Source organism: Nothobranchius furzeri, chromosome 16 (assembly GCF_043380555.1).
Source record: "Nothobranchius furzeri strain GRZ-AD chromosome 16, NfurGRZ-RIMD1, whole genome shotgun sequence".
NCBI classification, from domain to species: Eukaryota; Metazoa; Chordata; class Actinopteri; order Cyprinodontiformes; family Nothobranchiidae; genus Nothobranchius; species Nothobranchius furzeri.
This window is the reverse complement of record NC_091756.1, coordinates 28748106-28814418: the sequence shown is the minus strand read 5'-3', so window position 1 is coordinate 28814418 and position 66313 is coordinate 28748106. Positions and strand designations below refer to the sequence as shown.

The 66313-nt window shown below is 44.1% G+C and overlaps 4 protein-coding genes and 1 pseudogene across 8 annotated transcripts in view; 2 read left to right on the top strand and 3 right to left on the bottom strand.

Moving 5' to 3' along the window:
- Positions 1-5868: 5868 nt before the first annotated feature.
- Positions 5869-13306, bottom strand: LOC139063447 (uncharacterized; annotated as a pseudogene).
- On the bottom strand, positions 12703-31730 carry LOC107388189 (monocarboxylate transporter 7). Of its 3 annotated transcripts, none has more exons than XM_015963605.2 (6): positions 31663-31725; positions 22400-22640; positions 22180-22323; positions 21340-21468; positions 20345-21256; positions 12703-14072 (listed from the first exon to the last, which is right to left on the bottom strand). In XM_015963605.2, exons 1-6 carry the CDS (start codon positions 31708-31710, stop codon positions 13840-13842), a joined length of 1707 nt encoding a protein of 568 aa, XP_015819091.1. In that variant the 5' UTR covers positions 31711-31725; the 3' UTR covers positions 12703-13839. The 3 variants fall into 3 exon arrangements, with proteins under 3 accessions (XP_015819091.1, XP_054605028.1, XP_054605029.1); XM_054749053.2 differs by lacking the exon at positions 12703-14072 and adding an exon at positions 14083-16728 and having other exon boundaries at positions 20547-21256; positions 31663-31730; XM_054749054.2 differs by lacking the exons at positions 12703-14072; positions 31663-31725 and adding exons at positions 14084-16728; positions 24683-25106 and having other exon boundaries at positions 20547-21256.
- Positions 24414-46174, top strand: LOC107388191 (arylsulfatase G). Its single transcript, XM_070545519.1, has 12 exons — positions 24414-24591; positions 33010-33218; positions 33342-33577; positions 37699-37813; positions 39642-39788; positions 40874-41079; positions 41152-41232; positions 41355-41463; positions 43886-44006; positions 44078-44168; positions 44342-44668; positions 45420-46174. The coding sequence occupies exons 2-11, from the start codon at positions 33025-33027 to the stop codon at positions 44620-44622; spliced, it is 1581 nt and encodes a 526-aa protein (XP_070401620.1). The 5' UTR covers positions 24414-24591; positions 33010-33024; the 3' UTR covers positions 44623-44668; positions 45420-46174.
- Positions 46175-48034: 1860 nt separating this feature from the next.
- On the bottom strand, positions 48035-62046 carry LOC107388192 (WD repeat domain phosphoinositide-interacting protein 1). Of its 2 annotated transcripts, XM_015963609.3 has the most exons (12): positions 61615-62044; positions 60277-60359; positions 59615-59784; positions 59415-59511; positions 53239-53336; positions 53047-53139; positions 52905-52975; positions 52688-52795; positions 49250-49414; positions 49066-49173; positions 48752-48891; positions 48035-48670 (listed from the first exon to the last, which is right to left on the bottom strand). In XM_015963609.3, the coding sequence occupies exons 1-12, from the start codon at positions 61692-61694 to the stop codon at positions 48549-48551; spliced, it is 1335 nt and encodes a 444-aa protein (XP_015819095.1). In that variant the 5' UTR covers positions 61695-62044; the 3' UTR covers positions 48035-48548. The 2 variants fall into 2 exon arrangements, with proteins under 2 accessions (XP_015819095.1, XP_054605031.1); XM_054749056.2 differs by lacking the exons at positions 49066-49173; positions 49250-49414 and having other exon boundaries at positions 61615-62046.
- An 879-nt stretch (positions 62047-62925) lies between these two features.
- Positions 62926-66313, top strand: part of LOC107388193 (cAMP-dependent protein kinase type I-alpha regulatory subunit) — a 12408-nt gene continuing 9020 nt past the window's right edge. Inside the window, exons 1-3 of one of the 2 annotated variants that reach the window (XM_015963611.3) lie at positions 62926-63087; positions 64367-64462; positions 64616-64818. In XM_015963611.3, the coding sequence (XP_015819097.1) occupies positions 64645-64818 (174 nt within the window). In that variant the 5' untranslated portion in view covers positions 62926-63087; positions 64367-64462; positions 64616-64644. The remainder of the gene's footprint in view (positions 63088-64366; positions 64463-64615; positions 64819-66313) is intronic. The other variant, XM_015963610.3, reaches the window with a different exon arrangement.

Sequence of the window (66313 nt, the reverse complement as noted above, 5' to 3'; positions counted from 1 at the left end):
CTCTCCAAAAACCATTGACATCATTACTCATAAATTTCCTGGCCATTGAATCTGCCCTCATGATCTGCTCATTTTTTGATATAAAACGAACAGCATACTTATATCTGGCATTTGCACGTTTTTTCTGTTCAAATTCCATACCCTGCCTAGGTCTCCCAACCATATCCCAACATTTAAAAGCTACCCGCGCTTCATCCTGATACATGGCAACATGTTCTTTCCAGCCAGGCCTGATATGAGGTTTCTGCTTATTCTTACCTTTGAAATGAAAAGGTCTACCACTTTCATACAAAGCATCCACTATATCCTCATACATAGAGCATAGATCACTTTTGTGTTTGAGAATCTTACAGTTGACATCTTCACTCAGGATAGTGTCAGGTTCGTTGGCAGATCTGAAGCGTGACTGAGAGTGCTGTTGCCCAGACGCGGAGAGACGGAGATAACCGGCGTGGTTATTTCCTGTAGGTGTAGCTTGAGGGTTTAGAGGGCTGGTAAGCCTGGAGACTCGATGCAAAGTCTGGTGAGAACGATGACTGAGCAATGAATGAAACGCCGGCACTTCCTTAAGTAGTGTCGGCGTGATGACGTCAGTCGCCACGTTAGTGGCAGGAATGAATGGAATGCAGTCAGCTGGAGGAGTTCGTGACAGGACCCCCCCCCCCCCCCTCTAGGGACGGCACCTGAAGTCCCAGGACGGCGGGCCCAGAAGTCTGTTAACAGGGCAGGATCGACAAACGAGCTCGTGGGCTCCCAAGAGCGTTCCTCAGGCCCGTACCCCTCCCAGTCCACGAGATACTGCCAACCTCGTCCCCGGCGGCGGGCGTCCAGTATCCTGCGGACCGTGTAGGTGCGATCCGCCTCAACACCGCGGGGCGGAGGCACCCGGAACGGTGGAGGGTGGAGAGGAGAGGAGATCACCGGCTTAAGCTGGGAGATGTGAAAGACCGGGTGGATCCGGAGAGTAGCCGGGAGGCGTAGACGGCAGGTGACTGGATTGATGACCTTGAGGACAGGGAACGGACCCAGGAAGCGAGGAGTGAGCTTCCGGGAGCCAGCCGGCATCCTCAGGTTAGCGGAGGAGAGCCACACCTGGTCGCCAGACCGGAAGACGGGACCAGGCCGGTGGCGGCGGCGATGCTGACGGGCATACTCCGTGTTGGCCCGGGTGATGGCCGCACGGGCCCGGATCCAGGCGAGCCGACAGCGGCGGACCAGCGTCTGGGCAGCAGGGACCTCCACCTCTGGCACCTGATGATCAAACAGAGGAGGCTGATAACCGTAACAGGTCTCGAAGGGAGACAGACTCGTGGCAGAGGAGGTCTGGAGGTTGTGTGACAGCTCCGCCCACAGGAGGAAGCGGGGCCAGGTGGTCGGCTGGGACGAAGCGAAGCAGCGCAGGTAGCGTCCAAGCTGCTGGTTAGCTCTCTCTGTCTGACCGTTTGTCTGCGGATGGTATCCAGAGGACAGACTGGTGGAAGCACCGACCAGGCGACAGAACGCCTTCCAGAAGCGTGAGACGAACTGGGGTCCTCGGTCGGAAACCACGTCCTGAGGGAAACCATGGAGCCGCACCACCTGTTCCAGGAGCAGTTCGGCCGTTCTCTTGGCAGTGGGGAGGCCGGCCATGGCCACTAAGTGCACGGCCTTGGAGAAACGGTCCGTGATAGTCATTATAGTGTCCAGGTGGTCGACCACCGGCAGTCCCGTGACAAAGTCCAGCCCGATGTGTGACCACGGCCGTTTGGGCACAGGGAGAGGCTGCAACTCTCCAGCGCCGGGTCGGTTGGAGGACTTGGAGCAAGCACACACATCACATGCAGCTGTAAACTCACGGACGTCCCTCCTCATGGACGGCCACCAGAGAGCCCGACGGAGGAACTGGAGGGTACGGGCTTGTCCTTGATGTCCCGCGAGCCGCGAACAATGCCCCCACGTGAGCGCCTCTTGCCGGCAGGAGGCGGGAACGTAGAGACGGTTCGGTGGGGTCTCCGGCGGCGCTGGATCGCCAGGAAGTGCCGCCTGTATGGACTGCTCCAACGGCCATTGGAGGGAGGCCAGGAAGCGTTGAGTCGGCAGAATGGGCCGAGGCTCCGGGGGGGCGGCATCTGGTGCGAAACGCCGAGAGAGAGCGTCCGCCTTGAGGTTCTTGGAGCCGGGCCGGTAGGCGATATGGAAGTGGTACGGCTCGAAAAAGAGGGCCCACCGAGCCTGACGTGGGTTGAGCTGGCGGGCAGTCTGTAGATGAATGAGATTCTGGTGGTCGGTCCAGATCAGAAAGGGATCGGTGGTCCCCAGGAGCCACTGCCTCCATTCCTCCAGCGCCCATTTTATTGCCAGCAGCTCTCTGTCACCGACCCCGTAGTTCTGCTGTGTGGGGGAAAACTTCCGGGAGAAGTAGGCACATGGGTGGAGCTTAGAGTCTGGACCCCGTTGCGAGAGAACGGCCCCCGCTCCCACATCTGAGGCGTCCACCTCCACGACGAAGGGCCGGGTCTGGTCCGGGTGGAGGAGGATGGGTTCCTTAGTGAAACGTCCGACCAGCTCATGGAAAGCACTGACAGCCTCTGGAGTAAGGCGAAAAGGGCGAGGCTGATTGGTGGTTTTGGTGAGTGAGGTCAGTGGTGCTGCGAGGGAGCTGAAGTTGCGTATAAATCTCCGGTAAAAGTTCGAGAAACCCAGGAAGCTTTGCAGCTGCTTCAGGGTCGTGGGTAGAGGCCACTGAGCTACGGCCTGAACCTTCTGGGGGTCCATCTTCAGGCCCTGGGAGGAGATGGTAAAACCCAGGAAGGAAGTGGACTCCTGGTGAAATGCACACTTCTCCAGTTTGCAGTAAAGTCCATGGTCCAGGAGGCGGGACAGAACCGCTCGAACATGACGGATGTGCTCTTCGGCCGTGCGGGAGTAGATGAGGATGTCATCTAGATAGACAAAGACCCAGCGGCCCAACATGTCTCTCAGCACATCTGTAATGAACCGCTGGAAGACGGCGGGGCTGTTGCAGAGTCCAAAAGGCATCACCAGATATTCATAGTGGCCAGTGGGCGTGATAAAAGCGGTCTTCCACTCCTCACCTTCCTTAATACGGATGAGGTTATAGGCGCTGCGCAGATCCAGTTTAGTGAACACTGCGGCTTGTGTGATGGCGTCCAGAGCGGTGCCCATGAGAGGGAGAGGGTGACGGTCCCTGATCGTTATTTTATTTAACCCTCGATAGTCTATGCAGGGCCGGAGATCCCCCTCCTTCTTCTTAACAAAGAAAAACCCCGCGGCCCCGGGGGATGTTGAGGGTCGGATGAATCCCTTCTGCAGGGCATCAGTTATATAATTGTCCATAGCCCGGGTTTCCGCCGGAGAGAGGGAGAACAGGCGACCCCGAGGGGGGGTGGTGCCAGGCTGGAGCCTGATCTCCAGGTCGTAGGGTCGGTGAGGAGGTAACCTGGTAGTGGGTTCTTTAGCGAAGACCTGAGCGAGGTCGTGGTATTGAGGAGGGATGAGCGTCAGGTCTACGTCTGTGGGAGTGGCTGCTCTGGTCCGAGGTGCAGGGGAGTCCCGGTGGTTATGGCAACCCGTGCCCCAGGCCAGGACTTTACTGGTGGACCAGGAGATGTGAGGCTCATGGCGGCAGAACCAGGAATGACCCAGGATGAGTGGCGTGGCCGGAGCCTGGATGACCAGGAAGTGGAGGGTCTCCCGGTGTTGGTCAATAGTCATGTGGAGACCCTGAGTTCGGTGGGTGAGAGGGTACGGCATGATGGGCCGGCCGTCCACAGAGGTCACGGGAATGGGTCGGTCGAGGGCGGTGAGGGGTATCTTGAGCCGAGTAACCAGTCCGTGATCGATAAAACACTCCGCAGCCCCAGTGTCTAAAAGTGCCTCCAGTCTGGTCGGGCCTTGGTCCAGGTGGAGGGAGACCGGGAGAGTGGTTCGGTGTGGAGCCGGAAAGGTGGAGACTCCGGGTGGGTCAGCTCCTACTCCGACCCGGAGGGACCTTTTCCCGGTCGTTTTGGGCACGTGCCACGGTGGTGACCCAAATCCCCACAGTAAGCGCATCTTCCCTCCTGGTAGCGCCGTGCCCGTTCCTCAGGGGGAAGATGTCCCAGCTGCATCGGCTCCTCCGTCAGTTGGTGAGCCGGCCGGCGGGGTGACGTCCTGGTGTGTACGGGGGCTGACATGGTGCTCGGCCGGTTCAGGATGCAGCGGTCCAGTTGGAGAGCCAGATCCACTGCCAGGTCCAGGGAGGTTGGGACCTCGTGCCCGATCATGCCCTCCCGGATTCTCGGTGACAGTCCCTCCAGGTAAACGGCCTTTAGGGCGGCGTCATCCCACCTCAACCGAGCTGCTGTCGTCCGGAAGCGAGAGGTGTACTGAGCCGCCGTCTGGGAGCCCTGGCGAAGCTGAAGCAGCCGCGTCTCGTCCGAGACCTCGCTGCTGGGGTGCACAAAAGTCTTTTTCATCTCCTTTACAAAAGTCTCATAGTCATTGCAGGCAGGAGATTTCTGATTGTAAAGAGCCGCCGCCCATTCACCGGCTCGACCTGTCAGCAGTGAGGTCAGCAGGGCGACACGAGAGCAGGATGTGGGGTAACGTGCCGGTTGGCACTCGAAAGTCATGGCCAGGGTCGCCAACATGCCCTCCGGGGATCCCCTGGTTCCGTCCCACTTCTCTGGAAGGCTGAGGCGTGGTTCCATCCTGTCAGGAACAGCTGCGGTCTGACGTTGCAGAGCGGTGGTCAGCTGGAGTACTAGCTCGGTGAGTGACTCGATCTTAGTTGCTTGGCGATCAGCTATGGCACGGAGCTGGTTCATTTCTGCCGTATGCTGATCCAAGGTTGCGCGCTGTTGAGCCACTTCGGCACGCAGACGCGCACACTCCGCTGGGTCAACTTTGGGCTCAGTCATCCTGTCAGGTTCGTTGGCAGATCTGAAGCGTGACTGAGAGTGCTGTTGCCCAGACGCGGAGAGACGGAGATAACCGGCGTGGTTATTTCCTGTAGGTGTAGCTTGAGGGTTTAGAGGGCTGGTAAGCCTGGAGACTCGATGCAAAGTCTGGTGAGAACGATGACTGAGCAATGAATGAAACGCCGGCACTTCCTTAAGTAGTGTCGGCGCGATGACGTCAGTCGCCACGTTAGTGGCAGGAATGAATGGAATGCAGTCAGCTGGAGGAGTTCGTGACAGATAGCCTCTTTAGCCACAGAGATATTGTTTAGGTATTGATCTGTATTATTACTATAAGCCAATATGTCTTTGTCACTTAATGTTGCCCATTCTAATTTTATATTATTACCATTATTATTGACATAATTAACTCCCATTGTATAAGGCAGTTGTTCCACATTTATAGCGAAAGCAAAAGGTATATGGTCTGACACAGTTACCCCATATTTTAAAGTCATGCTATCCAAGGCTGCATGACCATCAGCTGTACTAATACAATGATCCAGCCATGATGTAGTATGCCAACCCTCACTAATATATGTGTAACTGTCTTTTGGCAACAACACTTTGCTAGATAGAATAAGATCATTGTCTTCACACAACTGTGTCAAGTGTTTAGCAAACTGAGATTTTTTTATCTGAAAGATCAGCATTAAAGTTGCCCACAACATATATACTATAAGTACTGTGACTTTGAATAAATGCATTAATAAAAGCCAACCTACTAATATATTCCCCTTCATTTCCAGCAGTTTTGTATGGAGTATAAAAATTATGGATAACAAAACTAATGTTATTCTGGATATATTGTATGCCAATACACCAATCTACATCCAGTCTAACTGGCTTAATTACAGCATCAATTGTTTTGTTCCAAAGCACAGCCACTCCTCCTGATATTCTACCCCTGACTATAGCTGTGCTGAGATCAGTAGTTGATTCCCCCCACTCCCAAAAATTTAGAATTAAGGCGGTTAAGTTTGTCCAGGTCTTGTTTAGGTAAAAAAGTCTCTTGCAAACACAATATTTCACATTCTTCAAGCAAGCTGTCCACAAACTTACGTCGAGCTCTATCCCCTGCATCATGGCCCAGACGCAGGCCACGACAATTATAGGACAACACCCGAAGAGACGTGCTTATGCTGAGGTGCTTGGACCAGGGGGAACATCCCCTGCTGGAGACACATTAGTAGAGCGGAGAGAGCGGGGGTTCCGTGGTTCATAATACCGTCGGACCAGAGCCCCTTCAGGCCACAGCTCAGGGTTATACATTTCACCAATGTCATCACACACAGCCGTAACCTTAAAGGAGCCAAGAGAACAAGCCAGGTCGCCTGACAATTGAACAAAGAACATGAAACATTTGCCAGGGGGTGGCGTGCACTACAGAAATGTTACACACCAGGGCTGTGCAGAGACCTTTGAAGGGGAGGGTGCTCAAATTTAAAAAGGGGCACACAGAATAATATTTTCAAACACCATGACATAACCACAGTATACCCGGCTGAATAACAAATTAACAAATCATATTTATTAGAAATTCAAAATGGAAGCAAATCATTATATACACCCTTACCACATAAGGACAATGTAAAGCAAAAGTAACTTGTTTTGGTAAATGGTCTGTATTTGTATAATGCCTTCTTAGGGTTCTACAACCCCCCAAGGCACATTACAACACAATCAGTCATTCACACACACACACACACACACACACACACACACACACACACACACACACACACACACACACACACACACACACATTAACACACTGATAGTGATGAGCTATGATGTAGCCATAGCTGCTCTGGAGCGCACTGACAGAGGTGAAGCTGCTGAGCACAGGCGCCACCAGTCCCTCTGACCACCACAGGCAAAGCAGGTTAAGTGTCTTGCCCAAGGACACAACAGCATCAATCTCTGATTAAAGTCAGGCTCAAACCTGCAACCTTCTTATTACTGGACAACATGCTCCACCTCCTGATCTGTTGCTGTCCTATTTTACCTGATGATGGGGTACAATGTAGCTGTTGCAGGGTTGCTCCTCTTGCTGCTGCTGATGATGCTGGAGGGCAAGGCTGTGTTGATCTCAGACTGTAGGTAGTAAAACGAACAGAGGAGAAATGTTAGTCAATTACAGAATTAATGTAAGATAATAATAAAAAAATGGCAAAAATTGGTGAAAACTCTTAGAACTGTATGTCTGTGAAGGTTCTCAGTCATCCAGGTCACTGTAGTCTAAGGAGCTTGAAAGAAAAGCGTCTGGACTTCTTTAAAGCCCCATTCCCACCTGTACCGGGTCGGCCCGGGCCGGGTAGCGTAGGTTGTTTACATATCTGGGTGGCCTGGAATTTTCCCGGGCCAACCAAGGCTCATTCTCGGCCCTCTTCCCGAGGGGTACTGCTTCAGGCCAACCAGGGCCAACACGCCCACTGCTGACAGCAAATTCACACCTTCCATTAGAGCAAGCCTCTGATTGGTGGGTAGAATCAGCCCACATGGGCTTAAGGCAAGGATGTGTGGAATCAACCGGGCCAGGCTGGGGCCGACTGGGGCTACCCGGCCCAGGCCGACCCGGTACAGGTGGGAATGGGGCTATAGTTGCTTGAAGACGTTTCACCTCTCATCCGAGAGGCTTCTTCAGTTCTAAGGTCAAATGGTGGAGAGTCCAGTGTTGCCAGATCCAAAATCCCACAATATCGTACAGAGAGGCCTAAATTATCGTTTTTCAGTACAAATTATCGTACATTATAAATTTGATAATAACGTTCCATAAATGACTTCTTACTCCAATATAATATAACAACGAAGGTGTTTTATATTGCCCTGTTTAATTAAACATCTGTAAAACCAGTAATATAATGCCTATAAACGTGCAGAGTGTGTCGGCACCACTCCGACCTCCACGCATTGACACAATATGCACATTTGCGCAGTCCTATTTATGTCATTTCTACATAGGTTAAAAGCACGCGACAAAACATCACAGCAGTGGAAAAACTGACCCAATAAATGACAAAGAAGCCTACTCACCTAGTTGCTGATCTCGATCTCCTCATCTGATTCACTGTCTGTCGCAGCAGAATGCCTTTAATCACCTGTACTAAATGGTCTGTGCTTCTCATTGCAATGTTGTGCTCAGCTAAAAAGCCACATAGCTTGATTTCAGCATTTTTCACATCATTTTCAAAGTTCTCTTTTTCATTAGTTTGCTGGAGACATTTAAGTATAGCTGTCTGGTTTGGCGCAATGCATTTTACCCTTTCTTTGTGTTTAGCTCCCTTTGCATGATTCTTGAGAACAGTGATTTCTGATACCAACTGGATGTTGCAGCGACGACAGAAAGCCTTGGTTTCGTTCCCCTTAACAGGTGCAAGCCATCCTTTGAAAATAGGGTCCAACTCCTACGCAGGACGATAAACTTGTGTCCGGTGTTGCTTTGCTTTACCTTCATCCGTCCCTTCTCTGGTTTTTCTTTTAAGATTAGAAGCCATTGTCTCGTCGCTCTGTCCTCCTAGCTTAGACTTAACTCGGCGCGCTCGCGGGCAAACAGCAAAAACTGGCGGGCCACTGCCACATTATATAACCTTACAGTTTCTCGCGAGAGTAGGCCCTATCGATGTGATTGGGCTATTTATTGTACAGATCCAGAGTCAGTTTTTGTAATAGACACAAGAGCATAAACCTGTAAGCACTGAGGTGAAATCTGACTTCAAAACAGTTTAAAATTATGTAATTGACTTGAGAATGCCACAGCAAAAGACGGTGTTACTAGATGCAATGAGAAATTATCGTGCATTTGAGGATTTTTGAAACTATTGATCGTACATCGTACAGAGCCCAAAATTATGGTACAAATACGATAATTATCGTACATCTGGCAACACTGGGAGAGTCCCAGATTTAAACTCAGTGGGAGTTTCCCCCCCGAAGAGGGAACAAAAGACCCCCTGATGATCTTCTACATAAACACATGAGCCAAGGTGTGAGGGTGGGTGTGGGTCCTATTCAGCCAGAGTTTCGGGTGAGCTCATTGTGAAGCCTGGCCCCACCCTATCATGTGAATTCCTGAGGTTAGATGGCCCAGGATATGCGTGGGCGTTGAGGCATCTGGGAAGGGATCTCAAAACTGGATTATAGATGGCAGACAGTTGGTGCCGTAAACCACCGCCTCTGTTCAAAGATGGTTGCTCACAGTGGACATAAATGGCTTCCTTTACTCCTCTTTCAAACCATCTGTCCTCTCTGTCCAAAATGTGAACGTTGGCATCCTCGAAAGAGTGACCTTTGTCCTTTAGATGCAAATGAACTGCTGAGTCCTGTCCCGTGGAGGTGGCTCTTCTACGTTGTGCCATGCGCTTGTGAAGTGGCTGTTTGGTTTCTCCGATGTAGAGGTCTGGGCATTCCTCGCTGCACTGTACAGCACACACCACATTGTTCAGTTTGTGTTTAGGAGTTTTGTCTTTCGGGTGAACCAGTTTCTGTCTGAGTGTGTTGCTGGGTCTGAAGTACACTGGTGTGTTGTGTTTGGAGAAAACCCTCCTGAGTTTCTCTGATACACCGGCTACATAGGGGATGACAAGGTTGTTGCGCCTGTCTTTCTTATCCTCCCTCTCTGGTGTCTGGTCTTCTTTTCTGTGCATATTTCCTGACTTTATAAATGCCCAATTAGGATAGCCGCATGTTTTAAGTGATTGCTTTATATGTGTGTGTTCCTTCTTTTTCCCTTCCGGCTTAGAAGGAACATGTTCTGCCCGGTGGTGTAGGGTCTTGATTACTCCAAGTTTGTGTTCCAGAGGGTGATATGAGTCGAAGAGGAGGTACTGGTCCGTGTGTGTGGGCTTCCGGTACACTTCAATGTTGAGGTTGCCATTTTCTTCTAAGTGCACAGCGCAGTCCAGGAAAGGCAAGCAGTTGTCCTTTATGTTTTCCCTGGTGAACTTGATGTTTTTGTCCACGGCGTTGATGTGTGTAGTGAAGGATTCCACTTCTTGTGTTTTGATTTTGACCCAGGTGTCATCCACATATCTGTACCAGTGGCTGGGTGCTCTCTCTTTAAAAGAGCCAAGAGCCTTTCTTTCCACTTCCTCCATGTAAAGGTTGGCTACAATAGGTGACACGGGGGAGCCCATGGCGCAGCCATGTTTTTGTCTGTAGAAACCTTCGTTGTATTTGAAATATGTAGTGGTGAGGCAGAGGTCTAACAGTGTGCAAATCTGATCGGGTGTGAAGTTGGTCCTGTCCTCCAAGGTGCTGTCTTCTTGTAGTCGTTTTCTGACAGTCTCCACTGCCTCCGTAGTGGGTATGCAAGTGAAGAGGGAGACTACGTCAAAGGACACCATGGTTTCATCTGGATCCAGGGTAAGTTTCTGGACCTTGTCAGTGAAGTCTGTGGAGTTCTTGATGTGGTGTGGGGTGTTCCCCACCAGAGGTGCGAGGATGGTAGCAAGGTGTTTCGCGATGTTGTAGGTGACTGAATTTATGCTACTGACAATGGGTCTGAGAGGGATACCTTCTTTGTGGATCTTTGGAAGTCCGTAGATGCAGGGTATGGCATCTCCTGGATAAAGGCGGTGATATGTCAGGCGGTTGATGGTTTTGTCCCTTTCAAGGCCTTGAAGGCAAGCTATAACTTTCTTTTTGTAGCTGCTTGTGGGATCTCGCTTAAGGCTTCGTAGGTGGTGTTGTCACTGAGGAGAGTAGTGATCTTTGCATGGTAATCCATTGTGTTTAGGACCACGGTGCACCTTCCCTTATCAGCTGGCAATATAGTGACGGTGTGGTCTTTGCTCAGTGATGCGACTGCCTTCTTTTCTTGTAACGTGAGGTTAGGCGGAGGGACTTGGCTCACACAATATTATTTTTTATAGTTACACAGAAAACAGGCTGAGAAAAGTGGATCCCCACTGTCTCGTACAAGGCCGTATCAGATTCAGGTTTTGGGTAAAAAAGAGGCTTAAAGCAATTCACTCTAATCTTCTTCTTACTGAATTCTGAGAAAATGTTTCTTTTGCTTTTTAGACATGAGACTCGTTTTATGTGCTGAATGTTATTACAAATATGGCTTTAGACCTCTTTAATACATCTTAAGATTCATTTAAACAAATGAACACAAACTGTTAATATTCAAAGTGCTGAACTATAATGTGCTTCTCCACAAAACTTTTTTTTTTCTACAGGCACACTTTCATGAGCGTATCAGAGGTAATGCGGGTTTGGTTTATAGATGTTGGTAGATTTAAATCATTAGTTTCTTTAGTTAGATGTCCACCACACAGCCGGAGGCGCTGGCTCTTATTGCATCAGATATGACCTTTGCTCCAGATTCTCCAATGACATTTCCTTGCAAACTGCAAAAATGAATAAATACATTTTAATAACTTCTACTTTTACAGACTTGTGAGCCAGCGGATAGACTAACATGAAGCATGCAAAACATACTTGATGTATGTCAGTTGGTGATTTCCCTTTAAAGCTGTTGCAATGAAAATGGCTCCATCCATTCCCAGAGAGTTTTCCTGCAGGCTGATGAATCCCAGAGTCAGATTCATTAGTATTTACAAAGTTTGAATTAGTGATTTGTAAATGATAGTAGTTCAGGGAAACCATGGAGGAAATTTCAAGACATTTTGAGAACTCCGCTCTAAATTCTGCTTACAATTTGCAGTAAGATACTGACAAAAAAGAAACGGCAAAGGTTAGTTCATCTCAACGATTTGACTCATGATCAGCTTCAGAGCAAGATCATATTTGGCCCTGAAGCATCATGATGCTGTCAAAACTCACTTCAGTGATTTCAGGCTTGAGGCTTCTGTTGCATTTCATGGCATTGGCCAGGGCCTTTGCTCCCTTCATCCCTACAGCGTTCCCAGGCAGGCTACATCTAAGTCGAGCAATGGAAATAATTACGCTAACACCTTAATCAGAGAGGAAGTCTTCATTCTACTTTACATGTCTGTAAGAAAATCAAATTATTGACTGAAATGTGTCAAACTCCACAACAGTAGGTGGCAATATGCACCTTTTGTGTTGGTATTATAGCAAATAGCCTAAAGCAACAATACATTGGAAACAAACGCTGGAGGGAGGGAAGCAGATAGAGGAATAGCAGTAAATGGACAACCGTAACGCCACAGCGCAGTACGTTAGGTATGTCTACGGTTTGAGTGTGTTGCATGTAAGATTGTGGCAATGATATCAGAAGACAAGTTTTGCGCCCAGGCCTGCCAATGCTCGGCTAACTTGGGATGATTAGATGAAGAGAGGTTCGGGTTTCTAACTGCAACATCTGGGTACCTTAGCTTGATTACAGTTCGATTTTACTTTAGTCAGTCTAAGGTGTTACATGCATCTAAAAAGTTACATTTTAGCCGAACTAAGGCAAAAATTTGGTTTTCTGACACTGCATGTAAACACACCAAGTGTCTCACTGCTGCTGCAGTTTTGACTTGGTTCAATGTTTGTCAACCCTCTGGGTGCTCCTCGCCTGTCCTGCCTGTCTGCATTCAATTCAATTCAATGATACTTTATTAATCCCAGAGGGGCATGTGGTGCCTCGTGTGTGCGTGATTGCAGAAACCGTTTCTCTGACTTGTATAATTTGGAGAACTTGATTCCCTTCTACTCCACTTGCTGCAGAGAGGTAAGTCCTTGATTGCTCCTGATGGCCCTGGCGATTGCTTGAATCCCATCATCATGTAGCAAGTTGGCTGTCAGACTGGGGTGGTGTATACGCAAAATATTCACACACACACACAAGTCAAGGTCATTTTAAGTTTATTTATTGGTTTATTTTAGTGGCAAAATGGTCAAGTTTCACAAACTTAGGTCATTAATTGCTTAAAACACATAAAAAACAACCAAAGGGAGAAAAGTGACTAAAACTCAGCCAGTTTTACAGAAACGTGCTATTAAAGTCATCCCCATCCCATACTGAGAATGCTACTCATCGCTTTGGGTCGTTGCTTAAAGCTTTGTCATCGTTTGGGATCAAGCGTGTTTGTGTTAGAAAACATAAGAATCCTTCCACTGAAGCTCCAAGCCCAGGCTGAGCAGCTCACACATCAGGTTTCATAAATACTGGTTTAGCCGAAACATGCTAACATGATGTGAGAATAGCTGATCAGTTGGCTCCTGATATTAAAAATAGCAGCAACATGTAATTCAGATGTTCAGATCACATCACTGGTTTATTGTGTCTGAACAAAAACAGCTGAGATTATGACAGCGTTGTGAGTTTGGTAACAGTCTGAATGAAAACGAAGCCGTTTTTATAAAACAATCTCGTCAATTTGCCGCAATGCTGAAGCGGCATCGGGGAACCTTAGGTCGTTTACAAGTGGTCAGACAGACAATTACCGCATTATTACTGCCAAGTGGAACGAATGCTGTAAAATTTGCACATCGCCATGCCGGCATGGCGCATTTATAAGACAGACCATGTTATTACACTGATTTGACGGCCTGGTGTGTCTTGTAAAAAGGGCTTAACCCTCCTGAGGTTTTTGTTTTCTGAGTCTGAGGTGTGAATCAGCCTGCAGCATCTAAATGTTGCAGCTTTACAGTTTTCAGTCATTATTATTTCATGTTAAAACCTCAGAAACTACAGTATCTATCAGACTGCATCACTCACTGATTTCATACACGTCATGGCTGTTCACTCAGCAGTATGATTTATAAAAATGTGCCCGTTTTAAAAAGCTGGTTGGTATATTAAGGCACAGGCACATGTTGTGATTTAAATATTTTCTCTGACCTATACTGACAGATCCTGAGCACTTCATGCAGCTATCAGATGAAGTTTACCTCCTACTCTTATATTCATTAATGATCCATAAGATGTGACCACCCAAACATCTTTTGTGGCTCCTCCTCGGCTGAATTGCATCTTGCCATCTCACACAGAGCAGCACTTTAGACGGTCAGGTCTTTGGTCCTGTGTCTGCTCTCCATTGCCCAGCTGGGAGCAGACATTCCTTTCACACTTGAAGCGTTTTAAGCTTCTCCTCCTGCAGGAAAATCCTCGTTTAGCAGGTTTAACTAAACCCAGGAACATGGCACTTAGTCCCATGCCGACGGCACAGGAGTAGAAGGCCGCACCGTAGTTCTGGGTCACATCCACCAGAACGCCTGCCAGCAGAGACAAAACAATGATTAGTTATCTTTTAGCTGTCGGGTGGAAACAATTTTATGATGTCCAATGGGAATGTGCAGAGAGGTTCAATATTAAGATACACTTTTCATATTTTTAAAAAGATAGTAAGGAAATAACTTTCCCATGGGGCAATCTTTTGCATCCTGCCTCGTTCTTCTGGGGGTTTTTGTTATAGAAGAGAATGACGTGTTGTCTTTCCTGGTTTTTAGCCTATTTTATGTTGTCGGTAATCAGGTCAGGTAGTAATCAGGTATGGTATAGTAATCAGGTCTGGTAGTAATCATGAATGGTATAGTAACCAGGTCTGGTAGTAATCAGGTATGGTATAGTAATCAGGTATGGTAGTAATCAATCAATCAATCAAAGCTTTATTTATAAAGCGCCTTCCGCAACCCTGTCAGGAAGCCCAAAGCGCTGAACATGGTACAGTTAAGTAAATATATTGAATAAATCAACAATAAAAGAAATTCAAATTACAAAATACAAATTACAAAATACAAAATGGAAATTACAAGATAGATGAAACATTCTGGTAAAGGACAAATGTGTGAAACACATTTGGATTGAGTGGATGGATTGAGTGTACCAATGAAAACTGTGGAATGGATTCAACATAAAAGAGGGCCAAAATCAAACATGTTCTGGAAACGCCAAGCGGAGGAGGTGTGTTTTTAGGTGATTCTTAAAGACTGGCAGAGAAGGGGACAGCCTAACTGAGGGTGGCAACTGGTTCCAGAGTGACGGTGCTAGGACTGAGAAAGCCCGGTCCCCACGGGTACGACACCTAGACCGAGGGACAGCGAGCAGGCCTTGGTCAGAGGAGCGCAGAGTGCGTGATGGGGAATGTCTGTTCAGGAGCGTGGCTAGATAGGGGGGACCACCACCCTGGAAGAAATGATAAACAAAGACGAGGATTTTGAATTGTGAGCGATAGCAAATCGGAAGCCAGTGCAGAGAGGCCAGAACCGGACTGATGTGGTCCCGTTTCCTGGTCCCAGTCAGGAACCTGGCAGCGCTGTTCTGCACAACCTGTAGGCGATGCAGTGTTGACTGACACAACCCTGCATATAGAGAGTTGCAGTAGTCAAGTCGAGAAATAACAAAGGCATGCAGTACCCGCTCCAGGTGGGCTCTCGACAGCATAGGCTTGATTTTAGCAAGGCGTCTCAGGTGAAAGAAACTGGACCGGATCACAGAATTGATGTGAGCGTCAAATTTAAGTCCTACATCAAGTTTCACCCCCAAACTGATAACAACTGGTTTTGAGTATGGAGAAAGAGGGCCAAGATCAGCATAACGATCCACATTCCTGCTGTTGGGGTGAAAAACAATGAGCTCTGTCTTTCCCTCATTCAGATGTAGATAGTTGGACATTAGCCAAGACCTCACCTCATTAACACAGGACACAAAGGACTGGATAGAGTGACCTTTCTCCTGACACAATGGAGAGTAAATCTGGCAATCGTCAGCATACAGATGGAATGATAGGCCATGTTTACGAAAGATTGACCCCAGAGGTAGCAGATAAATGGCAAACAAAAGAGGACCAAGGATCGACCCCTGCGGGACCCCCCAGCGGAGCCCCTCCCAAGAAGAAAAAACATCACCCAGTTTAACACAGAATGTCCTGTTTTGGAGATACGATCTAAACCAATCCAGAGCTGACCCTTTGATCCCAACCCATCGTTCCAAGCGATCGAGTAGAATCACGTGGTCAACTGTGTCGAAGGCTGCTGTTAGGTCTAACAACAGAAGCAGCACAGATGTACCCTGATCTAGTGATAGATAGATGTCATTTAGGACCCTCAGTAGAGCAGACTCTGTGCTATGGCCAGACCTGAACCCTGATTGGAAAACCTCAAACAGATCAGAGTCCGCTAAATGTGAGACCAGCTGCTGATAAACGACTTTCTCAAGCAGTTTAGATGTAAAGGGCAGGGTAGAGATAGGCCTGTAATTTTCGATCACAGAGACATCAGCACCAGGTTTCTTCAGGGTCGGCCGAATAACTGCTGCTTTCAAAGCAGCTGGGACAACACCTGTGCTGAGGCTCCCATTGATAATCTGACCAAGTGAAGGGCCAAGGCACGGAAAGGCAGCCTTCCAGAGACGAGGTGGCAGAACGTCAAGTGGAGAGCCTGATGGCTTCTGTCTCGCAACTAGCTTACTCAGCTCAGAGTATGAAACTGTATTGAGGGAGCTCAGGGTGGGTGGTAGTGGATGAACTGGAACAGGGTCAACAGAGTTACCAGAAATGACTGCTCTAATGCCCGACACTTTATCAACAAAGAATTTGTGAAAAGCTTCAGAGTTTCCAGCAGCTGTAGGAGACATGGAGCTAGGCTCCTGATACACCAGAACAGAGTTTAGCGTTTTGTAGAGAATCTTAGGATTATTGGAGTTTGTCTCAATGATGTCTGCAAAATAGGCCATTCTGGCGGCCTTCACTGCATCCTGATAAGCAACCAGAGATGCTCTGAACAACTCACGGGAGACCTGTAGGCCATCCTTTTTCCACTTTCTCTCCGAGGATCTACACGCCCGCCTGCAAGCCCGTGTGACATCAGAGAGCCATGGCTCCCTCCTAGGCCGAGACTTGCACAGTTTGAGAGGGGCAACCACGTCCAGGACCTGATTACAAAGTACATCAAAGTGTTGTGAATAGTGATCAACGTTAGATGGATCTGGGTTAAAGGTCTCTAACCTTACAGACATACAGTCCACAAACTTTGAAATAGTTTCTGCATCCAGGGCTCTGAACCTAGTAGCGGAAGCTTCACACACAGGGACAGGACATGGCAACGTAACATCACAGAGTATAGGAGAGTGGTCAGAGAACACAGGGGGCAAAGTCACGAGGTTCGTGACGGGTAGACCATAAGAGATAACCAGGTCCAGGGTGTGACCCCTGGCATGAGTTGGGGATGATACCCATTGAGTTAGATTGAATGAATCTAGCAAATTAAAAAAACCTTTAGCAAGCACATTATCAGGACAGCAGATATGGATGTTAAAATCACCAAAAAATAGGACATAGTCATATTTTAGGATGCAGTCTGCCACAAGATCACAGAAATCATTAAGGAAGTTAGAGTCAGTCTTTGGAGGGCGATAAATCAGCACGACAAGCAGGCGGGGGGAGATGCACAGTTCAAATAAGCACAGTTCAAGGGAAGAAAATGACATGGTGGGTGTAGGCTGTTTACAAGGAAAGCTGGATTTAAAAACAACAACCAGCCCTCCACCTCTGCCCCGTGGTCTGGGGGTATTAAAACACGAGCAGCCAGGTGGTATCAGCTCGAGTAGGGAACTTGTGTCACCAAACGGGATCCAGGACTCACAAATGCAGAGAAAACCCAAGTTATGCTGAATAAAAAAGTCACGAAGAATAAAAGTTTTGTTCAGCACAGACCTGGCATTGACCAGACCAACCCGGGTCTGCAGCACAGAGATCGCGCACGGACCCAGTCCCCTCTAACTCTGTGCCCGTAACCGAGCGCAGATTCTCCCAGCAAACCCCAGTCTGGCGAGATCTTCGAGCCGATCGGCCGTGGCGCGGTGCCGGTTCACCCTCAGAGCCGGCCGAGTTCCCTGAGCAGGGCGCCGAGTAATCCAGGAGACATCTCGGAACCATCGGGTCAGAAGCTGGGCCGGATCGGGCCAGCCGCTTGTTCAGGGATCCAGGCCGACGTCTCACGCGCCGGCTACCTCTCTTTCCTCGTCTTCTCCGATGCTTCCTTCTCGAGCTGGGGCGGACAGAGGGCCGACACATCACGGCTTGGGTGGAGAGAGCACGCGGGCAGTTCAACCAGCAGCATCGTCCGTGAGGTTCATGGCTCACACAGCCCGGTTCCCAGCGCGCGCTGCCGGCGACATCAACGGAAGGACGAAGCCTCAGCAGCACAGCTCGATCATATGTCAGCAGAGGATCCACGCCATTCAAAAAAGGGATCAGCGACAAGAAAAGTGCATAAAAGCCAATAAAACGCCAATAAAATCCAATAAAAAGCAAGGTATCAGTGCGTAAAGAGGACGAGCAGCTCGCAGCGTGACCGTGCGCAAGCGCCATCTTACTCCAAACTGATATCAGGTATGGTATAGTAATCAGGTCTGGTAGTAATCAGGTATGGTATAGTAATCAGGTATGGTAAAGTAATCAGGTCTGGTAGTAATCAGGTATGGTATAGTAACCAGGTATGGTAAAGTAATCAGGTATGGTATAGTAATCAGGTATGGTAAAGTAATCAGGTATGGTATAGTAATCAGGTCGGTTGTAATCAGGTATGGTATAGTAATCAGGTCTGGGAGTAATCAGGTATGGTATAGTAATCAGGTCTGGGAGTAATCAGGTCTGGTAGCAATTCGGTATAGAAGTATTCGGGTCTGGTAGTAATCAGGTATGAGATCGATAGGCAGATTGCTGCTGCATCTGCAGTGATGAGGGCGTTGTACCGGTCTGTCATGGTGAAGAGAGAGCTGAGTCAGAAGGCGAAGCTCTCGATTTACCAGTCAATCTATGTTCCTACCCTCACCTATGGTTGTGATCTTTGGGTAGTGAAAGAAAGAATGAGATCGCGGATACAAGAGCCGAAATGTGTTTTCTCCAAAGAGTGGCTGGGCTCTCCCTTAGAGATAGGGTGAGAAGCTCGGTCATTCGGGAGGGGCTCGGAGTAGACCCGCTGCTCCTCCACATTGAGCGGAGCCAGTTGAGGTGGCTCGGGCATCTGGTCAGGATGCCTCCCTGGTGAGGTTTTCCGGGCACGTCCAACCAGGAGGAGACCTAAAGGTAGACCCAGGACACGGTGGAGGAACTATGTCTCTCACCTGGCCAGGGAACGCCTTGGGATTCCCCCGGAGGAGCTGACCCAAGTGGCTGGGGAGAGGGAAGTCTGGGCCTCTTGCCTTAGGCTACTGCCCCCGTGACCCGACACCGGATAAGCGGATGAAAATGGATGGATGGATGGATGGGTGGTGCAGAAAACCAACGACAGAGGCGTCTGTGGGGAGCCCAACCTTTGCTTTGCACAGGAAGTGAAAACTACCCAGCAATGAGCATGTATGGTGACAGCCTTGCGTGAATGGTTTATTAGAATGATTGACAGTCATGCAGACTAATGGTTCAGATTATCACCCCCGGACTGCTATACCTTTAAGTTGTGTTTTCACACAGATCAAGATTGTTTGTATATCAAATTCCTTTGTGGTGCAACTTAAATATCCATCCATTTTCTATACCCGCTTGTCCACGCAAGGTCGCGAAGGCTGGTGCCTATCTCCAGCGGCCTCTGGGCATGCAGGTGGGGTACCCTCTGGACAGGTTGCCAGTCCATCGCAGGGTAGCACAGAGACACACAGGACAAACAACCAAACACACAAACTCAGTCTGTTGCTGTCGTTGTGTCCTTGGGTAAGACACTTAAACCACCTTGCCTGCTGGTGGTGGTCAGAGGGACCGGTGGCGCCTGTGCTTGGCAGCCTCACCTGTCAGTGCGCCCCAGGGCAGCTGTGGCTACATCGTAGCTCATCACCACCAGGGTGTGAATGTGTGTGTGAATGAGTGAATGACTGACTGTGTTGTATTGCACCTTGGGGGTTTCAGGACTCTAGAAGGCACTAAATCAAAAACAGGCCATTTACCATTTACAGTTTTATGTTTATTAATTTAGCAGACGCTTTTATCCAAAGCGACTTACAATTTATAACCTATAGGGCAAGTTGTGATCTGTGGGGGAAACCGGAGTACCCGGAGGAAACCCACGCATGCATGGGGAGAACACGCAACTCCACGCAGAAAGGCCGCAGCCGAGCAGAGTTTCAAACCTGCAACCTTCGTGCTGCGAGGCAACCGTGCTAACCACTGCGTCACCATGCAGCCCAAGTTTTAGAGAAACCAATCAACCTAACAATCATGTTTTTGGACTGTTGGAGAAAGCTGGAGTATCTGGAGAGAACCCATGCGTGCACAGTGAGAATATGCAAACTCCATGCAGAAAGGCATGGGATTTGAACCCAGGACCTTCTTGCTGCAAGGCAACAGCGCTAACCACTGCACCACTGCAGCCCACAATTTAGATATATTTACCTTTATTATGAGGTGATCATTTAGGTTGTAACAACATCCATCGCTGATGCAACCTTCTATGTTGTAATTGTAAAAGTACATTAACCACCTCTAAAGAGCCAGAGGATTAAAGCTGATGTATGTTGAATATATTTCCATTTGTATTGACATTAAGTTCTGTCTTACCCCCGAGTGGTGGTCCAGCCAGTCCAGCAAAACTCTGGATGAAGACATAGACCCCAGCAGCTGAGGACATCCTCTCTATGCCCACCACATCGTCCTCAGCCAGCATGGGGATGTGGGTGCACGCTAGCGTTCCCATGAAGAACCCGTACACTCCACAGCACACAACCAGGCCCCAGAACTCTGCCACAAGAGTAAATCCTACCAGATCCATCGTCATGATGACGACACACGCCAGAAGAACCAGGAGCTTCCTCCTCCTGAACGGCTTCCTTGTCAGCACCCATCCGATGGAGAATCGGCCCAAGATCTCAGCCACGGCCATGGTGGGCAGCATGTAGGTGGCTTGTTCCCGCTTCACGCCACGACTCATGCTCAGCCTGATGATGTAGAGTTGAGGGGCAAAGAAGCCCAGAGTGGCAAACAGTCCGAACAGAGAGTAGAATATGAAGCTGCACTCTCGAAGGATGGAGAAGTCTAGCAGAGGATTCTTTACAGATAGCTTTTGGTCACCATCTTTCTCTAACTGCTCCTCGGCATCTCTGCCTGTTTTCTCTAATTCTTTAACATGAACCTGGCTTCTTTCCAAACACCTGGATTCTGTTGGGTCTTTGTGTGGAGAAGTGTGCCCCCCTGTGGTGCTGCTGTCCTTATCTGACTGGACTCCTGACGCTGCTGTTAGCTCCTTATTTCTTGTCACGGAGTTCTCCAACATTACATGTTCTGCATCCTCCTGTGGCCCCAGTGCTTTTAGCATTTTGGAGGACAAAGTGTCAGTTTCTGTGTCTTGGCTCGCGTTGGGTTTAATGATGATAGGTCGAAGAAGAGCACCGCAGATGATGACGATGCTTTGCAACGCTCCAATCACTGCCATGGTGTGCCGCCAGCCAATGAGATCTCTTAGTGCAGAAAATGCTAAATGACAAAGAGACGTGATAAGTGTGACTAAAATAGATTATTATTGGATGTCTATCTGATGAAGAAAGTCAAACTCTTACCTGGGGCCAAGGCGAACATGGCAAAGGACTCCCCAGTTGAAGCCACAGCTGTGACCAGAGACCGCCTCCTGGTGAAGTACTTAGAGAGGATGGTCACGGTGGGCAGGAAGGTCAGACAGTAGCCAAGGCCTACAGTTTAAAGATACACACATGACACTGCAATCTATCCATCACATTAAAGACCAAGTTCACCGCGTTTTTTTTCCAAATACATTTGAGTGGTCTCTAGTACAAATGAATGCCTTGTGAGTCCATCTCTGTGGGGAAAGAAGCTCTGGCACTCCTGTTTCAGGAGCTAGAAGTGAAGCAGAGCAGAGGTGAGCAGCAGACGGCAGGTTTTAGAGCCTTTTTAAAGATAGTCTCACATCTGTCATCTGATTGGCTAACAGCAATGTGACTACCAATGACTCAGTTTGCAATGTTGACGTTTTATCTCCTCAAAAAACACAAGCCTAAAGGAGTTCTGCTGTGTGGTGGAGTTTCTAATGCTAACGGTTAGCTTCTACTAGTGGCATGGACGTAATTGGGGGGGGGGGGGGACCCCACCCCCCACCCCCCCACTTTTTCCAAAGTCAAGTTTTGACCCCTGCACTTTTTACCATCCCAAAACAATATTACGCCATTTTAAATAGACACTGGTTGAGCTCTAGGACCAAGTGGAAAACAACCGTTTGTGTTGAAGCTTGTTTCCCATTTGAACACACTAAAGATTCAGCCTGACTGTGAAACTCAGAGCGAGCGACTGACCGTGTTTCAAAAATAACAAATACGAAACAATTTCTTAGTGAACTTTGTCTTTAAGGCTAAATTTGAAGTTTAATGGGGTTAAAGATGGAATACCTGCTACTAATCCATAGGTGATGTACATTTGATTGACAGAGCTTGTAAAGCTGGTGGCAATCGTTCCAGTGGAAATAAGCAATCCTCCAATCATCACAACAATCTGGAAGCCAAAACGGTTGGTCATCACCGAGGAGAGAGGACCTGCAGACCAAACACTCTTCCTTGTAGATTATTAAATCGGAGGTTTAAAGCAGCTTTTTGCTACCAATGTTCTCACCGTTGAAGGTCATGACAAACACACAGATGGAGACAACCCAGGAGACTCGACTGTTGCTCTCCTCAAACTCATCCATCACATCCTCTAGGAAAATGCCGAAGCTCTTGATGAAGCCATAAGTGAAGACCTCCACGATGAAAAAGGCTGCAGCGACCACCCAGCCCCAGCCTCCATCAGGAGCCTCTGAGTACGCACAGGGCCCCAGGACCTGCGTCACCTTAGCTCCACACAGATCCATGACCTGCAGAAGGAACAACATTAACGAAGATGTGAGTAAAGTCAAACAGAAAGGTGATCAATACTAAACCTGGGTCAAACAACTCTATGCTGTGTACTCTGAGTTGGAGCTGGAGCCCAAACCTCTGTCAGGATCTGATAAAGGATTCGATTCTGCAGAGGGGTCGGATTTGGACACAACACGCTCAAGTTTCACCCCAATGGAAGAGCTGCTCCTCTTCTCATCACCATCAGGTCAAAGATAACGAATCAGCTGTCAAATATTATCACTCCAGGGTTGGAGACCCTACGCTGTCTTTGGCTGCTTGCTGTTTAACTAAAGCTGGAGAAAAAGCAGCAAAGTCAGACCTAATTAATTATTAATACACTCGGGGGAGATTTGGGTAAAGTCAGACATTGTTGAGCGTTATGTGGATTTGGTAGCAGGGCTATAACATATTTACATCACATCAAAATGAAAAATGTTTTGCTAGGTCAGACATTTCTAAGTTTTCAGTCAGTGAAACCATAATGATTTGTGTTTACCTGTTTTCACACTCTTCTATTTAAAGAAGAAAATATCTCAGATCACCTGGTTCCTATGGGCAGGTGAGACAATTAGTCTTTTTCTGTTTGGTTATATGTCAGAATATATAATATGTTCAGAATGAATATTCTTTTATAGAAAATTATAAAAAGGAGCTCTAAGGACATTTCCAGGAAGCTCTGCCTTCCAACACATTTCATAATCTGCACCTTGTTTTTCTTCTTTTATTGGAGTACTGTAGCTCCCATTGTATGTTCTCTCCCTGGGTTGTGTTCTATTACTAAACAAGAATCAGCTTTCAAAGCATACAACAGAGGAAACCCGCCTTTTAGAACATCTAACCTTATAAATCAGATTTTCTTTTGATTAAAGAATGGATTAAATCTAACAATAAAGCACCACTAATTTAGCTAATTAGTGTCACTAATGCACTAGTGAAGAAAGAGATGGGTGACATATATATGGGAAAATACAGCTAGTATGGGGCAACAGTGGCACAGGAGTTCAGGACTCTAGAAGGCACTATATCAAATAAAGGCCATTTATATTTTGAATTATAAAACACTGAATCAGTACCATGCTGTTTTTTCAATGTTTCTGTTTATTTTTTCCTCCAAAACAAGTAAAAATTTCCAGCAAGAAAATTAATATGAATATATTATATCTTATGAAAAAATATATAATTTCCCTTGTCAAGTGTTCTTATGCATTTGCAAATCCAATCCAGGCACGTTCAAGGTTTGCTTGTAAGATTGTCAGACCTAATATATTTGTGATATTATAATCAAAGTAAAAAAACTATATATAAATATATATATATATATATATATATATATATATATATATATATATATAGTCTGTAAATTAAAATAAAATCACTACCTGCACAAACACACTTCCGCCTTTTGCCCACAGTAATATGTTGGCTTGTTCTTTTCCAAACAGCCAGGTGATTGTGAACAGCTGTGAATTTATTATTCTAAAATAAAAATGGGAAGCGTTTACGTGATGCGGATGAACCCAGCTTCTAGTGATGGGATTTATGGCTCTTTCATGGGAGCCGTTCATTAGTCGGTCGTTTAACTTAAAGAGCCGTTCAAAAGACTGACTCCTTTGAACGATGGGGGGGGGGGGGGGGGGGATCAAGTCGGTAAGGGCGCACGGGGTTGGTTAGCGTTCCTCCCATAGATATGTATATAAACACGTGCTTATATACATATCTATGGTTCCTCCTACGTGTCACAGCAGGGGGTGGGATTTGAGCGGGTGAGTTTGACCAACTTCCGGGGAGGTTTGTTAAGATGAACGGCTCTCTGCAGGGACTCGGCTCTCATCGTTCACTTTGAAAACCCGTTCAAAAGATTCGATTGGTTCGTAAATGTCACATCACAACCAGCTGCGTCTCGCGCTGTTCTCTGAACTCAACACTGTGAGTAGCTGAACTTTTAAAAAGCAGCCCTATTACTTCTCCCACAGACTACTCGTTTTGTAAATGACTCGTTTTAAGATTGTCTTCTTACCTGAGTGTAGCTAATTTCGGACGGAAGTAATCCCCTCTTCAGTCCTCGCTGCCGTTAATCCCTCCAAGAAGTGCCGCGCGCATCAATGCGCGGTCACTGAACACTGGTGTTGACCGCTAGGACGCTTTGACTTGGATGCGCGCGCGCACACACACACGTGGAGGTCGAGTACAGATTTTCAGTGTGTGGCACGAGCACACATGGTTATGAACAGGCGGCAGAGATCTGGTTGCAACCAGTTCCAAACCCGTAGTATCCTTTGACAAACAACTTCCTCAGGAGGCTGCATTTGAATAAATAATAATATTTTTGCCTCTCAAAAAGCTAAAAGGCGTTTTACACTTGGAATAATACTTACAGACCCGTATCTGTTTAACATGCGTGTCATTACAGTTTACCAGACATTCATTTTAACATTCATCACGTTTTTTAAAACTTTTTATTCATCTCAAAGATGAAAAAACGCTCAACTGGTACAATAAAAAGAATATTTCTTATTATTTGAAGTAGGATTATATACTATATGGACAGCATATCTGTTGATAAATGACTCCTTGAACAACCTTAATTCAGAGAAACAGAGATTAGTTTAGATCAAATTGTGGAGTTTGCTGTCACAGTGAAGTAAATATCTTTGCAACACTCCCCAGGTGACAGAGAAGTCTGAAGGAAAAACACCTCTGTCAATGCGTGTGCGCCATGGGCGTCGCACCAAGCCCCCACAATGCAGCTCTAAAATTGGTCCCAACCCGGAAGTACCAAAAAATGCAGTTCCACCCTCATCCGCTGGGGGCTGGTATCAGAAGTGCGCAAATCCTCATTGACTCCCATGTTAAAAATGCCAAGTTCACAGCAGAAATAAACATGTTTACAGCCTGGTACCAAAACATGTTTTTTGTTTAAATGATCTAGTTTACACTCATGACAACTCTGAGGGGGAGAATTTTTTTCTCACTCTTCTGATTAAGTGCATTATCAGCCTAAAATTCTGTATAATTAATGAGCATCAGACCCACGTGACCACAGAGCTAGTTCTGTGGAAAGGCCTCAGTAGAGCCTCGGTCTGGCTTGGAAACTGTTCCGGGATTTAGAGTCTCTGTGTTTGTGTATTCTTTTTTTGGATATTTTTGTGCAATTGTTGGACAAAATGACTTGCTGTGGCATTAATTGCACTAATAGAGCGTCCAAGGAGTCTCCACTTAATTTTTTTCGGTAAGTAAAATTATATTTATGTATTTGAGGTCACTGCTGAGCTTAGATTTTAACTGTTTAACCATGAAATTTAAATGTAATAGGGTAAAACCCAGTGCATTTAACATAATGCTGCACTTTTGAAAATGGCTTGAAATATAACATGTTGGTGGAGCTGGGTTCCGACTATCGGCTTGTGGAGCTCTCGGCAGACCGACGTTTTCCACCCTGATTGCCGGCTGTTTCTCCCCGCAGCCCGGTCCATCTCTGTCTGATCGTGACTTCTGTTGGCTGCGGCGGGCTGACAGCTGGTTCTCCCAGCAGCTCGGCGCATCTGTCTGATCGCGGCTTCTGTGTGCTGCGGCGGGCTGACGGCTTGTGGAGCTCTGGGATGGAAACCTTTCCACCCGGTTTTCCCCAGTGGCAGCTCTGCGCAGCAGCGCTTGTCTGCTGTGCAGCTGCCGGCTTGTGGAGGTCTCCGAGACCTCTGTGTTCCACCCGGTTTTACCCAGCGGTCAGCCCGGCGTATCTCTGACTCAGAAGCTCTGGTGTTGTGCACAGTTAACTCCGGTTGTAGCTAGGTTGCTACCTCCGTTAGCTTAGCTCCCACCTCCGCACTAGCTTTGGGTTAGCTTCAGATTAGCTTGTAGCTAGTTCGACCGGGTGTCGTCAGTTGATCCCAGCCTTACAACCCCACCCTCAGCTCCACCTCTCTTCCCTTTTATGGAATTGTCTGGGCTTGACGGAACCTGTGACATGGTCAAAATGGCGGTGGTGGCCACCTCCCATTTTAGCACAAAAACTTGTTATTGGAGTCTATGGAAACCCATTGTCCATGTATTAATGTCGATGCGTCGCACTCGTGGGGGATGTGGGGGTTTCAACACCCACAGTTTTCCACACGTTTTGCTCACCTCCACACCATTCTGGTTTCTTTATCGCGCTCTGTTGGCCTCATCTCCTTCTTCCCCTCCCTCTTCTGACAGCTGATGTCGGGTTTCAAGGAGAGCAGGAGAAGGAGGGAAGGAAGAGCTCGACTGAATTCATAATTTTACATGCTGACATTAGCTGTACAATGTCTGAGTTTGATAAAGTGAAGAACAACAATTTGCAGAGGTTTGTAACAGGCGCGGCGCCAGGTTTTAATTTTTGGGTGGGCCACGGTAATTCTGGACAAGCCTTAATAAGCAGTGACTTAAGTGAAGCAGGCAGGTCACGCTAGAAAATTTCGTTTAAAAAGACGTCATAAATGTTTTCCCTCGTCATTTTTTATTTCTAAAATATAAAGTAAAAACTCACAATATAATTTTCATTCATTTGTCTATAATATTTAGTCTACACCAGTACGTTAAGTGGACCAGCACCAGAATGCATTAACTGCACTTCTAATATTTACCTATTAACGTAGGACTCTTTCATAAGGGTACATGCACACCAGTAGTTTTTACGGTTATTCATGGGGCAAAATCTCCAAGGATTAAAGCAAAGTATCCAGCCCACCTCTCCAAATGCGTAAAATGTGCATCACAGCTGCTAGGCGCGCCGCACGCACTGTCAGCTACGTCAGCCCAGACAAGAGTAGAGAAAATAGAGAAAGAATAGAGGATAATTCTGTCCGGATGTGGATGGAGATTACATTTTACAGCAGCCTGATCATCATTTAAATACGTAAACCATCACCTGGCTTCTAGTCCACGCTATCAGCATTATTTTAATTTGTGTGTGTGTGTGTGTGTGTGTTTTCCACTTCAAACACTGGTCTAACCAACCAGACCAGTGTGTCCAGTAACATATTAATGTTACAATTAAACAATTTCACTTCATGTAGGCTAGGAACTTTTCACCTGCCGTGGCCCGACCGCTTCTGCTCCACATAAACTTTGTGCGTGATCAAATGTCTCTAGAGGTGCTTTCTGAGCTGAAGAGGCTATTCTGCCTCAGACTGGATGCGTCATGCATCTCCATAATAGAGACGAGAACAAGCGCTGTTCAGCCAAAGTTTCAGAATCGGCGAAGATTTTTCCAAGTGACACATCCCTCAGAAAGACCAGGTTTCCAGACTGCTTCAGTGGGAGGAAATCTTACCGCATCGCCGTGGTTCTGCTCTGCGCTGCGAACACCTCTACAGATCTTCAGCTCACGGTGCGCTGCGAGCTGCATTGAGCACATGTCCAGTATAAAGCTCTGATGTTCCGATGGGAATCATTTCTTGATTGATTTAGTCACCTCCACGATGTGCGTAACGATTAAAATGTCAGCTCCTCTGTGTGCGTCGGGGTAATTCTTTCAAAACAGCCAACATCCTTGAGTTTATCTGTCAAAATAAACAGTCAAATGGAAATATCTGTAACCTGCCATTTAACTGTTTTGCCTTCTTGTGAAGATTGTTGCAAAGAGAAACAATTACACTTGATTAACCCCAGAGCCATGCGCACTGTGCTGTACTCCGTCACTGTAAATGAGGGGGAAACAATTTAATTAGATCATTTTATTACCCTTTTAACATGGTTTAATGTAAAGTTTAATTCAGTACAAACTTTAGTTACACCAGTCTAACGAGACAGAGCCTGGATTTGTATTCTGAACAGTTTAAAGGGACTTTACGGAGTTTTGAATTTTTATGCTCGCGATTGCCCCCTCAGGCCAAAAGTGTAACGGCAGCTTCAATAGTAGGCTCGTGCACGAGGCGCGCATGCTGTACGTGCACACTCCTTAACGAAAATAACAGCTGAGACCGTCAGCTCCGTGTGTGTGTGTGTGTGGCCCGGAGGACAGAGGACAGGAGAACGCACAGTTAATTAATTAAATAATTTGGTTCTGTACCTTTCTCTTCAGCACCGCCGACAAAGGTTTAAGATGGGTCAGTCCTCCTGCATGCTCTTGAAAAAGTATTCCAAAATGAAAGTTGAGCCCACATCTTTTTTATATGTGAATTCAATGCCATTTGGCGAGTCTCAAATAAAAATTTGGGCATCTTACTGTGAAAAAAATATACCATTAATGTAAAAAAGAAACTCTAAATTAACTATTTTCACATCCAAAATCAAACCCGGGTCTTCTGCACAAAAGTCCACTGTTTTACTAGGCGAGCTAACACATAAGTGATGTCACTAGTATCTGTACCATTTAAGAACGGTTCGGAGGGCTGTGCCTGAACACGAACGCCCATGAAGCAGCCTGCTCGACCCGAGCAGCTCTTTTTTTCTGTGATTTTACAGAAAAACAGGCAATCACAGTAAAAATGCCAGGGCTCATTTTACAGGACCAGGGCATTGCAGGAGAATGTGTTAAGAAGAATTTTATTATTTCTATACATATTTTGGCTGTCAAACTTCCATAATGTCCCTTTAAACATGTTTAAAACGGAGACATGCGTGACGTGTCTAAAATTTGCACCTGCTCAACTATTATGGAAATTAAACTAAGAAGATGAATAGCATGAAATCAATTTAGGCACAGACAACATCCTCCACACTTTTGAAAAGCTTGCAACGCGCCAGATGTGCGCCTCTCCCTTGTGGAGAAGTATAAATCAGCTTTAGTGGTAGAGTCGCATTGATATTAGCCAATCAGAGGAGAGATGTCCAAGTATCGAGGCTGTTTCTTAATAGGAAGCCTAAGTCACTTCCGCATCATGGGTCGCCGGAAGAACAAAAAAAAATTATTGCAGGTCAAAGGGACTAAAAACTCTATTTTCTAATCCGCTTTGCCTTACGCCCTGGATCGCACATTTGTTGTACTGCAATTTAAATGAAAAGTAATGATGGGTGTTTCGACCATGCCATGTACTTTGAGATTTATTTGCTTGTAAAAGTTCGTAATTGGCATGACTATAAACTATAAATTGGCACGTAGCATACATGACGTCCCCACATAATCTCTCCTAGCGTAGCTGCTAATTACCAAATGATCAGATATATGGTGGTTCTCTCCTCCTGTGGGAAGTCTGCTGAACTTACAACCCTTTTCCCTCAGTTTTCTCCGTGTCTGGTTCGATAACGTCACTTTTGTGAAGCACATTTGTAGTCCTGGACTTATTTTTACACAAAACCTAAAATAGCGTTTGCCCCGTTCGAAAATAAGCACGTTCTTGGTATCAAAATGTGTCTTTAAAATTCACAGACATCATATGTGAAACCAATGGCACAAAACAAGCGGAGTTAGAAAATAGCATTTTTAGCCCCATTGACTTGCATTCGTTTTTTCGTTCTTCCGGGCACTCGTGGTACGGAAGTAACTTAGGCTCGCTATGTCAAGGTGCCTGGCCTCACAAGGTGATGTCTTGCGAGGCCAGGCGCCTTGCTTACGAGGACACTGTCCTCCCTTGGTCAAAGAAAACGGTTAAATGGAACAGACTTTCATCACGTTACCGCGGCTTCTGTGGCGGCCTCATAATGTTACTTGAGATAACAATATATTTTATATGTACAAGTTTCAATATAAATATATAATGAGCCTTTTAACGTTGTGTATATATTTGTTAAATGAAAAATGTAAGCGAGTTACTACCTGCTAGTCACCAAAGCTGCAACTACTAAGCAAATAACCAACCACAGATAACTGCTTTGGATATAAAAAAACATTTCAGATATCAGCCCGATAGCTACATTTAGTTGATTTACTTTAAACTTGAAATTTTCCCCCAAAGTAGCTACCAGCTTCTGAGCTAGCTAGCTAGTCAGCCCAGTGTGCTAGTTCAGCTAGCTAAACGGCTAACGAACAGACGCCTCGGTAGAACACGAACATTGGAACACCCCTTGGCGGTTCCTGATGACGTATCTCCTGGGCAACCGGGGCGGGACCAAGACATTAAAGTAAGGTTCCTTGGTATTGAGAAACATCCCAGGAAATAAGACTCCAAATCCTGCCATCTGAAGCTCAACTCTGATGTGGTTCACTTCTACTTCCTGAAACTGATGCACCGGAGCTTTGTTTCCCCAGAGTACAACTTACAAGGCATTCATTCCTACTAGAGACCACTGCAAATATATTGATTAAATGAGTGTTCAATAGTGATGTGACATTCACGAACGAATCAAATCTTTTGAATGGATTTTCAAAGTGAATGATAAGAGCCGAGTCTCTGTAGAGCGCTGTTCATCTTGTCTTCTGGTAACAAACTTCCCCAGAAGTCGGTAAAGCGCACTCGCTCAAACCCCACCCACCGCTGTGACGGACGTAGGAAGAACCCTAACCAATGCGCTCTCACGGACAGGAACACGTTGCTCTTACCCACCCCGCGCGCTCTCTTGGCTTCACTTTGTTCAAAGGAGCCAGTCTTTTGAACAGCTCTTTCAGGTAAACAACCGACTAATGAACGGCTCCCATGGAAGAGCCATAGATCCCATCACTAATGTTCAACACCTTTAACATTGGGATTGAAGTGCCAGTCATGGTTACTTTCTCAAAAATCTATTTGCAGCAAAGATTCTAGTTCGAGTTTCATAATCCTCCCAGAATAATCGTGTGAAACAGAGATCAATGTCAGAGTTTAAAATAGTGCAAACACAAAGAAAGGCTTCACATAAATCTACTTTTTACATGGCTCTACTCTGACTCATTGGACTGGTCAGAAGTCTCCTAATTTCTCCAAACTGAGGATAATTAAGAGGTCTCTACAATAGGTAACATATTTATTGTTTAAAGCATTTTTACAGAAACTGAGTTCAAAACTAGCACCCAAGAACAACTATTTTGATTTAACCAACTCCTCACTGAATTTGTTTGTAAAATAGAAACGTGACCTATTCAAAAATAGTTCAGTAGTCAAATACAAATGCTGAACTTACCTCAAAAATTTGACGAGTTTCTTTTGACTTGACCCAGGATAAACACATTTGGTTGGACGATGTTTTCTGGTTTTCTTGTTGTGTGAAGAAATACAAGTTTATCAGGAAATGCTGGTGCGATAAGAAAGACAGACACCCACGACTTGGGCTTCCACATGATTGATTTAATTAGTGTCACACGGGAAACGAGAGGACGAACAGTTATAAATAAAAATCATTTAACTGAGTTCATAAGTAGATTTATTATATATCTTAAGGAAGCCTACACATCTCTTTCCTGGTTAGTTGTCACTGACAAGATGACTTTCACTGGAAACTATTTTACAAATATACAAAAATCACCCTTGTTCTCCCTAATGATTGTTATTTTCCCGTTTCCTGTCTGTTTTGCGTCTAGCTGCAGAATCAACAGGATTTCTTAGAGTTGTTTAAACATTTGCTTTAATGTAAATTGTTTTGGAAGTTTAAAAGCAAAGTGCTTTTCTCATTAAAGTAACTTGCTCATTTGCTGAATTTCATCTATTTTATTGTTAAAGTGACAATGCGATGGGGGCAGTGCATACCTAAATCATTGCACGCAAGTGGTATTTTTGTGTTGGAGTAAGACCTTACCAACCGATGGCCATTAGGGTTAAAAAATCCCTGGGAGTGCAACCTCCAGCAAAATGACAAACACATCAGACTCCCTTGCATGAGGCAATGAGAAAAGAGGTAAATGTGTAAAACGTTTATGAATGGCAAGAGTTTTGTAACCGCTTGTTACAAATCAGTAAATGCATTTTGTCATCACTGGCTCCCGAAGAAGGAAACATGATGTCTGATATGGTGTCGCCTACAAACTTAGACCCGCTGCCATGTATTTTAGACACGATTCCTATGGTTATATGTTACCAATATTGTTCAGCAACTGGACATCATTTAATGCATTTTGATGGAAATTTTTAGAGAAAACGACACATTGTCTCTTTAAGTGTTTTTGTGTAAAAAAATAGCAACAACCTTGGAATTTCTTGAGTTTTTTTCTTGGAATTTTCTTGCAACATCAGCTTCTTTGACAGCTAATCATTTATGAAGGATGTTCCAACCTTTGCAACATGCTGATCTAGTCCTGCACCTTTCATTTTAACCTTTGTTACATCACTTTCCACATGTAGTAGTCATGTCTCACTTTGTTTTCAGCAGTTTAGTTTCAGAATAAAATAAATAAATGCAAACATAGTTAATAAAGAAACATGCAAAATAGAAAAACTTTGAATTTGACCTTTATAGACTAGATGTAAATGGTCTTAACAATTGCCAAACTGAATATGTGTCCAGAACTGGTTACTATGGTTTCACTCCATACAGATCTGACTCACAGTGATGGAGAACTTCCTGCTTGGGGCTTTGCTCTTCACAGTGACCCGAACAGAACCCGTGGAGACAGTCAGGACAAAACCCAACTTCATCATCATACTAGCTGATGACATGGGATGGGGTGACCTGGATGTTAACCAACCTGAGAAGAAGACAAACAACACACCAAACCTTAACCTGATGGCCCAGCAAGGGCTAAGGTACCAGCTATATTATCGTTATCAAAGTAAAGAACAAAGTCACTTAGAAATGAGACAGCATGGCGGAAGTTAGATTTACCGTGTGAACTTGTGATTTTTGTATAAATTGTGTTCTTTCTCCAGACTGACGGACTTCCATTCCCCTGCCTCGACGTGCTCTCCGTCCCGTGCCGCCATCCTGACGGGCCGGTATGGCCTAAGAACCGGGGTGACTCATAACTTTGGAGTGAATTCTGTAGCTGGTCTGCCTCTTTCTGAGATCACTTTGCCTCAGCTGCTGCAGCAGGCAGGTTATTACACCGCCATTATTGGGAAGTGGCATCTCGGACACAATGGACCATACGGTCCCACCAACAGGGGTAGGTGGGGGTTCGATTCCCTGACTGCTATTGTTTTGTAGTTGTGGCGGTATGCGTAGAACTGAAAACTAAACATGTCCTTCTCCAAAGCATCTCAAATGGACTTGGAAACATCTGAAGGGAAGGAACCACAGAGCATTAGAAGACATTGTTTAGACCAGTGGTGCTCGGTACACTGGTTTAGACTTTGTTTACTTGTGTGTGATGAAGACATGACATCAAGACTTTATTATATAAAGAGTCAGTAGTACCTGACAGCTTAAGATCCAGTGTTAATCTTTATTATTCAAACTGCATCTGATGTCATTAGTGTTGGTGGAAATTAACTCCTCTTCATGAAAATGGTCCCCAGACAAATACTATATGTTACAGGGCGTCCAGGTATTCTGATCTATATTTTTTAGCTCCAAATGATCACAAAATCAATATAATCAGCAAAATTCATTGGTATTAGCATTATTTTATTACAGTATTGACCTGAACATTGACCCCCCCCCCCCCCAAAAAAAAAAGACTAATCTTCAGGAAAAGACAAAAAAAAAATCACTTTTTAAATAAACTGTTTATTGAAAACTTGAGAACCAATACTGAGCAAAATAACATTTTAATGCAAACTATCAGAACTTTGCTGACGTGTGAAATCAAAAGTCAAATGAGGCTTTTATTCAGACACCCTTTGCCTCGCTGTCCTCACTCACGCTGCTGCGGTCCCGGTGTCGGTACAGGATCTGCTCGGGTGCAGGATCGGCTCGGGGTCCTTCGACTGCCGAAGACGTCAGAGTAGTTGATTGGCTGAACATGAAGCTTACGAAAGTTACGTTATCACGTTATGATTTTGATTGGGCAGAACAAATTTGCAGTCATAGTCTTAGCGGTTGTAGTCCTGTAGTCCAAAAATCAACACTTTTTGGAGAAAATATGTTTGAATTTCTAAAGGAAATGTAAAATATAAGCAAATGATAAACAGTGACCCTCAAAAGCTCTTGATGTTGATGAAATGGGGCAAAATAAAATATAAGAACTTTATTGAAAGACACCAAGCAATATTTTGAGTCAAAGAATGTATTTAGATAACAACTAAGGAAATATACAGATGAACTCCACATTAATACAAACAGATGTGGCTTCACATACAAGAACTGTTCTATTTTTTGTCAGTCTGATGTTGGTTTTATGCAGTTTCACATTCTTTACAAAACCAAGGTAATATAGTGTTTTATTAACAAATTACAATTATAAAGAAAACATTTAGGTGTTAACAAACAAGAATTTATTAACAAAACTGGTGATGTCTTTCCAAAACGTGTGTGAAAGCCCAGTAGATTTGCAGTAATGTGACGTCATCGGCAGTCGAAGGACCCCGAGCAGATCCTGCACCCGAGCAGATCCTGCACCGACACCGGTGCACCATCAGATCGCTACACTTCCACAACGTCATCCACACCGCCACCCAAGGCATCTATGCATGTAATGTTTGACGCCTCTGCCGTCATCTTAAAATTTGCATAACTCTGCCTTATAGCTTGTTAACGTGCCCCACTTTTGGTTCACCCTGCTTCCGACCTCTCGTCTCTATTTTTTTCTGCTGTTGAGAACACACAGCCTGGCGCCCTCTGCTGTTACGGATGTGTAATGGCTGGACCCCGATTATAAGACGACCCCTCATTTTAAAATTGTTTTCAATGTAAAAGACCTAGTCTAATATTCGGGTCAATACCGTACATTGAGCTTTGCCAGCAGGCTCCCTTTTTACCAAGACCGGTGGATTATGGCCAGCCAAGAACTCTAGACCGTCAGTGTGCATGTGGGTCTAGCCACACTCTAGTGGAAACTCTGCAGCCCTGACTAGTCTGGTGGCTTATCAGTGTTTTGGTGGACCAGTCACAGCACTCTGTTTCATGGGAGCAACTGAGCGAAACTAAGATGGTGACGGCTTGTTTGAAACAGCTTTAGCATCAACTTTGGACTATTGGAATCAAGAGCAGATAGAGGTACGTACGTTTATTTAGAAAAAGGGTGTATTTGTGTTGTCTTTGACAGAGTATGGCAGACTGCCCCATTGACCGACATCTGTAGCAGAGAGTATGCCACGTTGTTTGTTGACCAACAGTATGAGGAGACAGTTGGAAAGATAACTGTAAATCCCGCCCCACGACTGAGAACCACCAATGGGTTGTGGCCAGACTATAAATGCACATACTGTAAATAAGATGGCTTGCTAGGCTAGATTATGATCACCTCCAATCAGATTGGTCCTCAACCAGGCGTGTTGCAAGCTTTTCAAAAGTGTAGGGGATGTCTTCTGTGCGTAAAATAATTTCATGTTATTCATCTTGTTAGTTTAATTTCCATAATAGTGGAGCAGGTGCGAATTTTAGACGCGTCACGCACGTCTCCGTTTTAAACATGTTTAAACTGTTCAGAATACAAATCCAGGCTCTGTCTTGTTAGATTGGTGTAACTAAAGTTTGTACTGAATGAAACTTTACATTAAACCATGTTGAAAAGGTAAGAAAAGGATCCGATTAAATCGTTTCCCCCTCATTTACAGTGACGGAGTACAGCGCAGTGCGCATGGCTCCGGGGTTAATCAAGTTTAATTGTTTCTCTTTGCAACAATCTTCACAAGAAGGCAAAACAGTTAAATGGCAGGTTACAGATATTTCCGTCTGACTGTTTATTTTGACGGATAAACTCAAGGATGCTGGCTGTTTTGAAAGAATTATCCCGACACACACTGATGCGCACACTGGGCTGACGTAGCTGACGGTGCACGCGGCGCGCCTAGCGGCTGTGATGCACAATTGATGCATTTGGAGAGGTGGGCTGGATGCTTTGCGTCTACTGGAAGATGGAGTTTTACTTTGATTTTATTTTTTCAAAAATGTTGGAGATTTTGCCCCATGAATAACCGTAAAAACTACTGGTGTGCATGTACCCTTATGAAAGAGTCCTACGTTGAGAGGAAAATATTGGAAGTGCAGGTAATGCATGGTGCCGATCCTCTTAACGCACGGGTGTAGACTAAATATTATTGGCAAAGGAATGAAAATGAAATTGTGAGTTTTTACTTCATATTTTAGAAATAAAAATGACGAGGGAAAACATTTATGACGTCTTTTTAAACGAAATTTTCTAGCGCGACCTGCCTGCGTCACTTAAGCCACTGCTTGATCTTGATGGCCCATTATCTCACTGATGTTGAGCCAAAATCATCTTACTGCACAGCCCTAAACACATGATTGCTCTAAAAATTTCCAGAATGGTTTAACAAACAATGTCGTAATCACAAGATCTTATGAATTCCTACTGGATAGTCATGTGATCTTCCTGTGAAAAGAACACAACGCTAACAGTTGAGGTCCACAAATTTGAATTTGGACTTGAAGGATCTGCTTGGTCCCAGGTACCACAGCAGACCTTCAGGGGTCTTAGTTGTCTCTAGCTGGCCACAATAGAAGTTGCAGCCTCGCATCAAGAATGGAAAAGTATGAATACTACATCTTGAAAAAGAAACGACACATTATTTAGTTAAAAAAAAAGAACAGCTTTTTTAAATTTTTTTTTAATTTTTTTACATTTGCTGCCCCTTTAGCAAAATTTAGAAAACTTGCAGCACAAACAAACCACCTTTCTGAAGCATCCAGGTAAAACCGGAAATGATTTTAAAATCCCGTTAGTGTGTTATACAGTATAATTACATAAAATAAGTTGAACTTCAGTTACACAACCCTGTCTGTAGATTTCCATTTGAATGCTGCAACCTGCTCCCCTGACCGTTTAGACCACATCGAGGACCTGACTGTAACCATCGCTGCAGGAACCAGATAAAACCAGGTCACCGGTCACACTCTCCCTCCAGTTGTGTTTTGTTGCACAACACACTTCCAGCTGTCCCCCCTTCATCAGCTGACTCGTGATCACCCCCACTAGCATTACCCCCAGCAGAGAAGAAACAAAAAAACATTGTCACTGCTCTGCAGCAGGAACTTATGTGTTTGATTACTATTAATTATTTGAAAGTTTTGTTCTCTTCAAACTGAAACGCAGCAGCGTCACACCAACAACAAATACATTTCTTATCTCTATTCATTTAGATGTTTTGCTTGTTTCATAAACAGGGTTCGACCACTACCTAGGAGTCCCCTACAGTAATGACATGGGCTGCACTGACACACCAGGATATAACCTGCCCCCGTGTCCCCCTTGTGTCTCATCCAGACCTGAAGTGATCAGGTACATTTCTACTCAAATATGCATAGAGCTCTCAGGCGAAGCCTGGTGGTAATTGGCTAGTAGGGCAGGGCGATACAGCCTAAAAATAAAATCTCCGATTTAATTTATTTAAATTCGATTCGCGATTTTTTTCTGATTCTCTCTCACCCTCAACTGTTAAGAATAGCAATTAGGGGTGTAACGGTTCACGGGGGAGTGTTGAACCGTTTCGGTTCGGTCCACTGGCGTACCGATTCGGCTTATTTTTTCCCTTAAATAATGAATTTTTATTTGCATGATTTAGGTGCAGCAGATAAAAGCTCCTTGGCGAGTTTCCGCACAGACGCTGTATTGTGTGAGGCATGATGGCTGCACGCGCCCGATCTCCGTTTAAAAAAAATGTGATCTGCAAATTCTGATCAAGGCCTTTCAGAGCGGATCAAACCAGCTGGCAGTCGATGCTACTGGAGCCTGTAGACGCTGAACGGAGCGTCGCGTTGCCCCTCCCTCCCTTCTCAGTGCAGACATGCAGCGGCAAAAATGTAAACAAACACGTCTGCTGAACTTCCCCCTGGGACAACTGATGTAAAGTTTTCATCCCACAACAAAAAAATGAATAAAACGATGCGCAGGAAGCTGGTTATTTAATACGAGATCTAAAAAAGAAACTCTGGGTGGTGTGAGGTGAGTTTTTAAAGCTCGCTGCAGAAATAAAAACACGGAGCATCAACAGTCAAACACAACTCTAGTCTGTATGAGAGTGACACTCATAGCTGCGCAAATAACCTGTGAAATAATTAGACATGCTAGATCAGCAGCCTGTGATGACACCTGGTTCTGCTCACTATAGGAGCCGCTTCAGATAATAAATAAATATAATAATAATATACTGAAAATAAATCAAACCAAGCTCTTTAAAACACTGAACTGAACCAAATACGACTTTAGCGTACCGTTACACCCCTAATAGCAATAAGTACAAATGGAACCACCCTAAAGCCTATTTAGTTTTTTATTTCATCACAAGCAAGACAAATGTAACCCTCATTTCTGAGATGAATAATGAATAAATGATCACCCTCTTCAAAGTGCCACGCTCCACGTCCGTCGCAGCAAACCCAAACCAGTTCCAAACAACGAATGATTCCATTCCTTTCTTAGGAACAAACCTCCCACTCTCACCGGTGGCCATGGAGTCGCTTGCTGTTGCTATATTGTGTGCTGCTGTGACGTTGTTGTGGTTATGTGAGACTCCGGGGGGCCAAAAAGGCGCTATTACATAAAATTCGATTAACTTTTTTTAAATCGCCCTCAAATTTTTTAAAATTAATTAATTAAATCGATTTATCGCCCAGGCCTATTAGCTAGATTTACATTTTCAGTTTTTTTCTGAACCATTTTTCCTCAGTAGGGTGACAGGGAGCTGGTGTCTAACTCCAGCAGTCACTAGGCAAAAGATGGGGGACACCCTGGACAGGTAATGAGTCCATCACAGGGACGCTCAGAGGAAAACAACCAGTCACTCACACCTAGGGACAATTTAAAGGTTCCAGTTAAACAAACATGCATGTTTTTGGGAGGAAACAACAGTAGAAAATCCACACATGCATGGGTCGAACATGCAGAAAGACAACATCTAGGATTCAAACCAGCAACCTTCCCTCTGCAAGTCCTCCACCAAGCAGCCGATTAGATTTACACGTTTCTCTCGTATAAAAATCGTATCTCGTGCTAATCTCTTTAGATCAGGTCTCAAGAATGTCTCCCTGCAGTTTTCTATGTTGCTTCAAACCCTGTAGCAATTCAACACACACAGATAACTAACGGCTTTTGTCCTTGATGGTTCCAGACTGAGGAGGAGTGTGCACAGAGGTTGTTATTCCAAGGTGGGCCTTCCTCTGATTGAGAACAGCACCATCACAGAGCAGCCGCTGGACCTGTGGAGGCTCACAGAACAGTATAAATCTGCAGCACTCAGGGTTATACGCAGTGCAAGGTACAGAAAAAAGATCCAGTCTGGAAGGCAAAGATTAGCTTATTGATCTGTATCAAGGTAATGCTAAACAACAATACTTAATGAGGAACATTACAAAACCAACAACTAACTAATCAAAGATTTCAAGGAGCAAGATGGATGTGCCTTTGTTTGTGTGTCTGTGAAATCAATGAACAGTCTGAAATGGATCAGATTCACTCAAAGCAGCAATCCAGAGATTTCCCCATTTCAGGAATTGTGTACGACTTTTCAGAAATCTGAAGCAGTGATAGTCTCACCCTGTACTGTGGTACTTTGTAGGCAATATGTCTTTCTTTTTGCTAAGCCTCCCCGTCCCGTAGAGCCCCAGCTCCCGCCGAGCTGCAGTCAGAGAAGGTGTTTACAACACCGCATCCAGTTTGATAATGAGTCATGCATGCGGGAAGCTGCCGTTGGCTGATTCTACCCACCAGTCAGAGCCCCCCCCCCCCCCCCCCCCCCCCCCCGTAGGTAGGCTTGAACTTCAGCCGGTGTGTTGGGTCGGCTCAGCACCAAGCTGAAAAAAGGTTGGCTCAGCGACGACAACACACAGATATAAACACAATCACTCTGCCAGGGCTAGACCGAGCCGGCCCAGATGTAAGTGCGCCAAAACGTTAATTACTTTAGACAAATGTAAAGATGCAACCTCATTAGCTGCGTGTGATCTGCTTGAGAGTTTGTGTTAGTTGTTCTGAGATTTGGTTTGTAAAGGGCAGGAGGAGACCAGGGAACTGCTGTTTTTGAGCACCAACAGACCCTCATCCTGATTTGCAAGGTCATGTGAATGAGTGCCGAAGCTATCACAATGTCAACAGGCAACACAGTGTTGGATTTGATTCTAGGATGCAACAAATACTTTGCTCCAGCTGGAAAATCCACATTCCTTTAATGGAAAGTGAAACGTTTCTGGGCTTTTAAGCAGGGAACAAGATCGTAACCATAAGAACTGTTTCCATCATCCATGCTTAGCTCTGTTTTTATGAGTTCACATGCAACAGTTCTGACAAGGAAGTGGTTACTTATAGCTGTGATGCTGTTGAACTTGGATTATTTTATATTTTCAGGGCGAGAGGACAGCCATATCTGCTCTACATTGCATCAGCTCACATGCACGTCCCTCTGGCCCCTCCCCTTTTAGCAGCCACTGCTGCTCCCCGCCGTAGTGATGGAGTCTATGCTGCCAGTCTGCAGGAGCTGGATGATCTGGTTGGGGCAATAAAAACTGCAGCTGATGAAACCGATAGAGACAACACTCTCATCTGGTTTACTGGTTAGTAGTCAGCTGCATGAACTACGTCTTTATAATATGATAAAATAAAGTCTTCATGTGTTGATGCTGCAGGAGACAACGGTCCCTGGGATCAGAAGTGTCAGTATGCAGGAAGTGTTGGACCTTTCACAGGAAAATGGCAAACCAATAAAGGTAAAGAACACTTTAAATGAGAACAAAAACAAGGATTCTTGTGTTTAGTTGTAACACGGGCTGGAGATTGTTGTTGCATTGAAAGGTCATATTTTTAAAGTGGTTTTTGATCTGTGTGTTAGGTGGGGGTTCAGCTAAGCAGACCACCTGGGAGGGAGGTCACAGGGTACCCACAGTGGTCTACTGGCCTGGGAGAATCCCTGCAAACAGCACCAGCGCAGCCCTGCTCAGGCACGCTCACTTTAGCTACATCCTGCTCATGTGTCTTTACTGCACAACTATATGCAGAATCTGGGCTTGTCCACTCAAAAGATGGACCAGTCCCAAAAGGAAAGTGGGAAAAAAATCTCAAGGAGCAACGAGTTTTGCTCTTATTAACATTTGACCCCTTAATAGGGGTAATATGATACAGTAAAGATTTTTAAATTATTTTATATAAAACTGTTGTCTAATGTTGATAAAACAACAGTTTAATAATCAGTTTTATTTTATTATGTAATTCTTTAAATATTTAAATACCGGTATGCACTTTACTATCTGCAGGTCCTCCACCAGGGGGCAGCAGACATGTACAGGAGGTAATAGTAAGGCCTGCTTATAAAGAAGGTGCTTATCCTGATGCTCCATCTGGATGTTTTAATGCCAGGAGTTGACGCTATACTGTGACAATAACCCACAAGGAGTTAAGCCTCGAACACTCGTCACAAAAGTCCAGATGTCAAGGTTTTAGAAACATATTCTAGTCAGTAGTCGTGTTTCAACTGCAATTTAAACCTAAACTGGTTGGTTACATATAAACAAATACATGTGGAGCTGGACTCATTGTAGGTAAGTAGCAGAGGTGTGGACTTGAGACACATGACTTGGACTCGAGTCAGTCTCGAATCATTATTTTAAAGACTTCTGACGACTTGATAAAATCTATAAAGACTTACGACTTGACTTGGACTTGATCGCCAATGACTTGCAACTTGAATCGACTTGCGTCTGTTGACTTGATGATGACTTGAGCATATTTGATATTTTAGCACAAAAGTGACACGACATGGACAAAACTCATTCTTGGTTCTGGGTTTGATTTACTGCTAACTGCAGCAGCACTTTGTTTATAATCAGTTTCAGTTGCACTTTCTGCTTGTTTGAGCAAATAAATGAAGCTTTAAGAAGCTTTATTTCTGGAATTTATTTATTATCATTGTCATTAAAGGGGCATTATGGAAGTTTGACAGCCAAAACATGTATAGAAATAATAAATTTCTTCTTCATACATTCTCCTGCAATGCCATGGTCCTGTAGAATGAGCCCTGCCATTTTTACTGTGATTGCCTGTTTTTCTGTAAAATCACAGAAAAAGAGATGCTCGGGTCGAGCAGGCTGCTTCATGCGCGTTCACGTTCAGGCATAGCCCTCCGAACCGTTCTTTGAACGTTGTTTCAGCTGTTATCAAGGATATAAACGTTACAGATACAGAAGACGCCACTGGTGCTTAAGCTCGCCTTGTAAGATTACGGGCTTTCGTGCAGAAAACCCGGGTTCAATTCTGGATGTGAACATGGTTGTATTAGAGTTTATTTTTTACATTAATGGTATATTTTTTTACAGTAAGATGCCCAAATTTTTATTTGAGACTCGCCAAACGGCATTGAATTCACAGATAAAAAAGATGTGGGTTCAACTTTCATTTTGGAACAATTTTTCAAGCAAGGGAAGGGAATGATCTGAGCATGCAGGAGGACTGACCCATTATAAACCTTTGTCGGCTATGCTGAAGAGAAAGGTACAGAACCAAATTATTTAATTAATTAGCTGTGCGTTCTCCTGTCCTCTGTCCTCCGGGCCACACACACACACACACACACACACACACACACACACACACACACACACACACACACACACACACACACACACGGAGCTGACTGTCTCAGCTGTTATTTTCGTTAAGGAGTGTGCACGTACAGCATGCGCGCCTCGTGCACGAGCCTCCTATTGAAGCTGCTGTTACGCGTTTGGCCTGAGGGGGCAATCGTGAGCATAAAAATTCAAAACTCCGTAAAGTCCCTTTAAACTGAAGTTGGACAGCTGACTTGATTATGACTTGAAAATTCAAAGTTAAGGACATGGACTTGACTTGGACTTCCACATCATTGACTTTGGACTCGACTTGGATTTGGTTGCCTTTGACTTGGACTTGACTTGCGACTTGACTGGAAAAACTTGTGATTTACTTGTGATTTGCAAAGCAGTGACTTGGTTACACCTCTGGTAAGTAGTTAGGATCTCATAAACCCAGCGCTAAGCCACTGAGGGACACGTGTCCTAAAGAGAATGTATGAGCAGGTTCTGGAATGTTGACACCTGAGCGTGACACAGATGCCATCTTCAATCCAAAACGAATGTCCCTTGTCCCTCAGGTGAGAGCGGGAAGCTGAACCTTCACCTAGGCCGTTCCATGCATGTGTCATTGTGTTTCTGTTGGAGGTTAAAACATTTAGGAGGGAAATCTGATCATTCTCTTCCAACTTATCCTTGTAATCTAATGAATTTAATGGGTTTTTTCTATAAATGATATAATACCTTGGAGAAAAAACTGCTTCAGTGAGTGAAAGTACACATACATCTCCCTTTTCTTGCCCCTTTCCTCTGACCACAGTGGAATGGACATCTTCCCTACTGTTCTGAGCCTGGCAGGAATAACCCCGCCCTCAGACAGACGCTACGATGGCATCGACGCTACACGTATTCTCCTGCAGAGAGAACACACCGGTCACGAGGTACAAACTGCTTCTGTTTTGTTACGTTGTGTAAAACACTTCCATCCGTCTAAAATGAGCTTGTGCTGCAGTTTCTCTTCCACCCTAACAGCGGGGCTGCAGGGAAGTTTGGAGACCTGCAAACAGTTCGAGCAGAAAAATACAAAGCTTTCTTTGTCACAGGTGGGGTCAAACACAGCTCAGTGAAAAGGAACACTTCATGATATATTATTACTGTGTTTACCGTAGTTGGTGGTGATTTAGTAAACTAAACAAATGACAGAAGTGAGGTTTTCTGAATCACAAGTTTTAGGATTACAGATGCAAATATATCTTAAAGTGGTTTTTCCTGCCAGGTGCAGCAGAAGCCTGCGGTGGTGGAACGGGACAGCAGCAGCTCCACGACCCGCCGCTGATATTTGATCTGGAGCAAGACGAGTCAGAGGAAACGCCGCTGCGGTTTGATACACCTGAGTACCAGACGGTTGCTCAAAGGGTGTCTCAAAAGAGAGAGGAACTGCTGTGGGACATTGCCACTGACCCGTCGCTGTCCACTGCTGACTACAGCACGGATGGCTCAGCAGCACCGTGCTGTGACACAACACAGGTGGTCTGCCGATGCCACAAAAAGACATGAACTCATAGAAACAAGAGTCTCCATGTCTTTACAGGAAGACGTTAAGGTAGGTAGACAGGCCCGGAGGCAAACCTTTCTTTTGGACACTGAGCTGTTATTATGACTGGTGTTTGTGAGGTTCAATGTCCAGATGCAGCAGAAGTTCAAAAGGAAAAGCAGCTGAACCTTGGTTTGTTTGTTTTTGAGCAGCTGCTGATGTAAGCCTCTGAGATCAATAACTCTTAACAAAATAACTAAAGTGGATTAACCCTCTCAGGCTCAAAATAAGTTTTGATAAAAGGACGAACAACTAAGTCCTTCAGGGGTACTTCTGAGTTACAAAATGCTCATGAAATACGTATGTGAAGTAACCAGGTAGGTAGGTTTTAACGTTGCTAATCTGCAACGCCTGCCTCCAGAGGGTTAAAAGTTGGGTTCAACCAAAACTCAGTAAGACCGGCCTATTCCGAGACTAGTCACGATTTATTTGGGGGTCCATAAATGCACCATTCCACAAGAAACATGATTTGCTTCCAATTCTGTGAACTAAGTGGTTAACCCTAACCCTTAAACAGAAGTGAACCAGAATATAAAGAAGAAAGATGTGATAATTTTAGTTCTTTGAGAAAGATCTGAATCAGCAGGTCAGAGCTGGGCAAAACCAGAAATTGGTATCAGCCTTCCAAACCAGAATCAGTGCATCTAAAAAATCCTATAGACAAGGCCTCTGGAAAAAAGGACATGTTTTAGTTTGAAGAACGTAAAAGGACACCACGTCTAAAAATGAAGAACTTTGTTTTGCTGGTTTTGATCATTAGAGGCTTCCCTGATGGAATACCCCACCATCTTTCCTCCATCCATCCATCCATTTTCATCCGCTTATCCAGAGTCGGGTCGCGGGGGCAGTAGCCTAAGGCGAGGGGCCCAGACTTCCCTCTCCCCAGCCACTTGGGCCAGCTCCTCCAGGGGAATCCCAGGCGTTCCCTGGCCAGGTGAGAGACATAGTCCCTCAACCATGTCCTGGGTCTACATTTAGGTCTCCTCCAGGTTGGACATGCCTGGAAAACCTCACCAGGGAGGCATACAGGAGGCATCCTGACCAGATGCCCGAGCCACCTCAACTGGCTGGAGAAAAACATTGGGTTTAAAACTAGTGTCTCAGCGATCTGGTGTTCAGCCATGTTGTTTTTCATCAAGTAAGATACACATAAACATCCTCTATGCTGATGCTAATGATCAACGTGAGACAGTTGTTGGTTCAGTCACTGTCAGGTTTAATAGGTTTGTGTTAACATGTCAGAGCTGAACCACTCCGTCCAGTTTTAGAGTCCTAACAGCGCCATCTTTTGGCAAATCACATGTAAATGCCAGGTTATGTATTACACAGGACCTATATAGAATTTCATATATATACATTATACATACAGTACAAATCCTCATTGTGTAAGTTTATGTGCTGATGTACTTAAAATATTATCAAAATAACGTTGAATACCATTGATGTAAAAATAACTATCAGTTACATGTTGACGTGTTCAGCCTCTTGTTGGAAATAAAAATTCAAGGACCATGAGCTTGTCCAGCTGCAGCGTATCACCATGCTGACCGCTCCTCCTCCTCCCAGAGCTGCAAACGTGTGATCAGGTTACGTTTGTGACTCTGGAGGCATTCCGTTTCTTCTTTTATTGCCACCATAATTAGTATCATAGCTGCCCCGGCTAGTAATGTAATACATCGGGTGCGTGTCATGGTTTAAATAGTCCGTTACACACTGTTTTGTTTTCATCAGTTTTGAACAAATGACTCCTTCTTTGACTTGAGGTACAACACATTTAACGCCCGTCTAGAAATCCAAGGGTCTGGTGCACCAAAAGAACTGAGCCCAGGCGATCACACGCCAGATGCTTAAACAGAAAACCTGACTTGTGCTTCTGGTTTTAGAGTTAGCTGTTTTAAGTAATCCTCTCATTGCATCTGGCTGAAAAGGAGGCAGTAGAAATCAACTTTCAGGTGAGTTTTAAGCATCTTTGTAGAAGATCTGACCCCAGAACAAAAGCAGCAGGTTTAATCAGTCGGTTTCTTTAATAACGTTTATGATAATCATTACGTTTTTTTTAAATTGAAAACCTTTTTTCTGCCAAATCAGCATAATCGTGTGTGTGTGTGTGTGTGTGTGTGTGTGTGTGTGTGTGTGTGTGTGTGTGTGTGTGTGTGTAAAAGACACATGAATAGTTTAAAAGGAAAATAATTTTCCTAAATATTAAATGACAAGCCTGATTGTCTCGTGTTGTCTGAAGAGCTGAGATAGTCTGTTGGGATTTTTTTTGCATAAACAAAAGAAATTTCTAAGAACTTATTTAATTTTTGATGCTTACAAAAACTGGCTAGAAGACTAGGAACACAAAGTGGAAACCTACTTCATAGTTTTATGGTACATTTCTTCCAATTGTTTTATAAACCCACATCTAAAGAGTTTAAACCGGCCTGTTGGCTTCTTTTTAATCTGAGATCTACAAATTGGTGTTATTTATCAGTCATGGGCTACACCGATTACTAATGAGCCAGCATCAGCTGTAGAATGACCCAAATAACTCGACCTCTGGTGGAGGTAACTCCACCTTTGTTAGGAGGCGCTGCCACTGATGGGACTAATGTTAGATCATTCAAAAAGGGAAAATGTCTTTGAAACAATTACAACGCAACCCTAATCAGGTATCATTCCACCATCCCAAAAAATGATGACAAAAGAAAGAAGGGGGTTTGTTCTGGAACTTTCATATCAGATTTTAATCTAACAAAAATTTCATAAAATACCTGAAATTTCCTTAAGAAATTAACCAAGTAGAGAAATTTGCACAAAAGCACTTTTCAGCCCACAAATATAAAATACAGGATCATTTTCTTTAAGTAATTAACATCAGACACTTTGTGTATTTAATGTTTTATGTCTCTCTCATTGGTGTCTGATAGACTGTGGCTGTTATGTTTTATGACCGTTGTGTTCAGCACTTTGGGCAGCAGTATCTCAACAGGTTGAGCGGGTTGTCCAGTAATCGGAAGGTTGCAGGTTTGATTCCGGCTCCGGACAGAGAATTCTGCTGTTGTGTCCTTGGGCAAGACACTTAACCCACCTTGCCTGCTGGTGGTGGTCAGAGGGACCGGTGGCGCCTGTGCTCGGCAGCCTCACCTCTGTCAGTGCTCCCCAGGGCAGCTGTGGCTACATCGTAGCTCATCACCATCAGTGTGTGAATGTGTGTGTGAATGGATGAATGATACACTGTAGTGTAAAGCGCTTTGGAGTCCTTACTCTGAGAGGCGCTATACAAGTGCGGATCATTTATCATTTGGGGCAGCCTGGGGTTAGCTGGAAGGTGCTCTACACACAAATCTGATGAAGATGATATCTAGTCTTAAGAAAACAAGATATTTCAAATTAAAATCAAGAAGTACCAATATCTGTTTAATTATTAGTATTATTGAAGCAGAGTGTGACAACACGGTTGGCTTTGTGCTACTAGCCTAGCATCAAATTAAAGTGGAAAAGTCACGGGAGTTCACAAATCTTCATGAACCACCACATGTTTGGTAAAATAAAGCTGGTTGGGGTTCTCTGAGCACAATTGTTATTACAAATATCCAATGCTGTCTGGGGTGCTGCTAGCAGAAGGTGAAGTAAGGACTTTGGAGACAAGCTTTGAAAGCTGTGAAATGTTCTGTAGGTGTAGCTATTTTTTTAAAGAGTGAGCCTTCCACTCTGTTTTAGGGTATTTTTAGATGTGAAGGGGGTTAGGGCACTCAGAACACTGAAACACCAGGACGTAAACGCTGTAAGATCCGACCCAAAGTCAGCAGGAAAACTTCTGGGAGTCGGCAAATATCAGGAACATTTCTGTCCGATCTTCCTGTTTCACACAGGGAGGTTTCTTGGAAAGCAGCGGGAGACGTGATCAGTTACTCTGGTTGCCGACAGGAGGAAACTCATTCTCATCGTCCAGACAGATGGGAGCCTCTGCAAATTCGTGCTCAGGGATGACTTCGCCCTTCTGCACTCCAACGTCTTCTGAGTAGCCTGCAAGGGAAAGGAAGGAGTGATTTCAATGTGGAATCCAAGACTTCCACAAGCAGCTTCTGTAATAAAAGTCCACATTACCCATGAGCGTGGTGGAGGAGGGCGGGGTGGAAGGAAGAGCCACTGTGGCAGCATATGATTGGCCAGCTGGTTGTGGAAGCACATCCTCTTGGTTTTCTCCTTTTTTCTCTTCTTCCTGCTCCTCGTTAGACTCAAAGAGCCTGCAGGAGCAGAAAAGAGAGGCTTAATGAAGCAAAACAAACCAGCTCAGCTAGCGCCACAAACAACTTAACCTGTAACAAAATCTGTATTTCCTGTTTTACCGGTTATTAAAACTTTGAAACTTGTTTCAGGTTTTTAAAGCGTCGCTGGTAAGTTTGTCTGCTTGCACACACCTGTGTTTTTGCACAAGGACACATTCACCTCCGTCCTGTGGATCCACATTATAAATGTAAAGAAAGCCCTCTGAGGAGGCCACCAGCAGGCGAGGAAGTTTCTGGATCCTGACAGATAAAACGGGTACGATGAGGGGAAAATCTCCTCGGATGGACCTTTATTTAAAAACAAAGTATCCCTCACGTCGCCAGGGCACAGATGTTCTTTAGGCCGAACATGTTGAGCCGTACGGTGGCGAATGCTCTGTCTTGGTTCATCATGTCGGACACATGTGTGGGTAGGTACGTGCTGGCAGCGGTGAACATTTTACCCACATAGGCGGACCATGTAGGAGACTCTTTATCTTGACTGAAGGGAAAGAAGATGGCTAAAGATGAGAAATAAACATTCAAAGTAATCATAACTACAGACATGATCTTCAAGCCTTTACCTACAGTGGTGTGAAAAGCTATTTGCCCCCTTCCTGATTTCTTATTCTTTTGCATGTTTGTCACACAAAATGTTTCTGATCATCAAACACATTTAACCGTTAGTCAAAGATAACACAAGTAAACACAAAATGCAGTTTTGAAATGATGGTTTTTATTATTTAGGGAGAGAACTAAATCCAAACCTACATTGCCCTGTGTGAAAAAGTAATTGCCCCCTGAACCTAATAACTGGTTGGGCCTCCCTTAGCAGCAACAACTGCAATCAAGCGTTTGTGATAACTTGCTACGAGTCTTTCACAGCGCTCTGGAGGAATTTTGGCCCACTCATCTTTGCAGAATTGTTGTAATTCAGCTTTATTTGAGGGTTTTCTAGCATGAACCGCCTTTTTAAGGTCATGCCATAGCATCTTAATAGGATTCAGGTCAGGACTTTGACTAGGCCACTCCAACGTCTTCATTTTGTTGTTCTTCAGCCATTCAGAGCTGGATTTGCTGGTGTGTTTTGGGTCATTGTCCTGCTGCAGCACCCAAGATGGCTTCAGCTTTAGTTGACGAACAGATGGCCGGACGTTCTCCTTCAGGATGTTTTGGTAGACAGTAGAATTCATGGTTCCATCTATCACAGCAAGCCTTCCAGTTCCTGAAGCAGCAAAACGACCCCAGACCATCACACTACCACCACCATATTTTACTGTTGGTATGATGTTCTTGTCTGAAATGCTGAGTTACTTCTACGCCAGATGTAACGGGACATTTGCCTTCCAAAAAGTTCAACTTTTGTCTCATCAGTCCACAAGGTATTTTCCCAAAAGTCTCGGCAATCATCGAGATGTTTCTTAGCGAGACGAGCCCTAATGTTCAGTGGTTTGCGTGTAGGAAATCTGCCATGCAGGCCATTTTTGCCCAGTCTCTTTCTTATGGTGGAGTCGTGAACACTGACCTTAATTGAGGCAAGTGAGGCCTGCAGTTCTTTAAAAGTTGTCCTGGGGTCTTTTGTGACCTCTCGGATGAGTTGTCTCTGCGCTCTTGGGGTAATTTTGGTCAGCCGCCCACTCCTGGGAAGGTTCACCATTGTTCCATGTTGTTGCCATTTGTGGATAATGGCTCTCACTGTGGTTCGCTGGAGTCTCAAAGCTTTGGAAATGGCTTTATGACCTTTACCAGACTGATAGACCTCAATTACTTTTGTTCTCATTTGTTCTTGAATTTCTTTGGATCTTGGCATGATGTCTAGCTTTTGAGGTGCTTCTGGTCCACCTCTCTGTGTCAGGCAGCTCATGTTTAAGTGACTTCTTGATTGAAACAGGTGTGGCAGTAATCAGGCTTGGGGGTGGCTACAGAAATTGAACTCAGGTGTGAAACACCACAGTTGGGTTATTTTTTAACAAGGGGGACAATTACTTTTTCACACAGGGCAAAGTAAGTTTGGATTTTGTTCTCTCCCTAAATAATAAAAACCATCATTTCAAAAGTGCATTTTGTGTTTACTTGTGTTATCTTTGACTAACGGTTAAATGTGTTTGATGATCAGAAACATTTTGTGTGACAAACATGCAAAAGAATAAGAAATCAGGATGGGGGCCAATAGTTTTTCACACCACTGTACTTGTAGATGGTCATCTCCTGAGACGACCCGGTCCTTAGCAGCTGCGTTTAGCAGATACGTGCACTGCTACCAAACAGCGCAGGGACTACCTTTTACAGGAACATGCCCCTATGGTCAAACATTTCCATCCTTTTTATTCAAGCCAGTTTCATTAGGTTTTAATTACTTAAGCTGCTCTGCTGAGCCACAAATGAAAAGAAATGTCTCTTTTTCAACACACGTCTTGCTAAAACTAATAATTTCATCAAATCAATAGCAGTAACATCACCAGCTCGGGGCAAGGTAAGACCCAGATTTATAGAGGATCAAGCTGGGGTCAGCGTCTCCTATCACACCAAATGTAATGGAGGTGCGTCAAAAAGTTTTGACTGACAACACAAAGTACTTTACCGCAGTCAGACAAAAGCAGTCTAACAGGAAGTGATGTCATGTCTCAGTAACGGTTTTAGCTTTTGAGCTTCAGCTTGACTCATGGATGCCTTTCTGGGGGACCTCAAATGTTTTAGCAGCTATTGACGAAGAGGCTGCTTTGCAATAAGCAAATAACTGGATGTGTTTGCCTTCAACAAATACTTCTCCAGCAATAATACTGGGCCAATCCATGTCGGCATGTCCTGTCAACGGATCGTTAAATGGATTTTTGGTTAAATGTGTTTTTCCACCCACCACTTTTTTATTAGGGAAAATTAGCAAGCTTCTCAAAAGTGATAACATCTGATTTAGGCTTGAAGGCCATTTGCTATGGATGGACAGATCACTGGTGAGGCAGAAAAATGGTGCATCTGTGAAATAAAATGTGTTGGATCAATGAAAAGGGGGCGCAAAATTATAAAGTTGATTTTTATGTATTTGGTAGACGCTTTTTGCCGTAGTGACCCACAAAAGAGGATAACGGTGCAGTTACGATCAAAGATAACGATACACTTCTTAGAGAGGGAAGAACATAGTCGGGCTGTGAGAGGTAAAGCCAGAGCAGGCGTTGATGGAAGAGCTCAGAGAAAATGCAGCAGAGTTGGGAAATGGACGTCCAGGGTAGGAGATCAACTTTAACCAGTCAAAACTAAATAAACGTGAATCCTTTGTTAAAAGGAGTTCAGTAGGTTAAATATTAGAAAAAGAACAAAGTAAATGAAGTCCATTATTATTTAAAACTGAAATTTTAGAATTAGAACAACTAAAACTGCATAATCATTAATATAACCAAACTACAGAAATAACAAAAAGGGAAAAGAAACCACCTTCAGGCTATTATAATGTTATTTTTATCTTTAACAATCATTCGTTTTGCTTCTAGAACGGAATAATGTGATTCAATGTTTTGATTATCCTGGGATATTTTAGCTTAAGTCTATTTGAGTCCCTATTTGTTCCAGTAGGTCAGGTGGTTTTTATTGAAAAGGCTAAGGCTGCATGAGGATGTCATTAGGTAGGAGACGACTACAGAATAGTAATGAGCAGCGGTGGGAGATGAAAGTGATGCTATTGTGGTGCTGTTTAACATTCGGAAGCCACGTTTTTCATTTTGCAATTCATGACCAAAACAGCAACTCATACGTAAACAGGAACTAAACGACGTGAGTGTACCCGGGGCTGTGCTGCTCCAGTTTAAAGATATGGACAGTCTCAGTGTTGCTGGAGGCACACAGGAACTGAGCGTCTGCACTGAAGGACAAGGAGCTGATGCTGACATATCTGAAACACAAGCACACAAAACCTCAATGCTGGCAAAAAGAAGATGTAAAGGAAGCATAATACTCCGCAGTAACCCTAACTCAACCGCAAAAGAAGAATAAACTCTAACCTCTTCATTCCTCGCCGGAATTCAAACAACCTCTGACCCTCAGGAATGCTGAAAACTCTGATAACGGTACCCTGAACAGGTGAAGAAGTTCACACTTACTGGTAAATCACACAAACAGAATGAAGCATTAAAGTTCTTTCACCTTCTCAGATGCGCTGGCGAGTTTGGAGCCAGAGACGTTGAAGGCCAGGGCTGCGAGAGGACTGTCGTGAGCCTGGATTAGAGTCACCGTGCTCTAAACCAGGAAAACACTGTGTTTTGCAGGTGCAGCAACACTTTAAGCTCTGTATTCTCATGCCAGCAGCCATGAGTTTTCCCCTGACGAGTGTCTCACCAGGTTGTTGGCGTCGTAGACCGTGATCTCTCCGATGGTGGCGCTGCCGGGATAGGCAAGGTAGGAGTTTCCATGGTTGACAGACAGTGCACACAGACCTAAACACAATCACAAAGAACCATTTGTAATGTATTTTACATCAACTGGATCAAATTCAACATAAGTTTTCCTGTCTAAGATGTGATGGTTTAGTTCTTGTTATGTCTAAGTGATGTAACGAGTCGTTGGTTACATCTTAAGTAATGAAAATGTGAGATTCCACAGGAAACATGAAATCAATTTGATGGATCTTTGAGTATTAATTTAAGCAGAAGATCGGAACTTTTTATTGCAGGGATTAGATAACACTTCGTATTAACCCAGAGACGAGAGAGAGAGAGAGAGAGAGAGAGAGAGAGAGAGAGAGAGAGAGAGAGAGAGAGAGAGAGAGAGAGAGAGAGAGAGAGAGAGAGAGAGAGAGAGAGAGAGAGAGAGAGAGAGAGAGAGAGAGAGAGAGAGAGAGAGAGAGAGAGAGAGAGAGAGAGAGAGAGAGAGAGAGAGAGAGAGAGAGAGAGAGAGAGAGAGAGAGAGAGAGAGAGAGAGAGAGAGAGAGAGAGAGAGAGAGAAGTTTAAGAAGATTTATTTCTAAACAATTTAAACAAGACTAACTTTAAACACTATGTGTATGATGTACACATAGTGGAGTAAGAGTGAGGATGGTTTGTGTGTGAAAAATGTTCAGAACTACCAAATCCAGAGAGACTATTAGTTCTGAGTGGGAGTGAAAGGGTGTTTCGCTCTAAGCTTTGGTTTGGAGATTATAACCAGGTGTGCACATAAGTCGTCCGCAGGTGTGCATGCGCTGTCAAAATAAACAATGCGCACCTGAAAAAAAGCTGCAACACGCATTTGCGCACCTAAGACTTTGTGGAGGAAGGAAGACATTTCTGGAGCATTTTAAAGATGTCCAAGAAGCAAGCTCCATTAAGTAATTATTTTGGTGTCCCTCCGCCTCCAAAACAACGTCAGACTGAGTCGGAACCGCAAAAGAAAAGAGTATTCGCGGAGAAGTGGCTGCAGGAGGTCAGCTGGCTTCAAACCAATGATGAACGCACAGAGATTTGGTGCAGAGCCGTGAAAATCCCACAAAAACAGCGCCTTTTACATAAGCACTAAAAACTTCAATCGTCCAGCGTTTGATAAACATACTAACAGCAGAGAACATCAGAAAGTTGTTCGGGAAGTCAATAATGAAGCTGAACGCAGTCAGGACCATGATGAGGGTGATGAGAGTCTGTAGAAATAAAAACGGCATTCATGCCATTTAAAAAACGCCAGTGCTCTGAAAGAGTCATTTTGTTAAGTGCTTTAAAATTTATTTTATTTGATTTTTGTTATCACAAAAGCAGCTGTTTATACATTGTGTTTTACATTCAGACAATTCAGTCATGTTATTTGAAAATTAGAAGGTTTAAGTTAAGCTGGCAATATGTACCTGTTGTGCTTGTTGTTTTCAGACAAAATTAAAATATGTTGCATTGTCAATGCGTTACTCTGTTTTGTTCCTATTGTGAGTTGAGTTAAGAATTAAGTGCATTAAAAAATGTGAGGACCAAGCAGCAACCATAGGATCTCCCCTGAGTGCCAACCCAAAAATATTATGTGCACCCCTGATTATAACACACATTGAGACGCCTCTGTCGGTCTGCGTACCCCAACGGAAGTCCCCGTTTAGATCCGGAATGTCGGGGGTCCAACTTTAGACCCTCTTGGAACCGACGCCTGTAGATATGCAGCGGTTGCCAACCCTCACAGTCTTGAGATACTCCCAGGTCACGACAGTTTTATTGGCATCAGCGAGACCCTGAAGGGGTCGTGAGGTTCAGCTTTTATTCTGAAGGAACCGTTGCAGCAGGTGGAACATGCAACAGATTTAATCCAGCTTGTCGTTAGGTTCTTTCGGCTTTAAGGGGAAAGTTACGGATTGGCCACTCCGATAACTTCTCTAGAACGCTTTGAACTGAAGTTAAGATGACGTGGGGCATAGTTTTATAATTTGGATGTTTTGATTTACTGTCGAATCAGAATTTGCCAACAAAAGGGGATTATACAAGCACCAACAAAACCACGCCTCGCATCAGATCTGGAAGGTTCTGATTGGATCAGAAAAAGGAAATGTGTCATGTGACTTAGCATTACGTGTGATCATCAGTCTAGTGTAAATATTTAAAGTTATATTACTTATTATCATAGGATTATAATATCAAGTAATTAATATTCTCATTTCACAGATTGATTGAACATTAGGCTTCACATGATTATTTGGACTAACAGACGTTATTTAATTATTATTATTTAATAAAGTTCTTGGTCTTCTTTCTTCTTTCTTGTGCTGTCCGAGGAAGCAACAATTTAGATAAGCGCACAAAGCATGGGTGGCCTTGGCCCATATCTTGCAGATTGGGCTTGTGTTAGAAACTTATGGTTTTGCTTGGGCAGAGCAAATAGAGCAGGGCCTTTTGGTCAGAAATGGACAATTCATCACGCTACAGTGACAATCATTCATTTATCCTCCTCAGCTTATCCAAGGCCAGGTCACAGAGATAAAAGGTCCAGGAGGTCCTGACTTCTTTCTCCATAGCAACACTCCGGCTCTACATGGGGATCGAAATCTTGACCAGACCTCATGATCATAGCTGAGGGAAAGTAGATGGACCAGTAAGTGCATTTCCATTCAAATCAGCACCTAGATCACCACTACGGGTAAATTGTCTTGCTTCCATGTTAGAAGAAGACATTTTTTCTACACTGTTGGTATAGACATTGCAATTTATTTTTAACTGTAAAACCTACTAAAGACTTTTTCATTAAAGCTGTGCACTTATCACCTGTTTCTTAGAGTGGACACCTGACTGCATGGACCATCACGTACGTGAGGCTGTGTAAAGGCATGTCTGAGGTGGTTCTGTGCAGTACTGGAGCTCCGCAGGGTACGGTGCTCTCACGCTTTCTCTTCGCCTTCTACACCTCGGACTTCACCTACAACACCAGCAGCTGTCACCTCCAGAGTGATGACTCGGCCATTGTTGGCTGTGTGTCTGGGGGGAATGACCTGGAGTACAGGTCAGTCATCATGGAATTTGTGGACTAGTGTGAGCGTAACCACCAGTAAGATAGAGGAAATGGTGAATGAATTCCTGAGAAATAGTCCAGCTCACTCACCAGTAAACATCCATCCATCACTGATGCAAAGAAAGCTTTCTACACTGACAAAATTCTCAGCTCTACTGACTCTCAGAAACTATTTTCAACATTCAAAACTCTGCTCTACCCTCCGTCTCCACCTCCTACCAACAATCTATCAGCTGACACCTTTGCCTCATTCTTCACTGACAAAGTGGAAGCTATAAGCAAACAGTTTACTCAACTGGCCACTCCTGAAAATTCGCTACCACAAACTCCTTCTAGCCCAACCATCTCAGCCCCTACTACTTCATTTTCCTCTTTTTCCCCTCTCACTGAGAACTGTGTGTCCAAGCTTCTCACATGCAGCCGCCCTACTACATGCCCACTCGACCCCATTGCGACTAAGCTGCTCCAAGCTATTGCTCCTACAGTAGCCGCAGCAGTCACACATGTGATCAAAGCTTCACTGACATCCGGTACATTTCCCACCTCTCTCAAGCATGCTCAGGTTAAACCGCTGCTAAAAATCAATCAGTCAAATTTATTTCCAAACCGCTTTGTGGAAAAGCATGATCTGTTGGCAAATTGCCAGTATGGGTTTAGAAATAACAGATCAACAGTTTTGGCATTGATGGATTTAATGGAAGAAATAACTGAATGTATGGATAACAAGAAGTATGCACTTGGAGTTTTTCTAGATCTAAAAAAAGCATTTGATACTGTTGACCACAAAATTTTAATAATCAAACTGGAGAAATATGGGTTTAGGGGTGTGGTATTGGATTGGATAAAAATCTATGTGATGAATCGACAGCAATATGTACAAATAAATGAGTTTAAATCTACATTGATGGATATTGAATGTGGAGTACCTCAAGGATCAGTATTGGGACCAAAATTGTTTATAATGTATATAAATGATATTTGTAAAGTATCGAAGATCCTAAAGTTTGTAATTTTTGCAGATGATACCAATATACTTTGTTCAAGTGGGGAATTTCAACAGGTTGTGGAGGTGATCACACAGGAGTTAAAGATATTAAAGACGTGGTTTGATAGAAACAAATTGTCCTTAAATTTAAATAAAACAAAATTTATGTTATTCTGAAACCATAAGAAAGATATTAACATTGAAATTTGTGTTGATAATGTATATCTAGAAAGGGTTAATACCATAAAAATTCTTGGTGTGATCATTGATCATAAGGCCTGTTGGAAATCACACATCACTTATGTGAGGGGAAAGTTAGCACGGGGCATTGCTGTCTTGGGGAAAGTGAAACATTTTCTGGATAGGAAAACATTATATATGTTATATTGTGCTTTCACATTACCATACATGAGTTATTGTGTAGAAGTTTGGGGAAACACATATAAAAGTAATATTCAGACTATAATCATAATGCAGAAAAGGGCTATTAGACTAATAAATCAGGAGGGGTATAGGGCTCACACAAACGCACTCTTTATTAAGACGCAAGCTTTAAAATTCCAGGACCTGGTCAAGTTTAAAACTGTGCAAATAATATATAAGGTAAGGAAAGGGATGCTCCCAATTCAAATAAGTAAATGGTTCTTAGAAAGAGAAGGGAGGTATAATTTTAGAGGGAAGTGGAATTTAAAAGTACAAAGAGTAAGAACAACATTGAAAAGGATGTCTATTTCAATAGCGGGCGTTAAATTCTGGAATGAGTTAACAGAAGAAATAAAGGATAGTAGTAATGTAAACCAGTTTAAAATAAAACTCAAAAAAGAAATGTTAAATAAGTATAAGACTGAAGAAAATGCAATTAACCCAGGACGGCATGCAAACTGATGTTTAATCTCTTCTACAAATTAGAAAATCTAAATATAGTTCTAGTTGAACATGAGAATTTAATTTATTTATTATTATTGCTTTTTTTTTTTTTTTTTTTGGTTTTTTTTTTTGAAGGCATTGTAACTGTTTTGTTGTTTACATTTTGATGATGAGGATGTAAACCTGAGGGGGTAGGGCTAAATAAGTATACACTTCTCCCTACTCCTTTTCAAACAATTGCGTGGAATGATTTTTATGAAATGTTGGTGAATGTATATGTTTGAAATAAAGTGAACTGAACTGAACTGAACTTTTCAAACAAAGTGTGATTCAAAGTGCTTTACAAAATGACCCCAGATTCCCATAACAGGTTAAAAACATTAACAAACATATGCAAGCACACACACACACACACACACACACACACACACACACACACACACACACACACACACACACACACACACACACACACACACACACACACACACACACACACACACAGACTCCAAATCATGTGGAGAACTACAGACCTATCTCTCTCCTCCTTTTTCTGTCCAAAATCATTGAAAGGGTGGCTTTCAAGCAGATCACAGAATACCTCTCACAAAACTGTCTGCTTGACCCTTACCGATCTGGGTTCAAAAAGGGCCACTCCACTGAAACTACTCTGTTAGCAGTGACTGAATCCTTAAAAGAAGCTAGAGCGACTGCCAAATCCTCAGTGCTTATCCTGCTTGACTTCTCGGCTGCCTTTGACACTGTCAACCATGGCTTCCATTTGTCCACACTCTCTAGCTCTCTTCTATTTTTATAATTTTTTTTGATTACTGAAGGTTACGGTAATAGCCTTGTGTATCTTCCTGTATTCGTTTTTCCTAATCTTTAAACGTTTGTGCTGCCTTAACAGGGAATTTCCCCACTGTGGGATCAATAAAGTCTATTCTATTGTTTTCTATTCTAGTTTGCTGTGGTGGCCATTTTCAAAGAGCTTGACTCTGTATGTCGTAAATGTTCCTCCATTGAAGACTTTTGGGGTGTTTATACAAATTTACACAATTTCTAATTTAAGAAACTCAAACGGACTCTTGGATCAAAAGAACGTGTTTTGCATTTACAAACATCTGTGACCCTGACTTGCAGCAACCTGTTTAGTCAACATCTGTTTCACACAGTAAAATGTTCCCTTTTCCCAGCAGCGGCTGTACCATACCCGACAGGTTGACGGGCGTGTTCAGCAGGGTCTTGAGCAGCTTCATGTCCCTGATGTTGTGGATGTAGATCGACTCCTCCAGGCACACCACAAGCCGCTGACGCCGGCGCAAGAGGAGACCGAAACAGATGAGGAAATCAGCACAACACGTGAAACAAGAGAGGCTTACATGTAGGGACGGGTCAGTGTCCAGTTCTCACCTGCCTGTTGAGCTTGACAGAGAGGATGTTGTTGGAGTAGCTGTAGTTACAAATCTCTGTTCCCTTCTTAAAGTGGTAGACGTTCATTCGTCTGGGCATGGAGAGACTGACCACCACTACCAGACTGCTGGAGAACAACCGCTCCACTATATAAACATCTGGACACTCCACTGACAGAGACAATAAAATAGAATAAAGCAGTGGGTGATAATGTTTTTGCCTGTTTGTAGGCAAAATCCCTCTTAAACCAAACCAAGCATGGCTTTAACGCAGCCTATTTTTCAGAGGCTGAGTTATGAAGGTTTTGCAGAACCTCTCAGGGTGCTTGCAACATAAGCGGTACATGAAATCTATTCCTTCTAGGATTTCTAGACCTTTGATGACACTCAGATTTTATAATTCTGATTTAATTCCTCTTGTCTGTACGTTGGTTGACTGGTGTAAAAATGAGTGTGACCTTTCCACAATTGTTTTTGAACCGACACACTTCTTTAAGCCAAAAGAAAAATACAAACTTCGCATTATTCTCAGAATGACTTCAAAAGTGCTGCTGAAAATTACAAAACAGATAGTTTATTTGGTGATACTCAGTCTACACACAGAGGGTGAGTCTACTTATATATATTGTTAGTGAAAACCCTTAAGAGCAGCATCTGTCATACCTCCTTCATGGATACGGTCCAGTTTGTCCACAGATGTGACAGAAAAGAGCCGGTAGCCAGTCTTAGTGCCCACAGAGAGAGATCTACAATAAAAACACACACACAGCCATACTCTTATTATCACAGGTTAAAGGTTAAAAAGATGCTTTTTGTGATTACATTTACAGCTCAGATTCAGCTAGTGTACTAAAAAATACCCTAAGTTATGCAGTAAACATACTTTACATATAGTTCCTTTTATCGACATTTACCATGTAGTTTCTACAGAATTCCAGCTTTTGTATAAAAGAGGAAATGATTTGTTTTATGTTTTACTTCTTGTTCACACAAAAAATATTTTCATTTCCTTGAAAAAGTCTGCAGAGAGATGAGAAATGAGTGATTGGAACTTTTCTGCCATGCAGCTAAAGGAGGTACATGCTCTGGATCTGCCTGGTAGTGCATTGGGAACCCTGAAATGATCCCTACGCAGGAGAAAATATTTTGACAAGCATTTTACCTTAAAGCGACTCTTACAGTACTGTGCAAAAGTTTTAAGTAGGTGTGAAAAATGCTCCATTCAAAAATGGAAGTGTTAATCATTTAATTTCATCAATAAAAAAAAAGCTGTGAATAAACAAAAGTTACAAATGAAATCAATATTTGGTGTGAGCACCCTCTGCCTTCAAAGCAGAATCAGTGTTTCTAGGTACACATGAACACAAGTGTTGAAGGAACCGAGCTGGGTTGTTACAGACATCTTGGAGACACAACCACAGATCTACTGTAGATGTAGGCTTCCTCACATCCTTCTGTCTCTTTATGTGATCCCAGATGCTCCATGATGCTGAGGTCAGGGCTCTGTGGGGGCCCGACCATCACTTCCAGAACTTCTGGTTCTTCTTTATGCTGAAGACAGTTTGACTAGATGTATTAGGGATCACTCGCTTAGCATTTTGTAAATTGAAAATAATAATAATAATAAATAAACAATAATTTATGTTTTTGAAATCATTCTTTGTTTTCTGCATTTTTTCACATCTGACTAAAACTTATGCACAGTACTGTAAACGGTATGAGTAAATCAGAAATGACTTCTTCCATACTTTGTATTTTGCTGTGATTTACTACAACAAATGCAGTTATTTTGCCTGCTGATATGCAACAGGCCCTAGAGATTAACCCGATGGCCTAATTTTGTTCTAGATCATTTTTAAGTTTTACTTCTCCAGTCAGATGGTTGTGGTTTAATGCTCTAAAGCTCAGAGTTTCTGTACGAGTCGAAAACAAAAGCAGATTTGGTGTTTTTATATAAGAGTGAGAGTCGCCGGGCCCGGCCCCGGCCCGGAGGTCGCTTACGTGGTGTCCTGGTTAAACGAGGCGCAGATGAAGCTGCCTCGCTGCACTCCGGGTGCCTCCGACACGTCCTCGGACTCCATCCGAGCCGCCTAGATCGCCGTCCTCTCCTTGACCAAGGGTGGAGGCCTCTGACTCAGGTCGATCCCTGCCGGAGCCCGCTTCTCCTCCTCTAACCCCCCTCCCCTGACTCCTCCAAACGCCACGCTCGCACTCTTCAGGGAGGAGGAATGTCCGGGCAGGCAGGATCAGTCAACACACACCATCAGCTTGCGGGCGAGCTAACCGAACAAGACTAAACAAAAGTTAACCTCTCCTTAATGAGCTGTTTTACTTGCGTAAGTCGATAATATTGTTATTATCATGTTATAAACTTCCAACATTACACTGCAAAACAAAAACAGCTGATGGGAGGTTGCGTCATTCTGAGCGACATACCGATTGGCTAACGAAAATAAGTAGGACCCGCCTCTACTGCATTTCCACTGGGCAGTCTGTTCAAAGCCCGTCACCGATTGGATGAAATGACTAATATAAAACCAACCCCGCCTACATAAAAGAGATTGAGCGCTGATTGGTCAGTTGTACATTAGTCTTGTCACGAGGTATTGTTTTGGTTATTTCATTGGATCAAACATCGGGAGGCGTCAACTCTCTTGTTTCATTTGGATTTTTATTTTACTTGTAGAAACAAAAAACTAATATTTTAGCAGGCTAGCGTGAATTTATTTGTTTCCCCTTTGTCGCATTTAACGTCCAATCTATTTTTGTTTTAGCATTTATTGCATTTGTTATTTGATAAAGTTTAACTGTTTTTTGGCTAACACATTTGATTATGCCTTGATGCTACATTTTAAAGTCCTCATTAAACAAATTGCATGCTTCATATACTAGCGCTGGCAATACAGAAATTGATCTCACCACAAAATTAGCTTTACTTGACTCACTGGATGCATTCAACAATCTTTCAGCGTATACCGCAAGCTTCTTGTCTAAACTATCATATACATGACTGCTGATCATGTGCAGGTATCTAATATTTACATACCGTAGTTTGAAATGCTTTAAAAATAGGTTCTGCTGAAAAGATACATTTAACTATCCCTCTTCTTTCATCTGCGTAACCAGCAACAGATTTTTTCATTTCTTTGCTTCCATGTTTTTTTTTTTTCAAATAGATATGTTTAATTTTTTTTATTCAACTTGTTACCTATTTCCTTTACGTCATGATTTACCGCGCTGTCCCCTTTAAGGTTGCTACTGGTTACGGGCTCATATGTCAGAACGAGGAGAATTGACGTCAGTGTTGGATGTTGATTGGTTCTCAGCCGTATCCGGTGGGGCAGCGGTCCAGGGCTCGGAGAAAAAAAAATAAAAAAACGAAGCGAGGAGGAAGATCTGGTAACGGTCCGCTTTGTGAAATATCAAACGTCCCGAGTCTCCGTTGGAAGGCTCGGTAGGATTCCACAGTTTCCTGTGAGTACGTGTGTTGTTTCTGCTGGTGGAATTCACCAACTCCGTACGGGTGGAATTAGCTTCCTGCGTTTCTCGTTTGTTTATGATAGAACTCAAGATGGCGTCATTACAGAAGAGCTTTGCCTTTGCACTGAGCAGGCCAGCCAGGCATCAAGCTAAACGCAGCCTTTTGCGTAAAACGTAGACAAAAATAGTTAAGCTGCATTCAACAATCTTCAGTATTAGCTCGTTTGGGTCAAATGGGACAAAATGGAGAGTGTGTAAGCGTTAATCTGCCAGCTGTGAGTAACTCTAGCCGTATGCCTTTCATGAGATGCCTTCCTGACATAGACGGTGCTACAAACACGAGATTTCCCCATTACTTTCACTAAAGGCGGTTATTCAGTTTAACCATTTGTTGTTATTGTGATGTAGACTATCATCTAAGCTTTTGTGTGCAGTTCGTTTTAAGCAAGGTCATTGCCCATGACAGCTGTTTGTTTTAATTTTTAGTAGACGTGCATTGACAGAAGAGGACATTTTCTACAGCACACCAATCAAAAACACTTATTTCACGTGTAAATTTAAAACCTGACCAACTGGATTTGGTTCTTGAATAAGGTCTAGGTGCGCTGCTGGTAGGTGCTGCTTGTTTACACCAGTGTGAAAGCAGAGTCTCCTCAGCCATTCAGTAGTTTTAGTAGTAGGCAGGATTTAAACAAGCCTGCCAAGTTTGCGCTGTACGTCTAGATTGTTACATAAAGTCTTTCGCCAGGCTCGTCTTTGATAACATGACTGTTAATCTACCTTGGCTCTTGTCAGATTCGAAGTTATTCAAATCCTATTATGCTCTTGTACATGGTGCACATCAGAAGACCTGCAGGCCCAAAATGGATTGTTGTGTTTGTCCTGCAGGACTTGTTGTTCCCACATTCACTCTACTAAAATGCACACATTGATTCCCGTCAGAGTTTAAGGCCATTCCTGTTTTAGAACACACAGCTAGATTAAGCTCAATGCTAGACGAAGAGCCTTGTATCAGCGGTTCTGATCAGTTTATCTGTGATCTGTTAAGCGGTTTTGCTCAGAAACACTGTGTGGCGAATGATGAAAACTGTGTACACTTCCTTTTATGGCCTGTTTAACAGCTGATTGATTTACTGGCCCTCATTTCACAATTTGTCTATATTTGGGCTTTGGTGCACCAGCTAGGCTTCTGTAACAAAGAGTTTTATTGAGGAGAGCTTTAAAATGCAGTTTGGTTCAAGTAAACTCAGGACAGTGCATGTGTCTGTTTCAGTCTCGTTATTTTGGATCACATATGTGTGATCGCATCATCTGACCAGACTCCATAGTGACAAAACAGCACTCCATCGCTCTGCACCTTCTCACTCTGGTTTGAATTTTCTCACGTTCTCCTGCTTTCAGTTTGTCTATCTCTCACTGTGACAAACGTACACACTCACTATGTTATAATCTGGAGTTAACTCCCCCCAAAAATGTTCAGTCTTGATTTGACATCTAGCTCCTTCTCTTCTCCGGCACAAAGGTTAGAGGTCACACAGCAGCATTGTCACCATGGCATCTGGAAGTACGAGCAGCGAGGAGGAGCGGAGCCTGAGGGAGTGCGAGCAGTATGTGCAGAAACACAACATCCAGCAGCTGCTGAAGGACTGCATTGTCCAGCTGTGCACCTCCAGGCCAGACAGGCCCATGGCCTTCCTCAGAGAGTACTTCGAGAGGCTTGAGAAGGTTTGTGTGTACTATGGTTCTTAATATTGGTCACTGAATGCTAAACATTACACATTCTTACATCAGGTAATCACAGACAACTAACATTTCTGTACACTTGCTCTAATTTCCTTTGATGCTACACTCCAGTTTCCCTCCTTTTTCCGGAATTATGTTTGTTTTTTACATCTCCATAAAAGTGATAGTCTTACGCTTTTACTGTGATATAATGTAGGCAACACATCTGTTTTTGCTAAGCCAGCCCCATCCTCTAGAGCCCCATGCAAATTGAACTGAGCTCTGCTCAGCATTAGCCAATGGCGTTAGACATCTTCCTACTGACGGCAGTGACAGAACGCAAACATTTGAGATGTACCTAGACTGGTGTAATTGGTGACATTTCTCATGTACAAGTTAGTCTTAACACACGCACGCACGCACGCACGCACGCACGCACGCACGCACGCACGCACGCACGCACGCACACACACACACACACACACACACACACACACGAACGAGGGGCGTTGCTTCCATCCATATTCACATAAGTAAAGAGGGGGTCTTAAGGTGCTTCTTTTTGCTCTAGATCAGTGGTTCCCAAACTTATTTAGCCGCGCACCCCCTTCTATGTCTCTCTCTCTCTCTCTCTCTCTCTCTCTCTCGCTCTCGCTCTCGCTCTCGCTCTCGCTCTCTCTCGCTCTCTCTCTCTCTCTCTCTCTCTCTCTCTCTCTCTCTCTCTCTCTCTCTCATATATATATCAGATGTCAAGCTAAACAGACAGGGTTAAAAAAAAAATTCCCCATCACTTTCATTTTTTAAATAGTAATTAATAAACATTCGATACCATTTCAATTTCCTTTGATTTCATTTTAAATAAATATTTAGAGTGCCCAGGTAGCACATAAAAAATGCAATTGAACGGTTTTCTTAAAGTAGGAACGTTTAACCTGTGCGGCCAGAGCGCTCTCCTTCCTTCTGTTCTGCGTAAACCTGAGCTGATCACCTGCTTGTGCGTAATCAAATGTCAATAGGGGACAAGATATAGCCATGATGTTCACTTTTACCTCAGACCGACTTATTGCTGTTTTATGGTGTGGCTGAATCTGTGATCCGCTGCCACGCTGACTGGAATAACACATGCTGCAGTAACAGGAGTTGTGGTCAGGTTCATGAGGAGTCACTGGCTGTAGCGGACCCGACTCATCCCAGAAGCTAATATCTTAATTTGACCTTGAATGAAAAATAACCTCTTAAAAGTTTTTATCGTGGTGGAGGCAGCGTTCATTTCTGCCTTCAGTCTGACGGCGCGCCGGAGTTAAAGCAGCGTGCGCGCTTATTGAATCTGTGTGTGTGTGTGCGCGCACGCACGCGTGGCACAGCCGCTCAAGTCACCGCGTCTCGTTATTGTCGCTATTAAAACTTCTGCCCAGCCCAGATGTGCTCACATGTGCACCCGTGAGCCGTGACTGGAACGCGTCTGATCTCTGACAGACGCACTCTGAACTTCAGATCT

Coding starts and splice junctions, on each gene's coding strand:
- LOC107388189 (XM_054749053.2), bottom strand. CDS start 31,710: ATGTGTTTATCCTGGGTCAAGTCAAAAGAAACTCGTCAAATTTTTGAG. Junction 21,257..21,339: donor CATGTTCGCCTTGGCCCCAG/GTAAGAGTTTGA, acceptor TTTGTCATTTAG/CATTTTCTGCACTAAGAGAT. Junction 16,729..20,546: donor TCATCATGACGATGGATCTG/GTAGGATTTACT, acceptor CTTTGTAATCAG/GTCCTGGACGTGGTTGCCCC.
- LOC107388191 (XM_070545519.1), top strand. CDS start 33,025: ATGGAGAACTTCCTGCTTGGGGCTTTGCTCTTCACAGTGACCCGAACA. Junction 33,578..37,698: donor ATACGGTCCCACCAACAGGG/GTAGGTGGGGGT, acceptor TTTCATAAACAG/GGTTCGACCACTACCTAGGA. Junction 39,789..40,873: donor AGGGTTATACGCAGTGCAAG/GTACAGAAAAAA, acceptor TTATATTTTCAG/GGCGAGAGGACAGCCATATC.
- LOC107388192 (XM_015963609.3), bottom strand. CDS start 61,694: ATGGAGTCCGAGGACGTGTCGGAGGCACCCGGAGTGCAGCGAGGCAGC. Junction 59,785..60,276: donor GGACCGTATCCATGAAGGAG/GTATGACAGATG, acceptor TGTCTCTGTCAG/TGGAGTGTCCAGATGTTTAT. Junction 59,512..59,614: donor CTGTCAAGCTCAACAGGCAG/GTGAGAACTGGA, acceptor CGCCGGCGTCAG/CGGCTTGTGGTGTGCCTGGA.